The sequence below is a fragment of the Sorghum bicolor genome, chromosome 8 (genome assembly GCF_000003195.3).
Source record: "Sorghum bicolor cultivar BTx623 chromosome 8, Sorghum_bicolor_NCBIv3, whole genome shotgun sequence".
NCBI lineage: Eukaryota > Viridiplantae > Streptophyta > Magnoliopsida > Poales > Poaceae > Sorghum > Sorghum bicolor.
This window is the reverse complement of record NC_012877.2, coordinates 10,563,951-10,636,039: the sequence shown is the minus strand read 5'-3', so window position 1 is coordinate 10,636,039 and position 72,089 is coordinate 10,563,951. Positions and strand designations below refer to the sequence as shown.

The following is a 72,089-nucleotide window of genomic DNA, read 5'->3' as shown; positions in this document are numbered from 1 at the left end:
GCAGCTTCCGGACTCCTCCTTTGCATCATCGGCAATCCCTTTGCCATAGTCATCGGCAGACCTTTTTATCCAGCCATCGGCACCATATTACTGCCTGTGGACTTAGTCACATTCAACCTCTCCCTCATCGGCAACCATCCTCATCGGCAACCTGCATCGTACTGCCACCCTATCCTGCCATCCTAGACACGTGCCCAAAAACGGTGTCAACACATGCCCCCCAGTTTCAGAGTATAAAACTATTAATGCTCCGAAATTCTCTGCAGTAATGATGCCTTCTCCGCAATTAATGCTCCTAATCTGGTAACCGACAACCTCAATCTGGACAACTCTGATCCTAATCCTCCGCAGATTCCTCGAAATCCCCAATTTCCTAAACGGGCATTTTTCTCAGTCGTACATCGGCAACAATACCGTTACAAAGATCTGCCGATGCTCTGACCAGGATATTCGCAAAAACGGTTACTTCCCCCCTATCCGCCCATCGGCAAGATGACCGTTATAGAATATCGCCGATGGACCGACCAGGAGATCTCGCACAGTAAAATATCTTCAGATAATGACCGCTTCCCATCAAATCACCTGCAGAATCCCTGGATTACCGTGCGAACAGTTACCATATCCACCTGAGTACCCTCGGGTTTCTCGGATGCGGCAAAGAGATAAGTCGGATTTGCCCTTGCCCATCTTGTCCTATAAATAGTTCCTTCTTGGGTACTCCTTCCCCACCACACCATTCTACTACCCAACTTTACTTTTCTAGCGGCGGCGCCATTTACAACTTTCAAGACCTCCGACAAGCACTTCTCTTCATCAACTCCGGTGCCCTCCAACGTTCTCTTCACGACAAGATGGCCATCGGCTTCGTCGTCCCTGAGGTCAGATCTCCATCTCATCTTCTGTATTTTTATTCCTGTTCATCCGCGATTCATCTTACTGAATATTCTCCTTTTCCTTTTTCTTTGTATTTTATTCCCCCAAAATCACTAGGAGTTGTCCAATAAAATTGTCATCCCCACCGATCAACCACACCTCCAATGTCTCGGCCCCCTAGGGGATTCAGATCCAACCAACCTTATCAACGCAGAAACCAATAGGATTCCCTTTAGAGCTGAAAACTTTTCTTTAGATCTGTGGAAAGACACTTTTCGCTCTTGGCCCAGCCCTACCGTAGGGTGGAAAGACTGGTTCTTGAGGGTCAGCAATTCTTATGAAGTCCAGTGGGGTGAAAGGAAGCTAGCCCAATGCATTAGGCTATCCATTGCCGATATGCACAGAAACGAGTCACTGCTGATAGCTGCGTCCTACTTTTGGTCAGACACCCTCAATGCTTTTGTTTTTGGCCACGGCCCTGCTTCTCCTACCCTTGCCGATGTAGCCATGCTCACTGGGCTAGATATATCTTCTGCCGATAGCACCCACTTTTTTGATACTGCCCCCAGTGCCAAAGTGGAGACTCGCGCTATCGGCGGTTGGTCAGGGTACATTCAGAAGTACCGCGGGAGAGGGCCTGTCACCATAAAGGAGCAAACCACCTTTCTGAACATGTGGCTGGACAAGTTTGTATTCTGTGGTCGATCGGCAGGACCGACTTCTGTCTATCTATCGGCAGCAGAGAGACTGGCTAACGGTGGCCAATTTCCTCTCGGCCGATACTTGCTTGGCGCTGTTTACCACCTTCTCCATCAGGTAGCCCAGAAACTCCTGCTTGGCCAATCCATCGGCAACTTGGGAGGCCCCTGGTGGTTTATTAATATGTGGCTCAATCTGCACCTGCATAAGTGCCTTGATTTCAACTTGTTCTCACAGCACTTCCCAAGAGATATAGCCAAAGATCATGTGTTGGGTGAAGAGGAATCGGCAACGCGTGCCCCCTTGAACTTTGGCGAAGCCGTCATAGTCCTACCTGGTTCAGGGAGTAATCCGGATCAAATTGGCCGATTCTTCGAGACTCTGTATGAGGGTTTGGCCAGAGATGAACGACCATGGTTGGCTTATGATAACCCAGATAGCATGCTCCCTCTGACCTTCAATCCATTTGATGAAGCTCTCGACAGGGATAATGAGGCGATGATGGCAATTGTGACCCCCAGAGCCATTCCAGTGAATTTTTTCGGTAGCACAAAAACTTCTCCCCAGACTTACGAATTTTACAATCCATCGGCATTAGCTCGCCAGTTAGCTTTCGGCCAGTTGCCGATTGCACTTCCTTATGCCAATGTGATAAAACCCAGAGAAACCATCAACAACCTTCTTGAGTGGACTCGAGTAGCCCAACTACCACCAAACGCCGATGTAGATGTAGATCTGTCAGAATGGGTTCCGGCTGCTTTTATCACTCAGGCATACAAGTTATGGTGGGCAGAATGGAAAGAGCATCTATTCTGCAGATCGACACTTTCATACCGCAGCATGATTGACCCCGAATACGAAGTTCCCGATGACACTGTAAGTAACTCAAACCAACGTTTCATTTTCTCACTATTACTTCCATCGGCAGCTTACCCTTGTATTCCTTTTGCAGGTTGACAATATTCCTCCATCGGTTAGCAGGAGTGGCAAGCCGATCGACTTGTTTCCATCAGGCCCGATTTCCTCAATCGGCCACAATGCTCCCACTCTGGCTTCCATCGTGCATCGGGGTGTGCGCCTCAGGAAAGTTACAACCAGGAGAACCCAGACATCACCAACGGTAGCTGCTCCCACTCTGGCGCGGGCTTTCAAGGCAATTTGTCAAATCTTTATCTTTTACGCTGACTATCTTTATATCGGCTTTATTTATACTTATAAACCCTTGTTCGTTATTGCAGCAAACCAGTGCATCGGCAAAGGTCACACGTTAAGGTGCCGATGCCACCCAGTCCAGCCAGCCAAAGAGGAAGGGTACCACGGGTGCTAAGACTGAAACAAAGCGCCAGAAGGTAGCAACTCCCCCTCCTCCTCCGGTATCTCCAATTCCGGTGGAGTCTTCTCCTTCTTCTCCAGAAGCCCAGCCACAGCAAGCACCATCTCCCCCACCTATGCAGGAAGCACCACAGACAGAAGAACCCCAACAGGAAGGATCTCAAACAGAAGGTACATCAGCTGACACGGGTGAACAAACAACTGGCCCGGTGGGTCCAATTATACCATCGGCAGTTCTCCCGATTCAGACAATTGTTATCCCTCCTCCAGGTAACATACTTTAACAATATCGCTACCGATGAACTTATTCTTATTTAGTCTCATAACCTTTCTTGTCTTCTTTCAGTCGATATCGTCCCATCGGCAACCTTAGCCGATCAACCTGTAGTTCCATCGGCATCTTTGGCCGGTCAGCCCGCAGCCCCGTCAGCACCTCCCAGTCCAAGGCAAGAGATCGCCTTGAAGCAAGTAAGTCACTGTTTACCGCCAGCATTATTTGCCGATTCTCTAAGTATGAGCTAATCTTGTTTTCCCTCCCAGGAACAAGATTCTCCCGATAGCCTGTTCTCCTTCGCCATCGATTTCTCTGAAGAAGAAGGTGAAGAAGCAAGCACTTCTCAGTCGGTCGGCATCACATCGGCAGAGGTCAGGGTCAGGCTGGAAGAATTGTCAGCTCTCCTTCACTAGGACACAGCGCAATTGGTTGATGATTCCGACCCTACCAAGACCCTGTTCAGAACTCTCAGAGGCCAAGTCCCAGCCGACGTTGAAGAAATCCTGTTCCAAGCCGCTCATCTGGAGAGTCGCCAGCTGCAGTACCAAAGAGCTTCTCGGCGGCTTGCCGATAGAGCCGCTCAGACTCAACTCTCCGATGAAATGAGGAAAGAAAAGCTTTTGACCGATGAGAAGCACAAGAACATCGGCATCCTGAGATCTTCTGGAGACGCGCTGAAGCAGAAGATATTCGATCTATCGGCAAGAAAAGAGTCCCTATTGGCGGAGCTTAAGGAAGTAGAGAACGCTCTGTCCCAAGCCCAACAGGAAGAGAGCCAATTGCCAGAGACCATCAGGCTTCTTGAGCGCGAGCGAAATGCTCATGGTCGCAAAGCACTCCAACTGAAGAAGAAGCTGAAGCCGATAGAAGGTTCTGCCGATGATGACATCAAGGAGATAGAAGCAGCCAACCAAATTCGGCTACGCGCTATATCGGCAATCCAGACGCTGCTTAACACATAGAGTTTCCATCGGCATTGTATCTGCGCTTTCCTGCTTCCTCAGCTTTTAGTCTAGCCGATAGGACTGTTATCGGCGCCTAAACTTTTGAAACACCAAGTCTTGTCCCCAAGCATTTGGATCCAGCCGATAGGAGTGTTATCGGCACCTAAACTTCTATGCATCGACCCATATACTGGGGTAGTACTTCTTTAAATATTTGCTGTTTAATGCTCTGGGAAATTCAATTCCTTCGAGGGTTTCTAGAATGTAGGCATTACCAGGAGCCGATCGACTTATCCGATAAGGACCCTCCCAATTAGGAGACCACTTTCCAAACTTCGATCTTTTGGTCCCAACTGGTAAAATTAATTTCCATACCAAATCCCCATCAGCAAACTCTTTAGCCTTCACCTTCTTATCATACCATCTAGCAACTCTTTTCTTATTCTCTTCTATACTCATTAAAGCTTTTAACCGATGCCCTGCTAGATCGTCCAATTCATCAGTCATCAAAGTGGCATAACCATCAGAAGTTAATTGATCTTGAAAAGATAATCGCCTAGATCCAGCCTTAATTTCCCAAGGCAACACTGCATCATGTCCATACACCAATTGATAGGGTGATACCTTGGTCGATCCATGACAAGCCATCCGATAAGACCACAATGCTTCACTTAATAATGTATGCCACCGCTTAGGATTTTCTTCAATCTTCCGTTTAATAAGCTTGATAATTCCTTTGTTAGACGCTTCGGCCTGCCCATTGGCTTGAGCATAATAAGGAGAAGAATTCAACACTTTAATTCCCATACCGATTGCGAATTCATCGAACTCCCCCGATGTGAACATGGTGCCCTGATCGGTAGTAATCGTTTGGGGAATCCCAAATCGGTAAATAATATGCTCCTTCACAAAATCAATCATATTGGCCGATGTGACTTTCTTCAAAGGAATAGCTTCAACCCATTTAGTGAAATAGTCAGTGGCAACTAGAATGAACTTATGCCCTTTGCTAGATGGTGGATAAATCTGGCCGATCAGATCGATGGACCATCCCCGGAACGGCCAAGGCTTTATTATAGGATTCATAGCCGATGCGGGTGCTCTCTGGATATTACCAAACTTTTGACAACCTTGACATCCCTTGAAATATTTAAAACAATCTTCAAGTATGGTTGGCCAAAAATATCCATTCCTTCGAATCATCCACTTCATCTTAAAAGCTGACTGATGCGCTCCACACACTCCTTCATGGATTTCCCCCATCAAACTTCTGGCTTCATCATCACCCAAGCATCGGAGAAGAATCCCGTCGATAGTTCGATAATACAATTCATTTTCAAGGAGCACATACTTGGTTGCTTGAAATCGAACCCATCTTTCAACTTTTTTGGATGGATCTTTCAGATAATCAATAATTTCTTTCCTCCAATCATCGGCACCGACTACCGATGTCGCATTAATCATTGGCTGATATCCCGAGGCATGCTGAGCTAACCGATTAGCGTCTTCATTATACAATCGGGGAACATGCTCCAATCGGAAATCCTTGAATTCCTTTAACAGTTGCATACTTCTCTCGAAATACGTTATGAGAACTTCACTTCGGCATTCATAGCTTCCGGCCAATTGATTTATAACCAACATAGAATCCCCGAATATTTCAACAGCATCAGCACGAACTTCTCTCAGCAACTCCAATCCCTTGATCAGAGCTTGATACTCAGCCTGATTATTTGTCGATGTGGCAACAATCGGCAAGGAAAATTCATACTTCCTCCCCTTAGGGGAAACTAATACAATGCCGATTCCTGCCCCCCGGTCACAAGTAGATCCATCAAAGAAGAGCGTCCAGGGTACAATTTCCAAGGTTTCCACTAGACCGCAATGCTGAGTCACAAAATCGGCCATAATCTGCCCTTTGACTGCCTTAGCCGATTCGTAACGCAAATCGAACTCCGGCAGCGCTAAAATCCATTTACCGATCCTACCACTCATAATCGGCATAGATAGCATGTATCGGACCACGTCATCTTTGCAAACGACAGTGCATTCGGCCGATAACAGGTAATGTCTCAGCTTGATACATGAAAAATATAAGCATAAGCATAGTTTCTCAATGGCCGAATACCTGGTTTCAGCATCAATCAACCTCCTACTCAAAAAATAAATTACCCTTTCTTTCCCTTCAAATTCTTGAACTAAAGCTGAACCGATAACCGATCCATCGGTAGATAAATACAATCTGAAGGGCTTCCCTTGTTGAGGTGGAACTAGAACTGGAGGATTTACTAGATACTTCTTGATTTCATCCAGAGCCAACTGCTGTTCTTCTCCCCAAATAAACTCTTGATCGGCTTTCAATTTAAGAAGAGGACTGAAAGCACGAATCCTACCAGACAAATTCGATACAAATCTTCTGATAAAATTTACCTTGCCGATCAAGGATTGGAGCTCGGTTTTGTTGGTAGGGGCCACTATTTTATTGATGGCATCAATAGATCTTCGACTAATTTCAATACCCCTCTGATGTACCATGAAACCAAGAAACTGCCCTGCCGATACACCAAATGCACACTTGTTGGGATTCATCTTCAATCCATGCTTCCTTGTGCACTCTAACACTTTTTGTAAATCGGCAAGATGCTTTGAGAAATCTCCAGACTTAACCACCACATCATCAATATAAATCTCTACGAGCTTGCCGATGAACTCATGAAATATAAAATTCATAGCCCTTTGATAAGTAGCACCAGCATTCTTCAACCCAAAAGTCATGACTATCCATTCAAATAGCCCAACATGACCAGGACACCTGAATGCGGTTTTTGGAATATCCTCCTCTGCCATGAATATTTGATTGTAACCTGCATTACCATCCATGAAGCTGATGACCCGATGGCCAGCCGCAGCATCAACCAGTAGATCGGCGACAGGCATTGGGTATCCATCCATCGGCGTAGCTTTATTGAGATTCCTGAAATTAATGCACACCCGAAGCTTCCCGTTCTTCTTGTAAACCGGAACAACATTGGAAATCCATTCGGCATACCGACACTGCCGAATAAACTTAGCTTCAATAAGTTTAGTGATTTCGGCCTTAATATCAGGTAGAATGTTAGGATTACATCGGCGGGCTGGTTGCTGATGTGGCCGAAATCCAGACTTGATGGGTAACCGATGTTCAACAATTGATCGGTCTAAACCAGGCATCTCTGTATAATCCCAAGCAAAGCAATCTTTATATTCCTTTAACAAACTAGTCAATTATCGCTTACACTCAGGATCTAATTTAGCACTAATAAAAGTAGGCCTAGGCTTATCACCACTACCTATATCTACTTCTACCAAATCGTCGGCCGATGTGAATCCCTGGCCTAATTTTCCATCGTCGGCGAATCTATCCATTAAAAACCGTCGTCAGAACCGACTGCTTGGATCGGTGGAATCTCATAATCGGCAACTTTGAGAAAATCTTTCTCCCAAACTTCTCCTGAAATGCACCTGGTCCTTTCGTAAGTATCCGCTTCTGCCGATGCGATAACATAAGAAGAATCTCCTGGGACAATCTCAATCTTGTCACCTACCCACTGAACCAAGCACTGATGCATTGTAGATGGGACACAACAATTGGCATGAATCCAATCTCTTCCCAATAATAAGTTGTAGGCACCTTTTCCGCTGATCACGAAAAAAGTTGTCGGTAAGGTCTTGCTGCCGATGGTCAACTCTGCACATATCGCCCCCTTGACTGGAGCCACGTTTCCTTCAAAGTCTTTGAGCATCATATCGGTCTTGGTCAAATCTTGATCCCCTTTCCCAAGCTTCCGATATACTGCATACGGCATAATATTAATAGCAGCTCCACCATCAACTAGGATCTTGGTCATTGGCTGCCCATCAACCCTTCCTTTGAGGAACAGAGCTTTAAGATGCTGCCTCTCGTCATCGGCAGGTTTCTCAAAGATTGCCGTCATCGGATCAAGAGCCAACTGAGCTATCTGATCAGAAAATTCCAACTCATCATCACTGGCTGGTGCAAGAAACTCCATCGGCAACATGAAGACCATGTTGACGCCTGCCGATGGACCTTCCCTCTTAGTGTCTGACGGCTGCCGACTTCCAGAGTTCTCTCCCTTGTTTAGCTCTTCTTGCCTTTCACGTTGCAATCTCCTTTTCTGTGTTTTGGTTAATCCTCCAGGGCACCATGGAGGAAGTGGCCTTTGCCTTGACGTCGGGCGTCGGTTCTCCCTTGACTCCATACGATGCGTGTTAGCATCCCTGCAAAATATGAATTCATCGGGAACCCGCGCATCAGCCATTCCCTCGAGCTCCTCTTGGTTTCTGGGAAAATACTAGACACGGTCACTAAGTCTGTTGTGCCCACTAAATCTGCCCCCCAGCCGGTCATGAACTGACACCCTTCCTCTGATCGGACCATTAAATCGCCGTTCATCATCATGATAATGCCGATCGATCCTATCGTACCGATCATAACCGTTGCACTCAGGGCAGTCTCTGACAGTAGGAAGCTTGATATTTTCCTCCCAATAATGGATGAAGAATGGACAATTCCAATGATCCCTGTGCCGATTCCACTCCTGTCGGCGTCTTTCTTCTTCCCGTCGATAATCTTCCTGCTGGCGCCGATACCGATCTTCCCGTTGTTGCCATTTTTCTCGAGGCCTTCTATGAGTTATGACGATACCAGATCGAGGAAGCCTTCCTGAGCTAGTTCCTTCCTGGACCAAGCCCTTACTTCTTGCATCGGCAGTAGTAACTTGATGCTGAGGATCTACCGATGCACTCTTCTCAGCTGTCTCCGATGTTAAGACCTTAGCCTTCCCCTTAGCATCCAACATGTTTGTCGGGAAAGGATGTTGGTCTATCTTCATCGGCTTCTGGGCTTTGGAATTGTCAAACTTGATTCTCCCTGACTCTATAGCCGATTGCAGCTGCTGTCTGAATACTTTGCACTCGTTGGTGTCATGGGACGTTGCATTATGCCACTTGCAATATCTCATCCTCTTCAACTCTTCTGCCGATGGGATCACATGGTTAGGTGACAGTTTGATCTGACCTTCCTGAAGTAGAAAGTCAAATATCCTGTCAGCCTTAGCGGTGTCAAAAGCAAACTTCTCTGGTTCCTTCTGCCCAAAAGGACAAGACATCGGCTTCTTGTTTTTTACCCACTCTGCCAAACCGATTACTGGTTCTTCATCAGAATCTGAGCTTGTTGCTTCATCAACAAATGACACTTTCTTATTCCATGCCCTTTTAGGCTCGACAGGCTTAATGTCTTGATCAGAAATTCTCTGCACCAAATGACTTAAACTTTCGAACTCCTGAGAGGCATACTTATCCCTGATATGTGGCAACAAACCCTGGAAAGCCAAATCGGCTAGCTGCCGATCATCCAGAACCAGGCTATAGCATTTATTCTTGACCTCTCGTATCCTCTGCACAAATCCTTCAACCGACTCATCATTGCGTTGCCTCAACTTGACCAAGTCGGTGATCTTCTTCTCATGAACCCCCGAGAAGAAGTATTTGTGGAATTGCTTCTCCAGATCAGCCCAAGTAATTACTGAGTTGGGAGGTAATGATATGAACCAAGTAAAGGCCGATCCAGACAATGATGACGAAAATAGACGAACCCTCAATTCGTCCCTGTTACCAGCCTCTCCACGTTGAATAATGAACCTGTTGACATGCTCCATGGTTGACGTGTCGTCCTGTCCGGAAAACTTTGTAAAATCCAGTACCTTGTACCGATGTGGAAGCGGGATCAAATCATACGCGGGAGGATACGGTGTCCGATAAGAATAAGTGTTGACTTTGTGTTTTATCCCAAATTGTTCCCTCATTACTTCAGCAATCTTATCGGCCCAATACGCATCGGCATCTTGCCGATGAGGCGGCTGCGGATCTGGCACTTGGTGGCGAACCTCCACGTGTCTGTTCGGGACGTGATCTGCACGGAACATTGTATTGATCACCTGTCCTCCAATCTGCGGACCACCAAACTGCTGTCCACCGATTGGCTGTCCTCCGAGTTGCTGTCCAAAATTCATTGGCTGGTTGGGAATCCCCTGACCTTGGAACCCGGGATAGACCTGCCCTTGCTGGAACCCTGTAGTCTGGTAACTCTGCTGGGGCGATTGTGGAAAGGCTTGCTGTCCAAGCCATCCATTATTAGCGTTCATCGGCATAGGTGCTGCCGATGATTGGTAATTGGGTACCGTCGTCGAATTGACATACCCAGACTGGGCCATAGGCCTCTGCTGCATCAACATTGACTCTGCCGATGCGTTGGGCATCTGGAACAATGAATCTTGAGGATTTCCAGTGTGAGGCCTTGCAGTAGTAGTTGTGGTATACCGAGGACTTTGGTTCACCGGCGCATTGGGAGGTGCCGATGTCATAGGAGTTTTGCCCCTCATGTCGGTTATTTGTGATGTTCCCGGCGTCAACTCTGGAGGCATACCATAACCCCACCAGTTGGGAGGAAGAGTCAACCCTGACATTGCCGATGCCAACATATCTGTTGTCAGTTTATGCTGCCCAACTGAAATTTGTGGGTTGGTTGCCATCGGCATAGATAGTGCACCAGTAGTCCCCGATGTACTTGGAGGGACAGCAGGTTGTGCACTTGCATTCGTCAAGGCAGCCGATGGAGCCGTGACCTCTGGTGCCGTTGGCTGATGATGGGAGGGGCCCACATAATCTGGCGGGATTTGTCCTTCCTTGAAAGTTCTTGCCACGACATTGAAAACCGTATTAGACAGTACACCAGCTTGGTTAATCAACGCTCGATTGATGGCATTGTCAACCATATCTTGAAGCTTGCCAGGATTGGCGTCAAAGGTGACTTGCCGTGGTGCCGGCAGTGCATCTTTCTGGACCACTTCGCCGCTCCTGTTTATGCTGAAAGACCTCAGGCATTGCTGCTTGAATTCTTCCATGGCTTGGGCAATAGCTTGCTTCTGCTCATCCTTGAGGTTGGCCTCCGTCACGGGGATGACGTTCTCTTGATCGAGGTCAGAGATCGACATGTTGATCTTGATCTTGAATCTGTCCCACTGGGCGTGCCATAAGATGTGTTGATGCAAAACTGATCTGCAAACACAAAGGGCTAATACCCGATTCAAACGTTAAGGCGTGCCAGCCGATTTGACCTTACTATCGGCAAAGGTGATAACTCGAATACTTTAGTCCTGACAACAGCGATGCGCCCGGATGTCACGGCTAAGAGGTACTCACGCGGAACTTGAGAACACGCCGAGCTTAAGTCGACGAATTCCTAAGAACTCGTAATAAAAAGAAAAAAAGTATGACGAAGTCGTCGAAAAGTAGATGCTGGAATATGAGTAAAAACGTGTATTTGATTGATTTCTTGATTTTTTTTATTACAAGGCCCTAGGGTTTATATTTATACCCTGCTCAAAGAGCTACAACCAGACACGATTAGAATTCGAATTCCAAATTACACGGAATCCGTATACAAAGCGATGCAAATAATTAAGGAAATAACAAAACTATCCTTCGTGACAAACCGAAACTCCTCCACATGACAACTGGCAGCTTCCGGACTCCTCCTTTGCATCATCGGCAATCCCTTTGCCATAGTCATCGGCAGACCTTTTTATCCAGCCATCGGCACCATATTACTGCCTGTGGACTTAGTCACATTCAACCTCTCCCTCATCGGCAACCATCCTCATCGGCAACCCGCATCGTACTGCCACCCTATCCTGCCATCCTAGACACGTGCCCAAAAACGGTGTCAACACATTGACCGATATAGTGCCTGAAAGGAGTGCGAATTGGCTTCGTGCTCGGAAGGCAAACACTGAGAGCGATGAGATGTCATGTCCCGATGAGATTAGAGAAGTTGCCGACAAGGTTTTGGAAGCATCAAACCTAGAAAAGAAAGGTGCCTTCAAGCCACAGAGGGAGAGGGACATCCTTACCCATGCTCTCGGTAACCCCGAGCATCCAGGACGTGTACGGGGATTCTCCTCCAGAATTAGTTGGAAAGAAGGATTCGGTGATGAGTGGAAAGGCATGTATAAGAAAAGAGACCGACATAAGGAGGAAATGAAAGATTTTTTTGAGCAGCAGGCTGCAAAAAAGTTTAGGGATATGATGGAAGACTTCTTTACAAATCCTGATCCTGAAGTGATGAAGCGGTTGGCAGGAGCAGTGTCTGCTCAACAAATGTCCTCACAAGCTCCTTCGCATATGCAGCTTGTACCAGCTCAACCCTTGGAGCGTCAGGAGATGGCCTCACAATCTAAGCCCTTTCCAAGCAGTATAGCGTCAACAACAAATAAGGACCATTATCCAGTTGATGATATTGATAGACCTTGGCCTTGCTCCTTGGTCATATCCTATGGCCTTAAGAATCAACATATTAAGCAAGTGGCCACCGGTAATGCTATCCCAGGACGTACATTCCATACTGTTGACATGCAAGATGCATACTGTAGGGTGGAAGTGTTGACGGTCGAGGCCGGATATGAAGACGACTTCATAGACATCCCGACCTCTGAGGGTATAGAGAAGCTTGGACAAGCAATCAATAACTTCATACAATGGCCGAGACGGTACGTAAGGTTGATTGATCCACCAGTGCCACCCTCTCCAAGCATAGTGCCTCAACCATCCCAAGAGGCCGAAACATATCAACAACCACCATCACCAATGCATGCTCCAGCATCCCCGTACAATTATGAGCCACCACCATCCTCCCCAATACATGAGATGGCATTCTTGCAGAATGAGCCCGAGGTGCCAGCCAAGAACATGCCTGAGCAGCAGACTCCGCCATCCAAGGAGAATAAGCAAACTCCCCCACCACCTCCAAAGGAGAAGGAGGATGAGCAAACTCCCCCACCACCTCCAAAGCAGAAGGAAGATGACCAAACTCCCCCAGCAGCACCGGCGTCTAAGAAGGTGAAGAAATTTCCAATTCCAAAATTGATTTCTCCCTTTGAGCCAAAAAAGGGGAAAGCAGCAGGAACAGCTCTCTTTCTGAAAGGACTTGGAAAGCAGCGGACAACACGGCTTATTGAGCTCGAACCGTCACAGAAAAAGGAAGCCACCGCCCAGTCAATAGAAGCCATGCCCCCATCAAAGGAAGCCCCAAGTGGCGATGTACATGTCAAACAGCCATCAAGTCAACCATTGACCCTAACGGATATCAGAAAGCTAACGATTGATGATTATGTCAATGTCCCCAGTGACTATGTGCCCGGAAGGCCTATGCTCCAATGGACGATGCTTGACAAGATTCAATGGCCGATAAAAAGATTTCATGACTGGTACATGAGAGCAGTGCATGCTGGCCTCCATGCAATCAGAGTTGATATACCAGCAGACGTGTTTGCTACTGGTAACGAAAAAAGCAAGGCATTTGTTACCTTTGAGGACATGCACTTGTTATTGAACTATAGGCGGCTTGACGTCCAACTCATAACAATCTGGTGTCTGTAAGTATCACTCATGCACACACAATTATTATTAATATGTAGTGTGAAACTCTAATATGTAGATGTTGTCTGTAGTTTGCAAGATCACGAGCAGAGGTCATTATTATCTACCGGATCGATGGTCGGTTATCTGAGCCCTATCAAGTTACAAGAAAATATGCACAAATTTGTACTATCAAAGGACGATAGAGCAACGATAGAGAAAGACAAAACACCAGAAGAAATTGCAGAAGCTATAAAAGAGTTGCAAAGAAAATACCAGGATAATTATGCCCTCTATCTTGGTAGATCAATGCTGAGGTATAAGTATAGGGATTTTATATTGGCACCTTACAACTTTAGGTAAGCTTGACTTCATATACGTACTTCAAATAATTATCGTGCAAACAATATACATGTGTCGCTCACTCATTTATTCTTGCAGTGACCATTGGATTGTTTTTTATATTTATCCCTTCGAAGGGAAGGTGCTTGTCCTAGATTCTTTACATGTTCCTCCCGAGAAGTATCAACCATTCTTGGTTCAATTAGAAAGGTGAGCCAACATATGAAACCACATGGGTACTTATATAAATTAGAGTTTCAAAATAACTTTAGTGATTTATATTCGATATCTATAGGGCATGGCGGTTTTATAAGAAACAAAAGGGACCAGTCGACGCCGCACGCTCAGATCCTAGGGTGCCATTGATGATACAACACCACTATCCGGTAAGTTGTCCAAACACATTTCATCATATAAATAATACATAAAGCATGACAAATTTAGAATAATCCGTTGCTCATTATATAGTGCCACAAGCAACCACCTGGATCGGTCTATTGTGGGTACTATGTCTGTGAGTTTATAAGGCAGCGGGGACGTTACGTCAGGGACAAAAATATGGTAAATAATATATATGTATGAAGTTTTCTCATTAAAGTTGCAAAATTATATATTGAACATGTGTCAATCATGCTTTTAAACTTTGTTTCCAACCAAAAAAGCAAGGAAAGGGCGTGCCCTTTACACCAAAGACGCTGGAAGATATAGTAGCAGACTTGTGTGGTTTTATAATGAGAGAAATAATTCCAAGTGACGGTGCTTATTTTGATCATGAGGGCGATTTAGCAAGTGATAAATTTAGAGTGCTGACAGACATAGCAGGTCTAAATCTGAAGCGAAATGACATGTAAACACTGTATGGTTGTGCGGATAACATGCATTAATTGACGTGTATATATGTAATTTTATGGTTGATGTTTGATTTCATGTTTACAATTCTATAATATATATATGTGGTGTATGTATGATGTGTGTGTGTGTGTATATATATATATATATATATATATATATATATATATATATATATATATATATATATATATATATATATATATATATATGGTGTTTAGCACTGTGTTTGGTGGGAAAAATTAAAATTTGAAATATATATAAAAAATTATTTACACAGGCGGTGTAGTGTGAGCCGCCTGTGTAAATTACATTTATACAGGCGGCTCACATTGCCAGCCGCTTGTGTAAAAATTCATTTACACAGGCGGCTGGCTAGGTGCACCGCCTGTGAAAACCTAATTTTCACAGGCGGCTCACACAGCCCCGCCTGTACTGTGGTCCATTTTGTACTGACCCCTGGTACAGGCGGTGGGCTTGGCCGCCTCTGAAGATGCCTTTAGCACCGCCTGTAAAAATATTTTCTGGTAGTGTATCTCACTTCGTCCATCATCTTGATATTTTTCGGCGGCGTCGGCGGTTGGCTTCCGCTAGCATCTTAAGGCTTCATGAATCCAACTGTACGTGCTGAATCTTCGTAGTTTGGCGGCGCATATTAGTCGGCGTTCGTCTCTACAGGTGCTTATTAGATTGGATCGTCCGGGCTCCGGCAACGAAGCACCCTGATCACGCAGTATCACTTCATACTTTGTTCAGACCGTAGTACCTCCTAATTCTTCTTTTTTTGGGGAGTAAGAATATCTTCTAATACTTCAAAGGACTATAGTATGTACACATACTACTTGTTGAATACCCCCTATATACATCCAGGTCTGAAAAATTAACATATAGTCGTCTCTTCAAGATCTCCAGGCTCTTGCATCAAAATAGTACTATGCAGACATATACTCCTTTCTAAAAACAAAGTATATACACGTACTCCATTTGAAATAATATGCACACATACTCTCTACACAAAATAGCACGATATATTTTATTCTTCTCAATGGATAGACTATTCCAAACATGCGTGAGTATGTCCTCATACTTATTTATTTATTTTTTAATTCAAACTTGCCTAGTGACATTTCAATCCGAATGGTACATGATTACACGAACTGCTACCTAATTAATATATTATTAATTTTAAAGTATGTGCACACATACGATTTTCCAATCTGCTCTAAAGATTTTTTAGCGTTGGCGTGGCGTTCAAATGTTCGCTTCCGTGCATGCAGGCATGCAGCCGAGAATTGAGCTCCTCTAACTGCAACAGTCCAGCGCCTTCCCTATTGGATCGTTGTACATACCCGTTAGGAGGAAGGGAGTAATTACTTTTGGGAGTATAAAACATGCACGATATATATATATATATATATATATATGAAAATTCTTTTTTACTCCCGGCAGTAACTACTCCTGCCTGAGAATATAACGCAAGCGAGCAAACGGTATATATTACGCCCAGTAGTAGTTACTCCCATGTGTATATCTCTAGATTTAGGGCGTATATGCCCCGATGAAGTATATGTAGACAAAGTATATGATCATACTAAACCACCTAAGGTAGTATATATGTTAAGTATGCATATATACATAGAGTATGTGGTTATACTTATTATATATACTATAGTAGTGATATTTTAGTAATATATTAAAAAATATGAATTTCTTTGAAATTTTTTCACATGGTAAGATCTAGAGTATCTTAATATAAGTATATGAACATACTCAAACCGATAAACAAGTATGAATACATACGTAATGTGGTTTATTGAAGATGGGAGTAATTACTCCTGGGAGTACGGAAAATAAGTCATATATATATATATATATATATATATATATATATATATATATATATATATATATATATATATATATATATATATATATATATATATATATATATATATATACTCTCTTCGTATAGGATTTATAAATCGTTTAGGACAACGGCACGGTCTCCAAAACACAACTTGGACCTCTTATTTTTATAAAAATATTTAGATAAAATGATATATGTATACTTTTATAAAAATATTTTTCTAAACAACAGGTGTGCTATTTGGTTTGTTAAAATAACAAGTTTGCTATTTCTAAACTTTCGCTTGTCATATATAGCATGCCGTCCTTACTAGCTATCTTATACAAAGGCTGTTGTAGAACTCTATGCTTTGAGTAAGTTTTTTATTTTACACAATGGGTAAATCTTGTAATTTAGAATATAATTTTTATCTAGTCTCTTGGAGATGCTCTAAATACTTTATTTGAATTCATCACTTCCAAATCTATCTTTAGATGCTTTCCTTAAATTTTAGAATTCCAGAAATATTTTTAGGTATTTAAAATGATTTAGCTTTTTTCTGGAATTGTTTTTGAACTCAAAATGTGATTTTCTAAAATTCTCAAAATTACTAAAATACCTCATTTTTTCCCAAACCTCGAACCCTATACCTATGTGCCTGTATTCTCCTCAACACGCTTGTTCCAAATCTGAAAACGCCATCACGGGCCACCACTCCTAGCTTCGTACATCTATTGCCAAAGTTCTGCATATTCAATCTTATGTTCATCTGGTTTTTAAATAAATATTCAGGACTCTAAACGAATTCAAATAAAAAGGTTATGAATTACAAACTTTTTAACTCTTTGATATTTACAACTTTTGTTTTTGTCATTTCTCCATCAGAGATAGTTTGAAGATTTTAAATTTCAAATGTTAGAAAATTCAAACGTAACTTTTCTTATATAGATGACTTGAAATGAAAAAGTTCTCAACTAAAAGTTGTATAACTTTTTGAGATCTATAACTTTTGTTTGATTGTTTCTCCATCCAAGGTCATTTAAAAACTTGAATTTCAAATATGAAAAATTCAAACGTAATTTCGTTGGATGGATGATTTCAAATGAAAAAGTTCTCAACTGCAAAGTTGCATAACTCTTTGAGATATATAACTTTTATTTTGGTCATTTCTCCATCCGAAATCATTCCCTACCACTACACTATAAAGTTGCATAACTTACTTGTGACTATAGAGCATATATGGTTTCCTTTTGTATTAATTCTATAAAATCTTGTGTAGACATTTGGATATTCAAAAATGAAAAGTTTGAATACAAAGTTGTAGATCTCCTTGGGTACTACAACTTTGATGTAAAGTTCGTCTTCATCAGACATCATATAAGAAAGTTATGGAATTTTTTATGTAGTCTTCTGCTGGTTCAAGCCACAAACTAGTAGTGATGGGCCGATAGACACTATTGCTGCCAGTTCATAAGCAACCGATAGTGAAGGTTAGTTTTGTAGTGTTGTGGAGCTCAAAGACGATGGTTGCAGGTTTTCATGTCGGGCTTTCCCCACTGCTACTCGATCTCGACCCACCTCAAACCTGCCTCCATCAACTACTACAAAAAATCTTTTGCAAGACGTTTTAGAATGAGCTTCAGAGGTGGGTACAAATTTCAACTGCCTCGTTAATACCTCAAATTAACTGAGGCGGTTATTTTTTTATTAACTAAGGCGATAAAAAAGTATCGCAAAATTGATTTACAGAGGCAGTTAACCTCCTAAAATCTATTAATCGATGCGGGCCTTATAAGTGGTCCGCCTCAAAAAATACTCCATTTTTAGAGCACGAGCAACATATAATGCCCGCCCCAATTAATATTCCCGAGGCCCAGCAAAAAGCCCATATCCAATCCAATATCAGGTTTCACTCACTTAGCCCCAGCCCTAACTCGCCTCTCCGGAGCCCGATGTGATGACACTGCAGCCCTGTCCCATCTCGTCGCCCCATCCCTCCACTATCTCGCTCACTCTCTCCTTCTCTCCACTCTCTCTCCACCTGGCGGTGGTGCCCTCCCTCACCACGGCGGCAGAGCCTGTCCTTTCCTCTTCCCATGGCATGATGGTGCCCTCTTCCCCATATAGAGGGCCAACACGCCCCCACTCCCTCCCTAGCTCGGTAGTGGCGGCCGCACTACCTGGCCACGACAGCATGGATCCAACACGAAAGAGGTATGTTCTCATCCTCTCTCTCCTCTCTTAGATCTAGGGAGGATCTATCCCTCACCCTCTCTCCCTCGCAGATCCTGTGTTATGGGTGTGGAGGCCGGATCTATTATCACGACAGCGAGGTAAGCTAGATCCAGTGGCGCTCCTCCCTCTCTCTCCTTTGCTCATAGATCCGATGGCTGGAGGCTTGATCCAATGGTGAGCGATCAGAACTAGCATCATGCGCCCGAATCCTGGCGGTCTTGCGAGGATGCTGTTACCGACGGCTGTGGCAACTTGTGGATGCATGGGCTCGGTGAGCTTATATATGGGTTTTCCTTTCACTACTATAAAAAACATTAACCATGACCTTTTGAAAACCTCCTCAGAGGCGGACATATATTTCAACTACCTCGGTTAATGCCCTGGATTAACCGAGAAGATTAGTTTTTATTAACCAAGGCGGTTACAAAAAACTGCCTCGTAAAATTGATATATTAAACGAGGCGGGCTTTATAAATGGCCTGCCTCCAAAAATACCCCTATTTTTGGAGGCAGACTAATTATAAGCCCCGTCTCCGTTAATACTCCCGAGGCCCATCACAGTATATAAACATGGAAACCCTAGCCCATCCACAGATCTTCTCTCTCTCACCGCCCCAATCCTTAGTGCCACTGGGAGCCCCCTCTCCTCTGCACTTCTCTCTCTGACTCACTCTCCTCACACACAAGCCTCTCTCTCACTCTTCTCTCCTACTCACCGGCATGGATATAGGACAGGGGCCTACACACTAGCGCGAGCAGGAGGCCGCGCCCCGGCAGCCAAAAGGCCACGACCTTGATGGCTAGGAGGATGCACCTCAATGGCCAGGAGGACCCTGTGACCTCAATAGCAGACCGACAATGCCCCTTCTCCCCCATGCCATCCTCCTTTGCCACAGCCGTCATCGGGGTGTGATGGAGTGGGTACAGCGGGCTCGGTGGACGAGCGGTGCGGGCATGGCAGACCAATGGCACACGTCCCCCATGTTGTCCTCCACTATGTCGGACCGGATAGAGCTCCTGTGCGGGACAAGGAGCTAGGGTTGGGGTGGAGCGGTGGATCTACCCCGCTGGTCTATGTGTAGGCTGGCAGTGCTCCTGCCTCCCTGTTGGCGACGCTTGTTATATAAAAATAAATATCTTTTTATAAATAAAAATAAATAGAAAATAGGGCTTTGATCTAATCTTTCCACGAGTTTTGGTATATATGCTATTTTCAGGTATGACATGTGGAAAAGTGCAAAAGATACAAGAAATGCGCAATGCAAGAATTCGTATTTAGAAAAGACGCAAACCAACTCCAATAGAGAAAAGCCCACAAAAGATGAACTGGACCCATCCGTAACCACGAGGAGGATCAGGGCCTAGAGCACTACCGACCACGCAAAGGTGGTGGCCAGGGGGGGCCACCCAAGTTGCGGGCGCAACCCTGGTGGTGGTTCCCCGGCCCCACCTTCTTCTGGCGGTTGCATGGCGGCATGCATAGGACGGTTTCACCTACTACTATATTTAGATCCCGCAAACCATCCTAGTTGAGCTATAAATAGATGGCTCCCCTCTCATTTGTAACACACACCATCATTTGGAGCAACACACCTCACATTCTACACTTGTTCTCTTTAGTTTAGTACTAGTAGTAGAGCAAGGCAAAGCTAGCAAGGAGAGCTTATCTCCTTGGAGGATCAAGAGTGTCTTGGTATAAATACAATTATGCTTTTGATCTAGAGTATAGTTTTGTTCATATCATGATCATAGTTTATGAGCTAGTTCATAGTTCTAGCTCTATGTTCTTGATATGTTCATCACAGTTCTTCATCGTTCATCAAGTTAATATGAATAGAGGAAGAACTAGGGATGAGATAATGGTTCTTTGGGCTGTAATGGTCACCCTTAGCCGAGCCTGTCAATCCGAAGGGTTGGGGTCCAGGGAGGCTAGGGGGTGTTTCCAAGTACACGGGCATGGTGCTCGGGTATGCGGAGACCCGAGAATATGCGGGTATCCCACGGGCAGAGGGGTAGGTGGCAGGGTGGTGACAGCCCTGTCATCCTTCGTATTCCCCCACGTTCGGATATTCGGTAGGAGTCATGTAAAGTCTCTATTTGCTGGCAGACCAGCTATGGAGATCTCCCCAGTATCTCAGACTTAGCTCTAACTTGTTCTTATTAGCTAGATGACCTGCTAACAGATCTGTTGTATAACTTGTATACGACCATGCCTGCTCGCGTAGTTGTTCTTTTATTCTTTGTTTTCCCTTGATTCCTTGAGGTTGCTCCGATGTGTGTCCGCTATCAAATCAACTACATACTTACCCCTATTTATACTATGTCTACCATGCATTTCAATAAGTAATCATGTTTATAACCAAAGCTAGATGCGTTCACAATGCCTTCCTACGGGAAATTATAAATACGACACCCCTGAATACTCACGGGTTGAAATGCTACAATGATAGTTCTGTGCGCTTGCAGAGTAATTTATTCCTATAACTGAGCTATCTATTGGTGTACCTAAGTACCTTTACTTAAGATTGCAATCCTTATGCACCCACACGGCGCTGGGTCACAACTTTGCATATCGTAAGTAAGGATGGTTAGGAAGGCCAATCTGGCAATTCTAATCATCAGTACCAGACTGCACCGCCTAGGCCAGCGCCGTAAAAGGCCTTGGTTTATCTTTTCTGAAGTGATGGTGGTTAGGATATGCCAAGAACATTTCTAGTGTTATTATTAAGGATGGACTAAAACTCTATCTTTAATAGTTTCGCTAAGAAACGCCAACAAGCATTTCTGGCGCCATTGCCGAGGAAGGCAATTGAAAATGCAAAAGCATCTAGCATTGGCATAAACATTGATTATATAAGAAGCATTGGTAGCCATAGTTTAAACATGTTAATTTTAATGTTTTCTTCCTCCTTTTTATATGGAACGAAAACATGATAGTGTATGAGCGGTTTCAACCTGTCGGAAAATTTCACCGACAATCCAGAAGGACGCCTAAGGAAGAAGAACAAGAAGAAATTTGTTTCTTCCTCCGCTACTTCTCCGACAGAAGAAGCAGTCACTTCTGCACCATCCACTTCAATCGTCATGTCCAAGTCACTCCACGAGTACTCCACCCCTGCTGTTGCCAACGTGCCCGTTGGGCCCGCTGTCAATATCGGGACTGGAAACTTTGAACTCTGCACTGGCCTGCTGACAATGGTGCAGGCGAACCAATTCTGTGGCTCGCCAAGTGAGGACACGAACGCACACCTGCAGAACTTTCTTGAGCTATGTGAAACCATCATCATTAAGGATGTCGCACCTAACAGCGTCAAGCTCCGTTTGTTTCCTTTCTCCCTCTCGGGGAAAGCGAAGCCATGGTTCTATCAAAGTAAGGAAGCAGTCGACACATGGAACAAATGCACCGCAACGTTCCTCGCCAAGTTCTTCCCCATGAGCAAAACAAATGCTCTTAGGGGAAAGATATCAAACTTCCAGCAATCTTCACTTGAGTCCATTCCTGAGGCTTGGGAAAGGCTCCGAGAATATATCTGGGCTTGCCCTCACCATAGAATGGAAGGATGGCTCGTGCTACAGAACTTCTATGAAGGCCTCACGGCCGTGTGCAAGGGGCACGTCAATGCCGCAGCTGGAGGTGCATTCCTCTCCCTTGCCATCACTGAGGCCACAGCCCTCATTGAGAAGATAGTGGCTAACCAGAGTTGGGGAGAGGGACACAAGACACAAAAGGGCATGCATACCGTTAAGGAGACAGATTTGCTTGCCACAAAAATAGACATACTCATGAAGAGGTTGGAAGGACGTGCCACCGATCCAACTACCGACACTGTCCAGGCCATAGACTCCCACATGACATGTGAGGACTGTGGAAATGTTGGCCACATGGGGAACAATTGTCCTGAAACCCAGGAAGATGCTGCATTCATCAACAACGGGTTTCGCCAACAACAACAGCAAGGTAATGGGTGTAACAACCAAAATCGCCCCAAGGTAATTCCTCGTTTTAACTCAGGCTTTAGTTCTTCCCAGCCTTCGCTTAAAGATCTTGTTGTTGGTCAGGCCAAGATAAATGAAAACCTTGTTAAAAAGCTTTCCTTTAATGATAAAATGTTTGAAAACATAAACACCAAGCTTGATGGCCTGACCACCTCATTTAAAGAACAAGCGTCTTTCAATAAAAGAGTAATGTCTCAGATAGATCAGCTTGCTTCTACTGCTAAGTCTGCTGCTGGTGTTGAAAATGTTAGTTCGGTGACCACGAGAGGGGGTAAGACCACTCGTGATCCACCAAACCCTAATCATGGTACAGCTAAGACTCCGCGTCAACAAGAACAAACATCTGCTGAGCCGGTTGATCCTCAAGACGAATCATCAGATGAGGAACCGACTCCAGAAGTTTATGGGGACACCACTATGCTTCCTTTCCCCACCAAGTGGAGGAAGAAGAAGAAGGACGGAGAAGAGCAATTTCTCCGCTTCGTGGAAATGGTCGAGAAGACAAACGTCAACGTCCCGCTGAAGGATGTCTTGCACATACCATCCTATGCTAAATTTATCAAGGATATCATCAACAACAAGCGACCATTACCCTCCGCAGAAGTCGTCAAGCTGATAGAAGAGTGTAGCGCAGCTATACTCAACCATCTACCTGAGAAGAAGCAAGATCCTGGGTGCCCCACAATTACATGCTCAATAGGCACCCAACATTTTGATCATGCCTTATGTGATCTTGGGGCGAGTGTGAGCGTCATGCCGAAATTAGTCTTTGATAGGCTAAACTTCACCAACTTGGAACCAACCAACATGACACTCCAGTTAGTAGACTCATCTGTTCGGTACCCAGCAGGGATTGCCCAAGACATCTCTATCAATATCAGAGGATATTACGTCCCCGTGGATTTTGTGGTGTTAAATATGGAACTCACCAAGGAGACACCACTAATCCTGGGAAGTCCATTCTTGAGCATGGCAAAAGCACAAATTGATGTGGGAGCTAGAGAAATCCGCTTCAACATTAATGGCCAAGAAGAGAAGTTCAAATTCAGGCCACGCCGTCAAGAATCCTACAACATGATACGCATCCGCTATGTGCCAAATCCCCAAGGCATCAGGGAAGTTGAGATCCAGCCCCAACTTCTGAAAAACTTATCAAAAATACCAAAACAAAAGCCAGAGCCAAAGCAAAAGGCGGCTCCTAAAAAAATAAAAAGGAGCAGAAAAAGAAAGAAGCTCCCGAAAAGAAAATCCGTGAAAAGAGGGACGAAGTCCCCAAACCCTCACAAAAGAAGACAGTGTGGAAGGTAAAAGAAAAAGTTGAACAAACCGCCACACTGCCCAAGGTGATCCACCTAGAATGGAAGCCCAAGAAGGTCCAACCATCTCCTCCTCCCAGGACAGATGAGCCATCATCAAGCAAACACAAATCCCCAAGGCATCAGGGAAGTTGAGATCTAGCCCCAACTTCTGAAAAACTTATCAAAAATATCAAAACAAAAGCCGGAGCCAAAGCAAAAGGCGGCTCCTAAAAAGAATAAAAAGGAGCAGAAAAAGAAAGAAGCTCCCGAAAAGAAAATCCATGAAAAGAGGGACGAAGTCCCCAAACCCTCACAAAAGAAGAGAGTGTGGAAGGTAAAAGAAAAAGTTGAACAAACCGCCACACTGCCCAAGGTGATCCACCTAGAATGGAAGCCCAAGAAGGTCCAACCATCTCCTCCTCCCAGGACAGATGAGCCATCATCAAGCAAACAGTGCTCCACGGACTATAAAGATGAGCCCTTGCCGAAGGTAAATCGGTATTTATCCCTTTTATTTTCTAATAAATGTTTTTAATAAATCTTATCCATCACATGTCTCTCATATATATATATATATATATATATATATATATATATATATATATATATATATATATATAATAAAGATGGAGGCACACTGATGGAAGTAAGGTAAAGAAAAGGTAAAAGTTTATCTTTGTTTTCTTTTGAATAAATAAAATAAAATGCCTTGCTGCATTTATGATATGACCATAGTGCCCCCATGTTTCATGCTGTTTGAATTCAAAATCCTTCATGATGGAAAATATTTTATCATAAATGCAAGATAGTGTGAATTTTGAATTCTTTCCTCTTTTCACACACACTATCACTCTGATACGCTGCGAATCAAAATTGATCGTAAGTGGGATTGAAATTCACTCTGTCCAGAAAGAACTTGCCAAAAAGACAGGGGCTGACTGGTGGGACCCAGGGTGCGTGCGCAACCAGTTGCGGGCGCAACCCTGGCCCGACCAATTAGGCCCAATCTTTTTTGAAAAGTTTCCTTTTTGTTCAAATATCGATTCCCCGCCTACGATCAAGTTTGTTTCTGTTTTTATGACCTCGGTAGAACCTATTTAAACAGCCCATGGCTCTCTCTTTTCTTCACACCAAGACTCTCTCTTCTCCTTGTGCAAAAGTTTGCTAAGCTCTCCCATTCCCATGTGCTAATCATGGCTAGCTACACACTCTCGCTGATCAACGCACCCAAGACCGTAGCAAACCTAGATATAGCACCCTACCAAGAGAATTCTTCTCGGGAGAAAGTCCGTCAGGAAAAGAGAAATCCTTTGGCCGCCCTACCAGCAAACCACAAAGCACCCATCAACAGTGCCGCAAACATAACCACTGTTGCCCGTTCCACCACAAATAACATAGAGCGCAAGAAGAAAAATCCTAGTGGTGAAGGATCTAATAGTCGTGCTGGTAGCCAGAAGGCTGGCAAATCTAAGGAGGCCAAATCCTCCAGTGCTCTCCCTAGGATTAGGAGGCTTTGCCCCGGCCATCCATCAAGTGTCGTGCAGGACAGTACGAGAGCAGCGATGAGGAGGATGATCCTAGTATCCTCGCTGATCTTAAATCCGAGCAAGCTAGCCTTCGCTCTGTCCTAAGGGTTTTAGAAGACGACCAAGAAGAGAAGCATACTGAGATTAGGAACCTTAGCGACGATATCAATAGGTTTCGTTTCAGGTTCAACAATAAGCTGAGGAAGGTCGCTGAAAACCTAGGTGTTGGTCGCCTCGTGGAAAATCTTTAGACCACATCTGCTGCACGCTTCTCTTTGTTTAGGCACAAGCATGATCTTCTTTGTTGCTTAATTTATTTCCCTTCAATAATGTAATGTGCCTTTTCAAAGTTATCAATAATATTTCTGAGTTATCATGAGAACTTTCTTTATATATTATGACTAACCATGACAGAGAAGAAAACAAGTGTGGGGGAGGGAATCTTCGACAACCTTCTCCCCCTTATAAAAAGTTTTTCAAAAATAAAATATTTAAAATATTGTTACCTTCAAACTCCATTTAACATGTCTCCTAGTTTCAAATTTGCTTTGCATATGGTTTAATCCTTGCTAATATCCTTGAGGTTATGAACACTTGTAGTAGGGACCCCACTTTATCTAAGTAATTGACATATGTGATATAGTAGGATGACATGATTCTTGCTAAGTTCTTACAAAGTACTTGGAATTTATTTTATCAAAAACAAAAGTTACACATGGCAAGTTTCCCTTAAATGGTTTTAAGCTTTCACCTACGAATGCCAAATATACTTTGATCATGATGAAACCTTCAGTCATATGTTGCTTGTAGTATGTTGAGCTTTGTCAAATTGTTGTGATCCAAGCGAGATTATGGTCTTACGCCCATGATTAGAGATTCACTTACACCCACCAAATAAAGCCGACTCTTACACTAAGAAGTCGCGCACAACATGCACCCTTCCATCCACCAAAAATTTTGCCAACTCTTATCCTGAGAGTTGTGCCTTAGCTTTTCCACCAAATAAAAATGCCAAACTCTCATCCTGAGATTTGCGCATCCCCAAATTAACTCCTTACTTTTTGTCCTCATGACATCTCTTTAAATTTCTCTGATTCCATTCATCAAGACATATGGGCTATAATTGAAAAAAAAATTCAAAGGAAAAAAAACCAAAGAGGCATAGATGGGAAAGAAAAAAAATCAAACGTCCCCGTCATGAAAAAAAAGAAAAGAGGGAAAATATACACAATATAGAGCCCATATGTTTTCCTTTCTCTCTGTCTTTTATCCTTCAAAATAAAAGAGAGTCATGATGCAAAAAGGAGTGACCAAAAATATTTAGAATTAGGATTTCCATCAATTCCACAAACAATTTCCACACACTTGCACAATCTCAATCAAGGCGTAAGGCTTGTATCTCCTGGTGGTCCGGTTTTTGACTTCACAACATATATGCTGCAAGTATGCCCACCTTTTATACCTACCCAAAAATCCAGGTAAAGCTTTTAGAGGTAGGAAGATTATAAGAAGGCATCAATCTTCTATGCCTTGGTAAGGAACCACTTACACATATGAGCGATTTGAGAGAATCATTCAAGGAATCACAAGCCATGTTTTTATTTCAAAAACTTACAAAAACCCAAGTGTCTTAAGTCAGAGCAAAGTCAAGAGGACTTGAATCCAGGCTGTTCCATATTTCAATCACCAAAGATTTATGTGGTAGACACTTTGAAGTTCACAAACCTAGGTGAAGCTTGGAATAACCTGTATGCAGGCTCTTTGACAAGGATGATGAACCCATTTGGTCCTAAGTGCCTTCACTCGAGGACGAGCAAAGGAGCAAGTGTGGGGGAGTTGTTGGCGACGCTTATTATATAAAAATAAATATCTTTTTATAACTACAAATAAATAGAAAATAGGGCTTTGATCTAATCTTTCCATGAGTTTTGGTATATATGCTATTTTCAGGTATGACACCTGGAAAAGTGCAAAAGATACAAGAAATGCGCAATGCAAGAATTCGTATTTAGAAAAGACGCAAACCAACTCCAATAGAGAAAAGCCCACAAAAGATGAACTAGACCCATCCGTAACCACGAGGAGGATCAGGGCCCAGAGCACAACCGACCACGTGAAGGTGGTGGCCAGGGGGGCCCACCTAGGTTCCAGGCGCAACCCTGGTGGCGGTTCCCCAGCCCCACCTTCTTCTGGCGGTTGCATGGCGGCATGCATAGGACGGTTTCACCTACTACTATATTTAGATCCCGCAAACCGTCCTAGTTGAGCTATAAATAGATGGCTCCCCTCTCATTTGCAACACACACCATCATTTGGAGCAACACACCTCACATTCTACACTTGTTCTCTTTAGTTTAGTACTAGTAGTAGAGCAAGGCAAAGCTAGCAAAGAGAGCTTGTCTCCTTGGAGGATCAAGAGTGTCTTGGCATGAATACAATTATGCTATCCTCCATGAGCAAGTTCTTATATACAGTTATGCTTTTGATCTAGAGTATAGTCTTGTTCATATCATGATCATAGTTTATGAGCTAGTTCATAGTTCTAGCTCTATGTTCCTAATATGTTCATCTTAGTTCTTCATCGATCATCAAGTTAATAGGAATAAAGGGAGAACTAGGGATGAGATAATGGTTCTCTGGGCTGTAATGGTCACCCTTAGCCGAGCCTGTCAATCCGAAGGGTTGGGGTCCCGGGAGGCTAGGGGGTGTTTCCAAGTACACGGGCATGGTGCTCGGATATGCGGAGACCCGAGGATATGCGGGTATCCCACGGACACAGGGGTAGGTGGTAGGGTGGTGACAGCCCTGTCATCCTTCGTATTCCCCCACATTCAGATATTCGGTAGGAGTCATGTAAAGTCTCTATTTGCTGGCAGACCAGCTACGGAGATCTCCCCAGTATCTCAGACTTAGCTCTAACTTATTCTTATTAGCTAGATGACCTGGTAACAGATCTGTTGTATAACTTGTATACGACCATGCCTGCTCGTGTAGTTGTTCCTTTATTCTTTGTTTTCCCTTTATTCCTTGAGGTTGCTCCGATGTGTGTCCGCTATCAAATCAACTACATACTTACCTATGTTTATACTATGTCTACCATGCATTTCAATAAGTAATCATGTTTATAACCAAAGCTAGATGCGTTCACAATGCCTTCCTACGGGAAATTATAAATACGACACCCCTCCATACTCATGGGTTGAAATGCTACAATGACAGTTCTGTGCGCTTGCAGAGTAATTTATTCCTATAACTGAGCTATCGATTGGCGTACCTAAGTACCTTTACTTAAGATTGTAATCCTCGTGCACCCACACGGCGCCAGGCCACAGCTTTGCATATCGTAAGTAAGGATGGTTAGGAAGGCCAATCTGGCAATTCTAATCATCAGTACCAGACTGCACTGCCTAGGCCAGCGCCGTAAAAGGCCTTGGTTTATCTTTCTGAAGTGATGGTGGTTAGGTTATGCCAAGAATGTTTCTAGTGTTATTATTAAAGATGGACTAAAACTCTATCTTTAATAGTTTCCCTAAGAAACGCCAACACTCCCCTACCTGCGGATCTGCGACAGGGTGCCGACGATGGCGAGTCCAGCTAGCGGCAGTGCGAATGGGCTTGGCAGGCCCATCGATGGGCTTATCTGCTTTTTTGTTTTTTTATTTTATTAACCGAGGCGGGCATCAAATCACCTTAGAAAATGTCACATTAACCATGACCTTTGATCCGAGGCAGTTGGCCAAAACGCCTCAGTTAAGCTATTTTTGCCCGCCTCTGATAATTTTTTAGGCAGTAGTGTTTTCTATTTTTTTACTCGATTTACCAAGGCGAGTGGGGCAACTGCCTCAGTTAAGACCACGATTAACTGTGATCTTTTGTTTGATGTGGTTGTAAAAATTTCCTCGGTTAAATTTTTTTGCCCACCGCGGTTTAAGTAGTAATCATATACGCCTTTCCCCTACTGAAAGCACCTTGCCCCCGTCGAGTCAGGGTACGGTGATCCCCTTAGTCGCCATAGGAGAGGAAAGGTGGGGGTGCTAGCATAATGAGATGAAGGGGTAGTGGCCACAATCGTTTGGGTGGTGACACCTTGGTCGTCGGTGTGTGACACTAGTACAGAAAAACTCTATGCTGGCGGTGGAGCATAATTTTTATAGGCAGTTTCAATTTAAAAGTGCCAATGAAAAAAAATTGGTGGGGCTGACTCAAGAACCGTCAGTGGAAATATATTTTTACTCACAATTTTTTTAAGAAAATCGTTAGTACAAATGGTGCATTTTCACTGGCAGTTCTCTTAAGTGAACCGCGAGTGAAAATGGATTTGCACACGCGGTTTTTCTACCAAAACCGCCACTAAAAATCATATATTTCTACAAGCAGTTTTCTTAAGAAACTGCCACTAAAAATCAGATTTCTATTAGTGGTTTCTTAAGAGAACCGTTTGTAGAAATAATTTGAAATTGATTTCTTTGAGTTTTTCAAATGACCTCGTATGAAAAAACCGCCAAAATGAAAGTTGTAGATCTCAAAAAGTTATGAAACTTTGTAGTTGATAATTTTTTCATTTAAAATCATATGTCATCAAAAGCTACATTCGAATTTGTCAAATTTAAAATTCAAATTTTGTAAATAAACTTGGATGGAGAAACTACCATTATAAAAGTTTTAGATCTTGAAAAATTATGAAACTTTGTAGTTGATAACTTTTTTATTTGAATTCGTTTAGGGTCTCAAGTAATTAATGTATGCTTGGTTGAGGATAATATGTGGGAAACCAAACTCTAATATAGACAGAAGCGAATGATGGGTAGAGTGGTAGAGGAGATTTTGCGCGAGGGGGAGGTCGTGGGTTCAAATTTCGCTGGCCGTGTAGCACACGATTTTACGCGAAAAAATGCGCGACTTGCGACTTTAGGCCTTCTCTACAATTAAAATCTTGTTTCTTATTTTTAAAACCCAATTTATATTTTCTAGACAAGCATTTGCACAAGCGGTTGGCATAACTGAACTGCATGTGGAAACCGATTTTCATAGGCGGTTGTCTTAACTGAACCACCTATGAAAATCGTTTTAACCGCTAGTGGAAAAATTCATTTTCACTGGCCTCTAGCACTGACGATTCCGAAAAATGACTGTGCAAATAAGTTAGGAACCACTCTGTATAGAGCTTCTATGTACTAGTGTGAGGAACCATAGTAGGGGAAGAAGGCCACAAGGGCATCAATGGCTGAGGAGAGAGAGTCATGAAGGGGGTATGATATAAGAGACTGGAGGTTGGCCTAGGGTTTGTGGATATGGGTCGATGGTGGGTTTTTTTAATCTGGCCTTAGCAATTTTCAAATGCAGGCCACTTAACAACCGTTCTTCTTTTGGCTGTATTAATAAGGACCATTAATATGCATGTAAGCAACAATGTTGAACAAAAAGAGTTGATAACAGGTCTCCTTGACAAAGCCCTTCCTTTATTTAGTAAAATTGGTCAATCTCACCATTTACGTTAATTGCTACACTTGCACCCGTGATAAAGATTTCAACCCATTTGATCCGATCCACATGAGCGAAAAAACTTTGAATGTCCATCCATCCATCCATATATAGATATTATTAGACACCACGAGTGCCCCTTTTCCTGCCCTGCTCACACACACACACTCACCGGCCATATGTGTTGGATATTATGGGCCTAGCCCATTAATTTAACAATATCTATTAAACTCTATGGTCCTTACGTGTGCATTAATTTATTTTGTACCATATGAGAATTTAACCGAGAGACGGCGTGGCGTGGCGTGGCGAGGCAGGCAGGCAGCGAACGAGCGAACGGGTGGGCAGGCGAGGCCTTCAACTTTGCATCTCATGCCTTCATGGTTTTAATTGAGAGGAGTTTCTGGTAACTCCTGCCTTCATGGTTTTGATTGAGAGGAGTTTCTGGTAACTCCCATAACTCCAAACTTCATGGTCTTGATTGAGAGGAGTTTCTGTTTCTAGTAACTCCTGTCCGTTTCTGTCTCCTCCACCGCAAAGAGTCGCGACCTTTCTGTTCCGCGCCTGGCCTTCCTCCTTCTGCTTGCCTATAAAAGGACCCGCACTCTCTCGGTTCTCTATAAGAAGGAAAAACCACATCCAGTTGCGCAAAACCTTTCCGTTCCATCTCCGCCGAGCACCAGAGATGGACGAGTAGGCCTCCGGAATGCGTCTCCGTCGTGCGCTTCATCTGCTCGGGTGAGGACGGGCGATTACGTTTTTGGGGAGTGTCGTTGGCGACACGACTACTCGCTAGTGATTCTGCGGCGACTACACGGCAACCTTTTCTGCACTGCATCGAGCGAGACGACTACAACGACAAAGCACCACCATGACTTTTCCCGGTGCGAGCGGTTCTACCGCAGGGTATAATCTTCTTCATCCTATTATTAATTTCACTGTTAATATCATGATGTTCCTGGGTAGCATTTTGCTATTCTCCTACATGTTTTGCTTAGATGATCATGTGAATAATCTTTTACTGGTACCATATATTTCTGTACTCATCTTTGTTTCGGTTATTGAGGATACCTTGCGCACATCTATGATGATTCACATAAATAAAATGATATTAGTTGTATGTTTTGTCTTCTTAATTTGCTTCTGCAAATTGATAGTCATCCTTTTAATATTTGTCATGAATTGTTTTTCTCAAATAATTCATGTCGTAATTATCCCTTTTATTGCGTCATTTTTATGGATTAAAATAAATATGAAAATGCCTTATATTTCAACAATCCAAAAACGTAATTTCAGGCCATTTTCATCTGTTGGCTTTGCGGGCATGCTAAAGCCTACGCCGTTTGAGGGCACTCACTACAAGAGGTGGTGTGAGAAAGCCCTTCTGTGGTTGTCAGCCATGCGCTGTGGTCATGTGCTCCAGGAGCAGCCTGCCGGTGTGTGAGATCCGAGCAGGATGAGGAGGCATGGGGACATGCTGAGACTATGTGCAAGGCTGCATTGTTGAGCATCATCCATGATTCGCTGGTTGATGCCTACATACCACTCCCGTCGGGCAGAGCTTTGTGGGAGGCTCTTGATGCCCGGTACGGTCTTTCTGACGCTGGTTCTGAGCTATATATCATGGAGCAGTTCCATGACTACAAGATGGTTGATAACCGTTCTGTAGTCGAACAGGCTCATGAGGTACAGGGACTGGTGAAAGAATTAGAGCTGTACGGATGTCCTCTCCCTGAAAGGTTTGTGGCAGGCTGCATTATTGCTAAGCTGCCACATTCCTGGACTGATTTTGCTACTACCTTGAAGCACAAGAGGCAGCAGTTTAGTATTGTTGAACTTGTTGGCAGTCTTGATGTCGAGGACAAGGCTAGAGCAAAGGATGTCAAGGGGAACGGAAAGGGCGGGAACGGTGAGGCGACTACTAGTGCACATGTGGTGCAAAAGTTTCGTCCTAAACCACAGAGGAAGAAGCCCCAGCAGGAGCTTAAGCAGAAATCCACTACTTCCTTCAAGAAAGGTAATAACAAGAAGATGGGATTTGACAAGGCGAAGATGACTTGCTTCACCTGTGGGAACAATGGGCACTTCTCCAGAGAGTGTCCTGAGGCTAAATGGAAGCCCCCACCAAAGGCGAAGACAGCTAACACCATTGAGACTAATGAGGTGCTTCTGGGTACGACAATTTATCTGCATTTTCAGTTTGTTCCTCACCTGATTGGTGGGTTGATACAGGTGCAAATATACATGTGTGTGCTGATAAGTCCTTGTTTTCCTATTACCAGGTCGGGAGGAGTGGAGCCTTGCTGATGGGGAATGGTGCGCGTGCTGGTGTTCATGGTGTTGGTATGGTGGATCTGAAGCTTACTTCGGGGAAGACCGTGCAACTCAAGAACGTGCATCATGTCCCCTCCATAAGGAAAAATCTGATTAGTGGCTCTTTGCTATGACGTGATGGCTTTAAACTTGTGTTTGAGTCTAATAAATGTGTAATGTCAAAGTACGGAACATTTGTTGGAAAAGGCTATGAAAGCAGAGGCTTATTCCGCTTGTCGCTAGTTGACACTTTACCTCTTGCCGTGAACAATGTGGTTAATAACGTTAATGTTGAGATGAATGTTTGGCATTCTCGATTATGTCATATTAATTTTGGCTGCATGTCTCGCTTAGCTAATTTAAATTTAATTCCTAAATTTGATGTTGCCAAAAATTCAAAGTGCCATACATGCGTTGAGGTAAAACAACCTCGCAAGCCTCACAAGGCTGCTGTGGCGAGAGAGTTGGCACCACTTGAACTCATCCATTCTGATATTTGTGAAATGAACGGAATTTTAACAAAAGGTGGTAAGAGATACTTCATAACGTTCATAGATGATTGCACTCGACGCTGTTATCTGTACCTAATTAAAACAAAAGATGAGGCGTTGCAATATTTTAAAACCTTTAAAGCTGAGGTTGAGAATCAACTTGAGAAAAAAATCAAATGGATGAGGTCCGATCGCGGGGGAGAATATTTCTCTACTGAATTTTCTGAGTTCTGCGTGGTGCACGGTATAATCCATGAGAGGACACCTCCATATTCACCTCAATCTAATGGGATTGCTGAGAGAAAGAACCGTACTCTAACTGATTTGGTGAATGCCATGTTGGAGACTGCTAGTTTATCTAAGGAATGGTGGGGTGAGGCAATTCTAACTGCGAATCATGTCCTAAATAGAGTGCCCACGAAGAACAAAGAAATTACTCCATTTGAGGAATGGGAGAAAAAGAGATTAAATATTTCTTATCTTCGCGTTTAGGGTTGTTTGGCCAAAGTGAACGTGCCAATAAACAAAAAGCGAAAGCTTGGACCAAAAACTGTAGATTGTGTTTTCCTCGGCTATGCCATTCATAGTGTGGGCTATCGGTTTTTAATAATAAACTCTAATGATCCTGTTATGGCTGTTGGAACGGTCATGGAGTCTAGAGATGCCACGTTCTTTGAGAATGAATTTCCTATGAAAATAGGTGCACCTAGCGTGTCTAGTCATGACTCTGTTCCTGAATCTCATGATTCAAATATACACGCTGATGACAACACCCATGAGCTTGAGCAAAATTCTGAGGAGGCTGATAATACTGTCACTCGAAGAAGTAAGAGGCAAAGAGTTGCTAAATCCTTTGGAGAAGACTTTATTATATACCTCATGGATGACACTCCCACAACCATTTCTGAGGCATATTCCTCTCCTGACTCTGATATGTGGAAAGAGGCAGTGCAAAGTGAGATGGATTCTATTATGTCCAATGGGACGTGGGAAGTGGTTGACCGTCCATTTGGTTGCAAGCCTGTGGGCTGCAAATGGGTGTTTAAAAAGAAGCTGAGGCCTGATGGTACAATTGAGAAGTACAAGGCAAGGCTTGTTGCTAAGGGTAATACCCAGAAGGAAGGTGAAGATTATTTTGACACTTACTCACCTGTTGCCCGACTTACGACCATTCGTGTGTTGCTATCCCTGGCTGCCTCACATGGTTTTCTCATTCATCAGATGGATGTTAAGACAGCTTTCCTAAATGGAGAGCTTGAGGAAGAGATCTACATGGATCAGCCCGATGGGTTCATTGCAAATGGTCAGGAGGGTAAGGTTTGTAAGTTATTGAAGTCCTTGTACGGCCTAAAGCAAGCCCCAAAGGAGTGGCATGAGAAGTTTGACAAAACTTTAACATCAGCCGGCTTTGCTGTGAATGAAGCTGATAAATGTGTATACTATCGGTTTGGTGGTGGTGATGGTGTGATACTGTGCTTATATGTGGATGATATATTAATATTTGGCAACAATTTAAATGTGATCAAAGAAGTAAAAGAATTTTTGTCAAACAATTTTGAGATGAAAGACTTGGGTGAGGCTGATGTCATTCTTAACATTAAGCTTTCACAGGAGGAAGGAAATGGTGGGGTAACTCTTATGCAGTCCCACTATGTGGAAAAGGTCTTGAACCGATTTGGGTACAGTGAGTGTACGCCTGCTCCTACCCCGTATGATCCAAGCGTTCATTTGAGAAAGAATCGCAGAATTACAAGAGACCAATTGAGATATTCATAGATTTGGCTCTCTCATGTATCTAGCTAGCGCAACCAGGCCTGATATCTCATTTGCTATGAGCAAATTGAGCCGGTTTGTGTCAAATCCGGGAGATACTCACTGGAACGCTCTTGAAAGAGTGTTGCGCTACTTGAAAGGGACAATGAGTTGTGGCATTTACTTTTTTGGGTACCCAAGGGTACTAGAGGGTTACTGTGATGCTAATTGGATTTCTGATGCGGATCAGCTTTATGCCACGAGTGGATATGTGTTCTTATTTGGAGGTGGTGTTGTTTCTTGGAAATCTTGCAAGCAGACTATCTTAACGAAGTCTACAATGGAAGCAGAACTGACCGCATTGGATACTGCTAGTGCTGAGGCTGAGTGGCTTCAAGATCTCCTGATGGACTTGCCGATTGCTGAGAAACCAATCTCGGCAATTTCTATGAACTGTGATAACCAAACTGTGATTACAAAGGTAAACAGTTCTAAGGATAACATGAAGTCCACAAAGCATGTGAAACGATGTTTGAAGACTGTCAGAAAATTGAGAAACTCCGGAGTAATTGGTTTGGACTATGTCCATACATGAAACAATCTGGCAGATCAATTTACTAAGGGTCTGTCACGAAATGTGATAGAAGGCGCGTCGAGGGAGCTGGGTTTGAGACCCACGTAGAGCCAGCAACAGTAGTAACCTGTCCTATGTGATTCGAGATCCCATGAATTAGGATGGTGAAACAAGCTGTTGACTGACTGAGGGAGAGACCCCTTAGACTATAACTCAGCTCGTTGGAGATGCATCGTCTCTCCAGTACTGTAAGGCAGGTTGATTAAGTTCTTAATATGATCCGAGCGGCTTGGTATAGCGGGGATGTTGTCCTACAGACATCCTATAAGGAACACACCTATATGAGCTCGATTGCTAGTCACAATCTATGTGATGTGGGTAATCTCTAGATGCTCAGGAAAAGGCCCCGAAGTGTGACTTATATGCTTCAAACAGAGGGAAGGTACTTGGCAGCCTAGTATCAGTTAAGAGGCTTTGCTAAACTCATCTCACACAAAACTGTCAATTCAAGGTTCTATCCATTGTTCAGTTGTGGCTGAGTGTAGCTAGTCTTCTAGATGGATGTTCAACATAACAATCTCCATCGAAACACTGGTATATAAAAGGAATGTGGTATTTGAGAACTTCAAATTGTGTACCCTAGAGTTTGGTGGGGATTGTTGCATATTATGGGCCTAGCCCATTAATTTAATAATATCTATTAAACTCTATGGTCCTTACGTGTGCATTAATTTATTTTGTACTGTATGGGAATTTAACCGAGAGACGGCGTGGCGTGGCGAGGCAGGCAGGCAGCGAACGAGCGAATGGGCGGGCAGGCGAGGCCTTTAACTTTGCATCTCATGCCTTCATGGTTTTAATTGAGAGAAGTTTCTGGTAACTCCCGTAACTCCTGCCTTCATGGTTTTCATTGAGAGGAGTTTCTGGTAACTCCCGTAACTCCTGCCTTCATGGTTTTGATTGAGAGGAGTTTCTGTTAACTCGTGTAACTCCTGCCTTCATGGTCTTGATTGAGAGGAGTTTCTGTTTCTGGTAACTCCTGTCCGTTTCTGTCTCCTCCACCGCAAAGAGTCGCGACCTTTCTGTTCCGCACCTGGCCTTCCTCCTTCTGCTTGCCTATAAAAGGACCCGCACTCTCTCGGTTCTCTATAAGAAGGAAAAACCACATCCAGTTGCGCAAGCCCTTTCCGTTCCATCTCCGGCGAGCACCAGAGATGGAAGAGTAGGCCTCCGGAACGCGTCTCCGTCGTGCGCTTCATCTGCTCGGGTGAGGACGGGCGATTACGTTTTTGGGGAGTGTCGTTGGCGACACGACTACTCGCTAGTGATTCTGCGGCGACTACATGGCAACCTTTTCTGCACTGCATCGAGCGGGACGACTACAACGACAAAGCACCACCATGACTTTTCCCGGTGCGAGCGGTTCTGCCGCAGGGTATAATCTTCTTCATCCTATTATTAACTTCACTGTTAATATCATGATGTTCCTAGGTAGCATTTTGCTATTCTCCTACATGTTTTGCTTGGATGATCATGTGAATAATCTTTTACTGGTACCATATATTTCTGTACTCATCTTTGTTTCGGTTATTGAGGATACCTTGCGCACATCTACGATGATTCACATAAATAAAATGATATTAGTTGTATGTTCTGTCTTCTTAATTTGCTTCTGCAAATTGATAGTCATCCTTTTAATATTTGTCATGAATTATTTTTCTCAAATAATTCATGTCGTAATTATCCCTTTTATTGCGTCATTTTTATGGATTAAAATAAATATGAAAATGCCTTATATTTCAACAATATGGTGTGTTGCTGGTGCACCGTGGCCACTACACCACACCTCCTCCCACATCCGACCCGTCCATATGATATCTTAGCTTGCTGCTTGTTGCACGGTGCATAACCAATATCTTTAACACACTACATACACGTCGCAGCCGGCCGGCAGCTCATCTTCTGTATTTAAACGCGCTCCATCCATTCCGGTCAGGGCACAGAATCGTCACTCCTAGCTCCGCGCGCACCGAGCTCCCACACACTCTCGCAGCAATGGCACGCGGCGGCTCTACCGCTGCTCCTCTACCACTCCCGCCGCCGCTGCTGCTGCTGGTGGTAGTAGTAGTGGTGTCCTCGGCCTTTTTCCCTCGCTGCTGCCACGCCGCGCCGCCGGGTGCGCTGGTGACGAGCGTCCCGGGGTACGCGTCGGGCGGCGGCGCGCAGCTGCCGTCGAAGCACTACGCCGGGTACGTGACGGTGGACGAGGCGCACGGTAGGAGGCTCTTCTACTACCTGGTGGAGTCGGAGCGTGACCCTGCCAAGGACCCCGTCGTTCTGTGGCTCAACGGCGGGCCTGGCTGCTCCAGCTTCGACGGCTTCGTCTACGAGCACGGTGCGTAGTACTAGTTGCGTCTGATCGATCCGTCGTCGACGACATGCACACGACGACGACCGGTGGCCTGGTTGTCGTGTGCGTGTCGTCGTCACGAGTTTTTCTTTGCCCAATCGTCGTGGTTGCTTGTGGCATGTCGTCGTTCGTTCGTGCTGTGGACGGAATCGAGCTAGAAAAGGCGAGGAAGAAGGTAGCGGTGGTGGGGTGCCGATGACAGCAGCTGGACGACGCACAAAGCGGTGGTGCGCTATTGCTTTCTAGGAGTAGAAGAAAAGTAGGCATCGGCATCGCACAAAGCAGCCGGACGACGTACTGGATCGGATAGATGCATAAAAGACTCATATGTGCCCCAGAAACAGTCGCACACATAAGTAGACAAATCTCAAATGTACCGTTGCAGTGTTTATTACATAGCGGAATATAAGATATCACATAGTCTCATACAAAAATAATAGCATAAAGTAAACAACGCTCTCGACGGAAGCTCCACATAGGGACACTGTTGACTGATTGACTCCAAACCTAGTACTCATAGCGATAATCCTCGTTCCAATCATCATCATTAGCATAAACTGGGGTGTTGGAAAATTGCAAGAGTGAGCACATATCGTACTCAACAAGTATAACCAGTGGTTCATGAGGCTCAAATAGCTGACACTGGTTTGACTGCATTTAGCTTTTAATAGTGGATAGCATATTCATAATTAAATAGCAAATGTCAAGGTAGTAGAAATAATTCATTAATCACATGATCAAGTGTAAGCATAATTAATTCTTAGCATAAACGATAATCAAATGAACATAACAACTTAAGAAGCTCATCGTCATCGCAGCAAGAACCCCAAGGCCGCTCATAACCGTGAGCACGGCTAGAGGTCGTACATCTTTACCTATGAGTCATGATTTACCCTTTTGCCCGAGGTAGCTAATCTCTTAACTCCCTTCCTAGGAAGGTCGGCAGGGATCACTATGAAACCTTTCAAAAGTTCGTCTAACCGCAAGGTTTCCTTGATGCGCAGATATAGAGCCCCCCTTTCGATGGCACAATGACGCGCAGCCTATACACATACAGACAGAGGCCACACTATACCAAAAACGGTTCAGCCCCTCCGCCCTTTTGGGTAACCTCTAACAAGCTAGAAAAGGTCTTCATACTGAGCTAAAGCCAGAGCCATTATAGCCCTCATGGTTGCACTGTTGTCTCGGTGATCACTTACAGACAAGATCTCATATAGTTATTTGTCATCTTTTAACGTTCATTGCATAGTTATTAACAATCTTACAAGATCATGGATTATATCAAGCACTAGCACATCTACACCAAATGCATATCAAGTAGGTAACAAGGAATCCAGGTAACAATCATCTATGATTTTGCTAAGGTCGACAAGGGGATAGCATGCATATGACATATATGTATAGTTATAAGTGAATAGGTAACAAGGATGATCCCAAATTATACTTGCCTTGCTCAAAGCTCTCCTGAGCCTGCTGGTCTTCAAAAGCTTGGTCTTGATCACCAACGTACGGCTCACCGTCTATTCCCAAACATCAATCAACAACACGCAATCCAAAATCCAATGTAGACAATCATACACGAAGCAAACAAGTTATAATTAGAACATTACACTAAACAGTGGTAAAACAAATATAAAAGTTTATGAAAATATTCTACGCAGCGCTACGAACACACAAACGTAAAGTTCACGAAAATCGGAATTAAAACGGAGAAGATATGAATTTTCCAAGATTTCCTATAGAGAAATAATTAATTAAATGCTACTGCAGAATTTAAATGTTTCAAAACAGTAAACTAATACTTCTAACATGTAGAGCTCGTAATCGCGAACCTAACGCAATTTGAATGGACAAAAACGGAGTTAAAATGAGTATTTTATAAGCAATTTAAGTTCAGTGACAAAACTGTAAATAGCTGAAAACGCCTTTGATCTCAACCGGGGAGTACGCTTTCGCAGTTGGAAAGCGTAATCTTGTGCAGTGCGCCAAGGACCGCGGAGTAAAAACAGAAAAGTTCAGGGACTCTTAAAGAATTTTGTCAGCCGAAAGGGTATCTTCGTTTCCTGGCCGTCGATCTTCAAACGGACGGCATCGGGCGCGTCCAGGGTGTCGGGCGGCGGTCCGGCCGGAGTGGAGCTCCCGCGGCGGCGCCATGGAATGGCTCGCGGCGTGCGGCAGCTCACTTCCAACCTTGGCAAGATTCGAACCGTGCGTTGCGGCCGACTAGGGCTTGGCTTACGTGGCGCGGGTGGGAAAGACGATGCGTGGAGCAAAGCTAGGGGTCTTATAGGGTCTCGGTTGGCACAAAAAAGGCAAGAGCAATCCTGCCGATCTCGGGATGGAAATCGGAGACAGACTCTCGGTCGAGTCCTACTCGCCCACGGCGAGAGGAGGGAGACGAGCGCTGCCAGAAGGGGCCCGCCTGTCAGCCGGCCAGGGAGAGAAGGTGCGCGGGCCGAGCTCAAAGGGGAAAGGGGAGGGCACTGGGCCGCGCTAACGGGCCGGGGAGGGGAAGGAGGTCAAGGGGGAAAAACTGAGCTACGGGGTGGGAGAGGGAAATGGGCCTCAGCCAGCAGGCCACCAGGCCGAGGGGAGGGCTGGCCAGGGTTTTTTTTTAATATTTTCTAAACAGAATTTTGTGCACATATTATTTCTACCCAAGAACAATCAAGCAACACATAAAATATGCTCGAGCATGAATGCACCATCAAGGTTACTAAACCTATGATAAATTTTATTTTCCTCAAAAATATTTATTCACTAAATTAAATGTTCACAAAAATACTTAAATAAATTAATTTAATTCCTATTAATTGAAATTAAAATTTTGGGTGTTACATATAGTATCATGATATTCTCTACAAGCTACTAGTATTGTCTGTATTTGACATCTCTCCATCGCATTTTTCTTTCCCGCTTTCCTCACCATGCAACTTTTTTTTCCAACCAACTTGTTAGAGTATGGAATCTAATAAAGATGTAGAATAAATTGAGCGTTTTGGGGATCAAACTTTCTTTCATGGATGGAGTGGGCTGTGAAGTGGAAGAGACCAAATTTGCCTGACGTGCAGAGTTATGTAGAATATGGACGTGGGATAAGTCCGCGGATTTGGAACATGCGGTTTTATATAGGGATCTTGAAATAAATATTATTGGTTCAACTAAGGCATCAACCATCTTGAGAGTAGTTAGCCTGGCAGATGACAAATCCGGCAGGAGCCACAAGACAGGAGAAATGCGGGGTTATGGCGATATAGATATTTCTAGAGGCTATAACAAGTGACGAAAAAAGGTAGAGAAGGGAAAAGGGTATACCAGATGGAATACGAAGAAAACCAATGCAAAAATGTCCCGAATTTAGACATAATTTGGGCAAAAAATTCCTTTTCCAAAGCATAGAGAAAAGCTTGGGTGCTTATAATTTGATACACTTCATATCTTTTTAGTGTTCCTTTGATATATATGTTCAATATTTGTATTCTTATCTTATCTTTGTAAAGAATTTAGCGCTCTTATGAGTAGTGTCTTAGCGCACGGGACCCAAGAGAGGACTAGTAAATTGGATCACTAATAAAAAAAGTTAACCCAGTGCTCCAACACGATTTATGCTAGATAATAACCACTTCATCCATACCCATAAAGAAAGTCATCTTGAAAAAGGTTTGGATCAAACATTGAGAATATAAATCATAAATAACTTTTAAGTTGTTGAGTTTGGAAATGTAAAAATATAGGAATACATTTGTCTTGAAAAATACTTACATATAAATATACATATACCACTTTTTGATAAATATTTTATATAACAAGGAGTCAAAGTTAGATTTTGAAGACCGTGTCGTTGTTCTACACGAGTTTCTTTACGTATATGAAGGGAGTACTAACTAGCAAGAAGTGCACCTAGAAATTATCTAGTGTCTCTACCTACCCATTCACAAAGAGTTCTGCAACCTATATATAGCTAATCATATCATCTATCCCAATTAATATAGAAAGGTAGAAGACACATAAACACATGAAACATAAGCGACGTAAGTAAATATCAAGTGAGCAAAGAGCAAACTTCCAAGAAGTGGCGTTACCAATATTAGAGATCTCGAATATGCTCTCATCCATGAGACCCTCACCTTTGGGATGCCCTAGTCTCCCAATCACATTGACGCAGTACACTGTGGCGCTTCGTCATCAAAGGGTTTCCTTGTCGTTGACATGGCCGGTGAGTCACTATAAGGCTCCAGCATGCAAAGAGCACACAACTCTACCTCTCATACTAAGTCCTATATAGGCCCTTGGATCATGCAATAAGTGAGAGCCTAAGCTTAAATATATAACATTTTCGCAACATTCATAGTGGGAATGTCACATACAAGCCTAAGGTTGTAACTCGAAGAGTTATCACCCCTTGCAGTCATAATGGTCCATGCATCGTAGATGTTGGATGCAGTGAAGCTAAAATGTTACTCAAGCAGGGCAATATCATGATAGGACTTTATGCGTATGTTGATGTTCTCGAGGATGCATGTCATGTGTATGATAGTTGTGGTCAACAGAGATGTCAAAGTTTTCAAAGATGAGTTGGCCACACAAGAAGCCTTGGATACCCAAGGTGTTTCCATGGGCATGGTGGTTCATATGAGATGTCACCATTAATAAATGTGATGCATTGAGGCAGCCATTGAGGGAGAGTTGATGCCAAGGGTGTAGCCAATGTCACCATGGATGAGGTATGCACTAGGTTTGCCATGCCTACAATTGTGTTATGGATAATGGCACCTGTTGGTACTGTGTTGCCAATACTAGATGTACTAGAGGAAGATTCTCAACCATGCATCAACATCTAAAGTACTAGCGGAGAAAGCCTCCAGGATGAGTGTAGTGTAAAAATGGAAGGGTAGAAGATACCAATGCAGTCCATGGTTGTTGGAGTAGATGAAATGGGCAAGGAATAGCAAGGAGGTTGTACTGGACAAAGTGAGGAGGTAGGTCTAGGTGATTTGTTGCAAGGCCTGGTATTTTGGATGCCATGATAGTGATGCTCAATGTGAAGAACATGAACATCCTACCAAACACATTGCATGTGATGTGCACAATGTCATAGCCCATATATGTAGTTTGTGTCAATTAAGATGAAATTGCATGGAATAAGTCAATTAAGATGCAATTGCAAAGAATATGTACCATTAATGGCGACGATGATGCGGCATGGCAATAAGATGCAGTAGCATTTGGAGAGAGGAGGTGTGTAGTACTTGATGACAAAGGAGACAAGGATGAGCTAGCATTGAGTGATGTGCTAGAGGCAATGTTTTTCCTAAACGCTAAACAGTTAACAATCAGTCACCTGCCATTTAGCCATTATTCGGGCTAAACAACCCATTAAACGGGCTAAATGGTCAGTTAAACGGACTAAATAGCTGATTAAACGGAAACGATGTACCACTGTGTAGCGTTTACACAACGTTTAAATGGTCTAAACGGCCGTTTATGTGAACAGTGGCTAGAGGTGGCCAATAATGTAGTTGAAGCAGATGTCAATGTAGAGGCATGCAAAGATGAGGGCTTCAGAACTAAAATGATGTTAGACCGGGAAAACAATAAGAAACCCTATTCAATGATTAGTGGGAGAGAAAACCCTAGTTATCTGATCAGGAAAAGACTCTCTAGGGTGATCATTCGACACGTCTGGTGGCGAGAGGCCTAGGTATGGTGGACCTGTTGTCCATGGCCAAGATTATCCTGGGTGATCTTGGGTGGGTGGGTGTTGGGGGGTAGTGGCGGAGGGGTGGCCAGCAGGGCCACGCCAAAATATTTGGAACCCCGCCATTGCAAGTCCTCTTCATATCATGGTTCTATCGGTCTCTAGGTTGTCTCCACTCTCCCACATTCAAAGTCTAGGCACCACATTCAGGTCTTGACGAGTCAACAACAAACTACTATCCATTCTTGATACTGAAGGGAATTAGTGTATGCAAAGCTTCGGCCAACACGACAACTAGAGGTAAATTAATAAAACACTATGGAGCAGTTGGTAGGTGCTCACTGCTCAGGCATGGTACAATTCTGACCCAAGCTGCATGCACCCTCAAGCAACATGCTGACCCATGAAGTCACTGTGTTTGCACGCCTCCCTCTCTACTTAAGATCATGGTTCCGCCATTGGGGGGAGGCATGCTACAAGGCCGTTGGGGGGGGCACTGTTGTGCAATAGAGGATGTATAATTAGTGGCATGAGCATATCAAGGGCATTGTGTAGCAAAATAATAGAGTTTATGGCCATGGAACCTGAATCTCAACTTATGACAACAAGCAAAGGAACTAACTCAAACTGGAGATGCCTGATACACTCTAACATCTTTCATCCCAATTAATGAGTGTTTTTTTGGGGTCCAGGACCATTCAACTTTGAGGCAGGAGGGTCAGCTGGAAGCTTGCCAAAGCTTCATCTCAACCCTTATAGCTGGTCTAAGGTTGGACATTTCTGTTAGTCCTAAGGATAAATTATCTGGTGTTCAAGCTCTAAACTGAGACAGAATAGTGATGTTTCCCTTGCATTGTAGGTGTCTAGTGTGATATACTTGGACTCCCCGGCTGGTGTTGGGCTGTCTTACTCCAAGAATGTTTCAGATTATGAAACTGGTGATCTTAAGACTGCTGCTGATTCGCATACTTTTCTTCTCAAGGTAAATATATATGTTCTTTTGTGTTGGGCACATTAGTAAATTTATCATTATCAATTATAATCTTTTTACAGAACAAAAAGCTGATCAGTTCCCTTTCCGTTACATTTAACCAGTGGTTCCAACTCTACCCTGAGTTCTTGAAAAATCCATTTTATATAGCTGGAGAGTCATATGCTGGAGTTTATGTCCCTACCCTTTCACATGAAGTTGTCAAAGGTTTTGTCTTTGGGATAGTAATGATCCTTAAACTGCTAGTTATTTTGATATTCTTGTTACTGACAAATTATTTTACAGGAATCCACAAAGGAGATAAGCCAACTATAAATTTTAAGGTTAGTAATTTTTATTATATTATCGCAGCCTTCATGGGAACGGCGAACATGGTTACCAAGGAAATATATATAATAATGTTTAAAGTTTTGTTGTATTCTTGTGTTAGGGCTACATGGTTGGCAATGGTGTATGCGACACCGTCTTTGATGGTAACGCTCTTGTGCCATTTGCACACGGAATGGCTCTAATTTCAGAGAGTATATACAAGGTACATCAGTATGACTATACCCCAACGGATATCCTCATCCTAGAATAATTTTTACATTACACCATGATGTTGTATTGATTGTATTGGAACACTTCATTCAAATCCTTTGAATACACAAAATACTTCTAAATCTTTGTGTATCCATTGAAACATACATATGTTCTTTCGATTTACCATAATTTCTATACAAAATGTGAAGGCCGGAATGTTTCATTCCTTTATCTTCAAAAAATAATTTCTATACAAATTGTAGGAAGCCAACACTGCATGTCAAGGAAGTTACTGGAATTCTAGTAGTGCAAAATGCGACGAAGCGCTGTCAAAAGTCGATACGGTAAACCTGACACTATCTAGTAAAATAAAGAAATACTATATTCTTTGTATTATATGTTGATGTTTTTGTGTAGGCACTTGATGGATTAAATATTTATGACATTCTTGAGCCATGCTACCACGGTACAAACACCAAAGAAGGTATCCCACAAAGTAACAAACTGCCTCCAAGTTTCAAAGATCTTGGTGTAACTAGCAAGCCCCTTCCAGTAAGAAATAGAATGCATGGACGGGCCTGGCCTTTGAGAGCTCCTGTAAGAGATGGGCGTGTTCCATCATGGCAGGAGCTAGCTGCATCAGTTCCCCGTGGAATTCCATGTATGGTGAGGACAAGCACACTAACCACCCCCACTATAACTCTATTATCTGTCATAACATTAATGTTTTGCTCCAGAGATTGCTCCTTACCTCTTTTTGTACTCTCTCATTTTCTTTACCGATGTCATTGGTTGCTTCCATCCTCTTTACTTACAAATTTGACCATAGTTTCAATCACAATATTGAAAGATAGAAATAAAAAATATATTCATGAAGCAAATCTAGATATGCTTAGTCAATGTGTAAAACATCCCACTATAGATCACCATATATGTATGTGAGCTAGCGTCGTAAACTCGTAATACAGTAATACTAATATGTGCAATTCAACACACTTATTTAGTTCATTTATCTTTATCTTCTCCGATTATACTATGTAAATAAGGCAGGCACATCTTCCAGCTTTATCTTCGCTGAAATATAGAGGTGTAATTTTTTTTGTCACAAACGAAGCATGATTCATTTTATCCCATTTTCTTATGTACCCTCACTGTCTTGTTTTCTTAATTTTCAGAGTGATGAAGTTGCAACGGCATGGCTAAACAATGATAACGTCAGATCTGCGATTCATGCTGAACCAGTATGATAGTCATACACTAAATAACCACCTTGTACTTATTGGACCTATTCTAAAGCTTTCCACCTTCTAACCATAGTTTATCATGCACATATATTAGGTCAGTTCAATTGGACCCTGGCAGTTATTCACAGAATTAGATTTTGATCATGATGCTGGGAGTATGATAATTTATCACAAGAACCTTACAAGCCAGGGTTATCGTGCTTTGATTTACAGGTACTTTAAGAACCTATAAAATTATATGATTTAGGCTCTTACATTTTTAGACCCAGAAAAGTTGTGGTTATCATTGTGATATTTCTTTTGCAATTGTTTCAGCGGTGACCATGATATGTGCGTACCTCACACTGGGACTGAAGCATGGACTGCATCTTTAGGCTACGGCATCATTGATTCGTGGCGACAATGGATTGTTAATGAACAAGTTGCTGGGTATTTGAACACACATTGACTCTTTTCTCCTAAGATCTTCAAATCACAATATCCTAGTGGTTGAATTATTCTTCAAAATAACCAACAAAAGTTAAAAGTTCTTTCATAAGAGAAATCTTCAGTTAAATGGTTTATTTATTTTCCATTGTTTCAGTCAAATGATTGTATGTTCTCAAGGAAAGAAATTAAGGACATGTTGCTCTACTCACATATTTTTGCATGTTATACTACTCAGGTACACCCAAGGATATGAAAATGGCCTTACTTTCGCCACGATTAAGGTGTGGTTCAATTTCAAATTGAACTTTGTCAATTAATCCATAGATTCACAAACATGATACTACCCTGCCAAATAAAAAACAAATTACATCTAATGACGCATTTTTGAAACACAAGAAAACTAAGTTGCCTTTTTTATCTATCCTGTTTGTTCCTCTCGCAGGGTTCTGGGCACACAGTTCCTGAGTATAAACCACAGGAATCATTGGCTTTCTATAGCCGTTGGCTTAATGGTACTAAGCTGTGATACTCATGAAGGAGCTCCTGACGATGGGAGGCCTATTTTTGTGCAAGTTCATGTAGTACTGAACCAAAAAAAGTACAATGTGAAGAAATTGGATAAAGCATACAGCAATATAAGGCAGCTAAAGGATCAAAGTACCTAGCGGCAACTACAATGTTGCAATGATTCGTGCAAATATTATATCAAAGTACCTTACATGCATTATTCATTAGTTCACTGGGACCAAACATTTCTGAAAAATTTCCTTGATATTTTTTTGAAACATAGTATAAACATAGAGGCTCATATACATGCTCATGCGCACTCTACTTTTATGACCACCTTCAAGCCTAATTGGTAACCTAGACATATGCCTCTAGCCAGACTTATATGCTGCAACTATCTCTGTTTGGTAGGTTGTATGGAGTTTTAATTTGGCCTGCGATATTCTAGTGCAAGAAAAGGCGTGCCCTGAGGTTGCACCAAAAGGAACAAAATTTCCTTGCCGCATAGGTATGAGCAAGCTGATTTTTGAGGCAAGGTATAAGATGGCAGAGTTGGTGCACGCGACTGGTGCCACCCAAAATTGGTGCAATTAGGATTACTTACCCTACTGATATATGTGGAAGGTGCTGCTGGTTTACTCCCTCCACACTCATTTTTTATTGTCTCCGGCTAGATAGTCGATTTTTCTAGCTAATTTTTGGTAATGGCCATTTTCCTGTTGGGCCTTCCAAAATGTTGCCCAAATCAAAGGGGGTCTTCCATTGGGCTAATGGCACTCTTGCGAAGGTTTTGCATGCCATGCTATCCCCTAGCCCATGTTCCAAATGTTTCTCCTCGGCCCATACTAGGCCTTTCTACCCAAACCCCATCCATTGCCAGAACTGTCATCACTCAAGACACACCGATTGAATTGTCAATTCCCACTTCATTCTCCATCCCCTTCCATGGGATGACTCAATCATGGCTTTCCAACTTCTCATCCTGTCGCTCAGGCTGTTTCACGAACTACGGGGGGCAAAAGATCACTAGGGACACGTTACTCCGCCTCCCTCTTCTCTCATTTGTTGGTCTCAGGCCTAGCGTATCATGGCGTTGGAGTTCAATGACGAAACATTGGAGAGTTCACTGACATCCTTGCAGGTGATCATGTCTATTGTCTCCCCTCCGCTAGTCTACTCATCATTTAGTGTGTTCGCTTCCCTTGCTCAGGGTTCTCCTACCTTTCCTCCCTTACTACACATTTCTTGAACAGAGAAAATCCTAGCTACATTAACATCTCCCCTTTTTTCACAACGATCAATGGCTTTTCATATGGTTGATCCCACTCTGTTTATGGCACACTAGGGCAATGGGTCATGGTGCAAGGAAGACCAAGGGAGTTGTAGATCATCATGGGTTAGATGCCAAAAAAGAATAGTGATCTAGCCATTATCACTCTGCATTCGCTCTCGCTAGGGCAGGTTTTGATTTTTTAGTCATACATAACATCATTAATGATTTCCTCCATAATTAGATGCGGGTTGGCTACTATTCATTGCAGCTATGCCCTGACGGTGTGATTTAACTATATGCATGTTGGAGACTTTCTCATTCACTAGAGCCCCCACCTATATGGCAATTTCACTATTTCCTTTGTTACACATAACTGGACTTGGAATAGACATACTGCTATTATGAATCATAAGGTCTAGCTAATCCTCCTAGGCTTGATATTGATTATTGGATCCAACCTTTGCTAAAAAAGGCCATTTCACCATTTGGAAAGCTTTTGATTTGGGAAGAAGACCATATGCACTTGTCTAGGGCTATCTATCACGGGGTTAAAACCACGACAAGCATATTGTTCGGATGGTGTCGTCGCACGACGAATACAGTGACTCAGGTGAACTCAAGAACTCAAGAAACACATGGGAGACGTAGAGATTTATCGTGGTTTAGGCCAAGTCAGTCCCTACATCTAGCAGCTGATGATCCTTGTACTCAAGAACACCAAGGATCTAGGGGGTTACAATCGGTGTGAAAGGATGAGTTTTGGTAGGGGCTAGCTCGATGCTAGTCCTAAGGTGGTGGTGTACCACACTACTAGAAATGTCTCCCCTTGCTGGAGAGGAAGGTGACGGTGGAGGAACTGCCAGAGCTTCCCCATGGGTTGCTCTACTCTGGGTGACTAGAATAGAGAAGGCAGTTTGGTGTTGGAAAGATTCAAGATCCCCATGAAGGGCTGATCCTGTCCCTTATATATAATAGGAGGGGTTGGGTACAAGGTGGTTGTGGTTTCTAGCTTATGGTAAACATGCACCAGAGTCCATGGAGGCCTTGCAGTGGAGCGTCGTGGACCGAGGAGATGTCTTGGCACTGATGAAGCCTGGGTGTTGTCTAGCTGTTCTATCTTGACCACCGAGTGTTAGGTCTTGTCAGCTTGGACTGGCCTCCCTAGGTGAGACCTTCTAGAGTCTTCCTAGTAGTGGGGGAGGTTAGCTCTAGAGGCTGACATGTAGGCTTAGAGGCCAACTAGCCCCTGGAGGATGATGGGGATTTGTCTTTTGGTGTCATGCCCTAGACGTGACCCTGTTAGAGGAGCAACTGGTAGGGACACACCTTGAGAGCATCATCGGCGAGACCCCGAGCATCGGTAGCCTAGGTGCTCGTCATCTTGAGCCTAGGCCTTGGCTAGCTTCAGTAGGTGGGGTAGGATCCAAGGGCCAGGCATGGTGGCAATGTAGATCAAGTGGCCATGGCTTGGTGCAGCCCCTAAGCCTCAACCCAAAGGTGTTGTGGGGCCAGGCATGGCTAGATCCATTGTCCCAAGGGCATGCCTAGGTCTGCCTAATGGGCATAACCCCTAGCCCCGAGGCTATCCTAGAGGGATAGGCTAGGGGTCTCTAGATGATCAGGAACCATCTAAAATTAAGATTTAGACATACCTGGATGTTTATGATCTTGACAAGAGCCCTTGAGCCCTTTGTGGCCTCAGTTACCATGATGGCGATGAAAGGCTGACTTTGGTCTCATGGTGATTGAACCCTCCTTTGCAGGGATGATTCTGCTGACCAAGAGAGGTCTCCCCTTGCTTGAGGACTTCACCTACAAAACATGAAGGAGCTTTGGCTTGGTGGCTGAGGGCAAGTGTTAGTGTTGGCTCCCTCACTAGTCCAAGGTGCTTGGGTCTTCAGCTCGAGTGAGGGCTTGGCTGGCTCATCTAGGAGCCGCCAACTAAAGGCCCTCCTTTCGATCAGATCTTGCCAGGCTAGGTGATCATGAGCTCAAGGCTGTAGCTCGGGGCCAGTTGATCAACCATAAAACCTTGTCCTTCTAGGGCCTGTGATGTATAATGGGATTAAATCCTCTTGAGCCGGCCTTCTAGGGCCAACCCTTTGCTGCCATGGATCAGGGAGTGTTGACGGTTCTTAAGTATCAATTTTAATTATCAAATAAACAAGAGAAAGGACCAATATGCAACCAACACCTAGAATTAGGGTTTGATCTGACAGAATTCCACGAGTTTTGTTGTTTATCTGTTTCTGCAGGGGGTTATCAGGAAATAAGGAAGAAAAGCCCACATGTCGGGATTACATAGAGATATCAACGCACCGCGCGATTTTCTACCATCTAGAAGACTCCAGAAGCCACGAGAATGAAGCAGAGGCCGAAAGGGGCCAGGCCCAGGGCGCCCGCCCTGGTGACCTGGGCGCCCGCCCCCTGCTGGATCCCGTTCGGGACTCTCTTCGCACACGATGTTCCACCGACCTATTGGATCAAGGATAATGTAGTACCACCTCGCCTACCGGCCCAAAAACGCATAGAGGAGGAGGACTATATAAGGAGACCCCCCTGGCCCCTGGAGGAGACAGGAAATTATCATAGAGATTGAGGGGTGCCCTCGAAGGAAAACCTCTTCTCTAATTAATATTTCTTTTTAGGCTTAGCAACCAATGTAAAGTAGAAATAGATCTTCTAGTTTCTACTAGATTGAGAGAGATAGAGTGGAGGTGTAGATTGGAGGAAGCCCGGCCTGCCGGTGTCTACTCCAAGCTTGTAACTACGGGATCAAGTTCTCCTAACCCGAAGCTTGCTCCTAGGATTCTTCAGTATTTCAACTTCTAAATTCTAGTAAGTTCTTGTTTTATTGTTCTTCTGGTTTATGAGTTTACTTTAATCTCTTCGCGTAGAGTTTAGAGTAACCATTGCTGGCGTAAACGTGGTGTTTAGGCTCGGGTACTCATAGATATTCCCTGACTAGCTAGATCGTGGTAGTAGTGAGGAACGTGACAATTCCAAGTTACCTTTGCAGACCATATCTCGTTAACAGGAAGGATAGGGTTTATAGGTGCGGGTTGAACATCCTTTGTGGTGTCTAGATTCCGTTAGCCTCCCCAATAGAAGAGTAGATCATCCTTACCAAGGTTAGAAGGAGACTATGGTTGCAGTCTTCTCTATTTGGCACTCACATCGAGAGATATTCTTTGTTGCCTAAAGGGTTAGTAGTAGTAGACCGGTTAGTCAGATGCACTCTTTCTCCTAGTGGTAAAAAAATAAATACGATACTCTAGATAACCTCCCGGGTGAAGTGCTCACCGATATCCGTGCGCTTGCGGATCAATTCTTATTGCGTTCCCAAATATCAACAAGCATTTCTCGCGCCGTTGCCGGGGAGAAAGACGGTTTGCTGAGATAACCTTGAGTCTTACTACTAACTTGTATCTATACTTTTATCTTTTCTTATCTTTTATATTCTGTATTTATTTTCTTTACTCTTACCTTATGGAAAACCAAAATTCTAAATCGATCCATGAATCTGCAATCCCTTCAGTAACTGACCTTTTACCATGGGAGTCATCACAGCCTATCCAAACATCCCAGTATAAGTTAAGTTCTAGGTTGATTGCCATGATTCAAAACCTATCTTTTTCGGGAAAGGAAGACGAAAACCCTTACCTTCATATTAGAGATTTTGAGCAAACACGTGATTGTCTTCGCATTGAAGGCATTTCTGATAAAACTTTACGTTGGAAGCTTTTTCCTTTTTCCTTAAGGGGAGAAGCTAGACAATGGTACAGTCAGAAGGTAAGTCAACAACGAGGTGAATGGGGAGTTTTACGAGCCAACTTTTGTCTAGATTTCTATTCCCTCGACCGTATAGCCGACCTTAGACTCGAAGTCCTATCTTTTAAGCAAAAAGATAATGAAACTTTGGGAAAATCCTGGAAAAATTTTTCTGATCTTTTAGAATCTAGACCAAACCTTAATCTTGAAGACCCTGTTCTTTTATTTCACTTTTTTCGAGGTCTTCAGAAAAATCACAAACAAATGCTACACACAATGTCTAGAGGTTCTTTCTTTCGCATCCCTACTGATGAAGCTAGAGTGATCCTAGATAGAATCCTAGAAGCTGAGATGGATAATAGCCTTCATGATGAAACCTACGAAGCTAAAGTAGACACTCTGCCAAATTCTTCATCTACTTTAGCTATCCCAAGTTCTAAGCCACAAGAGGAAGAAATTCCACCACCGGACTTCATGCTGGATATAGAATCCGATCTTTTTGCCGATTTTGGAAACATTTCAAACTACCATTCTATTGACAAACCCCAAAACGGCCAGTTTAGCATTTATTTGCCAAGTGAATACCAATTGAGAGAGCTTATCTCAGTCATGAGTAGCGAATGGTTGGAGGAGTCAGAGCTTTCCTCTGATGTGATCCGTTTGGACACACCCTCTATAACTATACGCTGTGCTTATAATTTTGATCGATTTAATGCTCTTTATAATCCTGTTATGGGGATCAACATCATGTCTAAATCTTTTGCACTTAAACTATTTAAAAATCTTGTCTTAACCCCCACAACAAAGGTCATAAAGGAATCTTCTTGACGATTAGTCCCCAGTCTTGGAATTATTAATGTCCTACCTCTTATGGTAGAAGGCTCCATGGTTCATTTGAACTTCTATATCTTTGATACATGGGACTTCGACCTGTTGATAGGACAACCTTTTAGAAGACTCCTTTATGAAGGTCATACTGGAAAGCTAAACATTTCTTTTGGAAAAGCCTTTAAATTCCCAATAACAATTTCACACTCCTTAAACAATAAGGCCGAATCATATCTTTTGCCTGATCCTATGGAGGAGGTAAAGGCTGCATCTCTAGAGCTTTTAGAAGAATCAGACTTAGAAGACGAAACTCTGTTCTTCACAGAAGAAGAAGCCGAACCTTCTGAACCAGAACCCTTAGATGAGTTTGCAGAAACACCTAGACCCCCCATAGAGCTTAAAACTTTACCACCCGGTCTTAACTATGCTTTCCTAAACAATAATCCAGAGTTTCCTGTGATCATTAGCAATAAACTCACTCTGGACCAAACTCTGTGATTAATGACTATTCTTGAGAAACATCACTCAGTTTTCGGCTACTCACTCCAAGATCTTACAGGAATCAGTCCTATGATTTGTACCCATCGTATTCCAACAGATCCTTCTGTTTCACCCTCTCGAGAACCCCAACATAGACTTAATAACACTATGAGAGACGTAGTTAAAAAGGAAGTTATAAAGTTGCTGCATGCAGGGATTATATATCCTGTGCCGCACAGTGAGTGGGTAAGCCCAGTGCAAGTTGTGCCTAAAAAGGGAGGCATGACTGTTATTATGAATGAAAAGAACGAGCTAATTCCGCAACGCACCGTCACAGGAGGGCGGATGTGCATAGACTATAGAAAACTAAACAAAGCCACGAGAAAGGATCACTTTCCTTTACCTTTCATAGATGAGATGCTAGAGCGGTTAGCAAACCATTCGTTCTTCTGTTTCTTAGATGGATATTCAGGGTATCACCAAATCCCGATCCATCCTGATGATCAAAGCAAAACCACTTTTACATGCCCATATGGAACTTATGCTTACCGTAGAATGTCTTTTGGGTTATGTAATGCACCAGCTTCTTTTCAAAGATGCATGATGTCTATATTTTCTGATATGATTGAAGAGATTATGGAAGTTTTCATGGATGATTTCTCTGTTTATGGAAAAACTTTTGATAGTTGTCTAGAAAACTTAGACAAGGTTTTGCAAAGATGTGAAGAAAAGCACTTAGTCCTTAATTGGGAAAAATGTCATTTTATGGTTAGAGAAGGAATAGTGCTGGGACACTTAGTGTCTGAAAGAGGTATTGAGGTAGACAAAGCTAAAATTGAAGTAATTGAACAACTACCTCCACCTGTGAATATAAAAGGAATTTGAAGCTTTTTTGGCCATGCTGGTTTTTATTGTAGATTTATAAAAGATTTCTCATTCATTGCTAGACCACTTACTCTTTTGCTAGCCAAGGATGCTCCTTTCGAATTTGATGATGCATGTCTAACATCTTTTAATTTATTAAAGAAAGCACTCATCTCTACACCAATTATTCAACCCTCTGATTGGTCGTTGCCTTTTGAAATTATGTGTGATGCTAGTGATTATGCTGTGGGGGCAGTTTTGGGACAAACTAAAAATAAGAAGCATCATGCAATTGCTTATGCCAGTAAAACTTTGACAGGAGCTCAACTTAATTATGCAACCACTGAAAAAGAGCTTCTGGCTGTTGTCTTTGCCATTGATAAATTTAGATCTTATTTAGTTGGAGCTAAAATAATTGTTTACACTGATCATGCTGCACTAAAATATTTGCTCACTAAAAAAGATGCTAAACCTCCCCTGATTAGATGGATCTTATTACTCCAAGATTTTGACTTAGAAATAAAAGATAAAAAGGGAGTATAAAATTCTATTGCTGATCACTTGTCTAGAATGTATTTTAAGAGTCCACAGGAAACCCCCATCAATGATTCACTCCGGGACGACATGCTCTACGGGATTAACAGGTCTGACCCCTGGTATGCAGATATTGTTAATTTTATGGTTTCAGGGTATGTACCACCAGGAGCAAACAAGAAGAAGCTTATTCAAGAAAGTCGTTCACATATATGGGATGAGCCATACCTCTTCCGAGTATGCTCTGATGGCTTACTCAGGAGATGTGTGACCACTGAGGAAGGTTGGAAGATCATCGATAGATGTCATTCATCACCATATGGAGGTCACTATGGAGCATTCCGTACACATTCAAAGATCTGGCAGTGTGGATTCTACTAGCCTACAATATATGAAGACACGAAGCAATATATCAGAAGATGTGGGCCATGTTAAAGGCACGGAAACATAAATACAAGGGATGCAATGCCACTCACCAACAACCTTCAGATTGAGCTCTTTGATGTATGGGGAATAGACTACATGGGTCCATTTCCTCCATCAAAGAAGTGCGAGTACATCTTGGTGGCAGTTGACTATGTCTCCAAGTGGGTAGAGGCATTACCTTGCAAGCATGCCGACAACATCAGTTCAAAGAGGATGTTTGAAGAAATTATATTTCCAAGATTTGGAGTCCCCAGAGTAGTGATAAGTGATGGAGGAGCACACTTCATCGACAAACGCTTCAAGCAATATCTATCAAAACATGGAATCCGTCACAACGTCGCTACCCCCTATCATCCACAGATAAGTGGCCAAGCAGAAACTTCCAACAAACAAATCAAGAATATTCTTCAGAAGACAGTAAATGAAATGGGAACGGCGTGGAAAGACAAGTTACCCGATGCACTCTGGGCATACCGAACAGCATACAAGACCCCAATTGGAATGTCTCCATACCAATTGGTGTATGGGAAGACTTGCCATCTACCCGTTGAACTAGAGTTCAAAGCACACTGGGCCATAAAGAGATGGAATATGGACCTAGATGTTGCTGGAGATTATAGAAGAATGCAACTATCAGAATTGGAAGAATGGCGAGAGAAAGCATATCACAATTCGAAGATCTACAAAGAAAGAGTCAAAAGGTGGCATGACAAGAGAATCAAGAAGAAGGAGTTCACACCCGGAGATAAGGTATTACTTTTTAATTCCAGGGTGAAGCTTTTCGGGCATGGAAAACTCCAGAGCAAATGGGAAGGACCATTCAAGGTAATTAATTCATCATCCCACGGAGCTATCACACTTCAAAATGATGAAGGTACGTTATTCAAGGTAAATGGTCAACGTCTTAAATTATTTTTAGAGCCCAATAAAGAATTAGAAGAAATAGACGTAGTCTATTTTTACCTTCCCATGGAGAATTAGAGCCCGACCTTTTTAGTCTCACGTTTTCGGGTCATATATATATTTTTCTAAATAGTTTTGCATCTAATAACACGCTCAAGGAAGTGGACCCACAGAGGGGCCAGAGAGAGGGCGGGCGCCCAGCTCCTGTTCCCCCTTGGTCCCGACTTTCTCTGTTATGGAAAATGCACTTAAGGAAATCCAAATAATCTCTCAGATGGAAAGTTTCGCACGCACATCGACGGGAGCAACCCGAACAACCCATAGAGGTACTTTTTGACCCCTATATAAACAGACCCCTGACCTGAGTTTTCAAACACCAAGCCACCAAGCCTTCTCTTCTTCTTCAATTAGAGCTTGATTAGTTCCTTGCTGCTCCAATGGCCGAGAAGTACCACGATGATTGGGAAGTCGTCCCCTTCAACCTCAACATGGAGCCTGTGGAAGACCCCAATGACCGTGCTCTCGTCCCGGCCAACACAGAGCGACAGCTAGAAGCCATGCCATTACGCCAACGCAGCTCCGCCCAATCCTACAATGCTCAACCAGTTCTCACCGCACCGCCACAACCCCTACTCCTCAAGGAATCATCATCCAAGACGAAGACCACCATCAAGGTGCCAACCGACACAAGGATCCTTCCACCTAGACCCAATGAGAGAGTCGTTGGAGTCAAGACCAACTGGAGTGGTGAGATCAGCAGCGTACGCTACACTACAGAGGAAGAAAGGCCTTACTTCGAAGGGATTAGAGCAGCCAAAGTGCGTTTCATCCCTCCAAAGGCAGCCCCGAAGCACGCTCTCAATGCTTTTGAGACACCTCCCAAGCGTCGCAAAACTATAATGGATATTGATGAGGACGTTCGCAGACTAGACAGAGTTATCATAGACCTCCAGACCTCGATTAATTCCCTCACTAGGCAGCTCTCTAACCACAACACCATCATACTAGGCCTTAGGCAGGATCTTGCTAGTGCCAACAAGAAGATTAAGGAATTAGAGCGCCGCTAAGTTATCTAGATTAGACCTTGAGGCAATGCATCTTAGTTATTTATCTTTAAATTCAGTTTAGGTTTACTATTATCATCAGTTTACTACTATGATCAGTTTGCTACTAGTTATTTGTAATAAATGCCTCAAGATTAATAAAGAATATTATTATTATTATTATTATTATTATTATTATTATTATTATTATTATTATTATTATTATTATTATTATTATTATTATTATTATTATTATTATTATTATTATTATTATTTTATGCCTCGTGTGTCTCTACTTTATTTTTTGTGCAAGAAAGCAGAAAACAAGTATGGGGGAGATCCCTCGACACGCCAAACACACTTCGACTACACCACTCCACGATTCAGGTACACACTCTGCACACTTTACTTTACACTTCACATATCTTGATTATGCAGATTACTGTTTCCGACATGATACATTAAAAAGATTAAAATATTTCTAATCATGATTAATCTCACTCTGTTATATTTCCTGAAACTTGCAATTATTATAAAATCATTTTAAAACCTTGTGTTACTTAAGACAGTGTGAAATGTGAGATGGTAGTGTTTCTTATTCTTGATATCATTGTTGCTTGGAGAATTTATTTCAAAATCTTTAAAATTTTAGCTACCATCCTCAGTGTTTTATATGCCTGATAAAAACTGAAAATATTAATTATGATTATAAAAGCTATCTACTCTGTATTGAGTTTGTTCAAAATGAGTTAGACCCTTGTTGAGAGATTTATCATGCTCCTAAGATCAAGACCTTTATTCAGAAAGGTTCACTCTTCCGAAGTATTATTGCATTAGAGGCATGAGCTATGCAAAAATAAAGATATTTCGAGGAAATAAAAAGGAGCAAGTGCTCGACAACCTCGCAGGAAAAATGGACAAGTGTCCGGCAGTAGAATTAGGGATACCTTGGTATCCACTTAAAAAAAAAGAAGAAGAGAGAGAAAAAAATGATAGCCCATGGTCCCTCTAATAAGCAATATGCCAGCAAGAGTTGACAAAGATTTTAATTTCCAAAGTCTTTGATCTAAGAGTATGACATTCCCCTCCTTGGATCCCGTTTTGATCAGGCAATAAATGCAAAGTAAGTATGCTTAAGAATTTTTGCAAATTAAAACAACATCAGTGAGATATATAAAAGATAATGAGTGATCTGAGAGAACCTATGAGGATAAAAAGGTATGCTAGCTTTCTTTCAAAATTATACAAAAACTCCAAGTAACAGGATTGAGAAGAAAGGATCTTTACTCTTAATCATATACTTTCCTGACTACAGTACACAATGGATTTTAATACCCTGCAAGTATAAAGAATGTTTTAGAATGTTTTACCCCAAGTATTGTTCTTAACCATCCTTTTCTCGAGGACGAGTAAAAGCCTAAGTATGGGGGTATTTGTTGACGGTTCTTAAGTATCAATTTTAATTATCAAATAAACAAGAGAAAGGACCAATATGCAATCAACACCTAGAATTAGGGTTTGATCTGACAGAATTCCACGAGTTTTGTTGTTTATCTGTTTCTGCAGGGGTTATCAGGAAATAAGGAAGAAAGGCCCACATGTCAGGATTACATAGAGATATCAACTCACCGCGCGATTTTCTACCATCTAGAAGACTCCAGAAGCCACGAGAACGAAGCAGAGGCCGAAAGGGGCCAGGCCCAGGGCGCTCGCCCTGGTGACCTGGGCGCCCGCCCCCTGCTGGATCCCGTTCGGGACTCTCTTCGCACACGATGTTCCACCAACCTATTGGATCAAGGATAATGTAGTACCACCTCGCCTACCGACCCAAAAACGCATAGAGGAGGAGGACTATATAAGGAGACCCCCTGGCCCCTGGAGGAGACAAGAAATTATCATAGAGATTGAGGGGTGCCCTCGAAGGAAAACCTCTTCTCTAATTAATATTTCTTTTTAGGCTTAGCAACCAATGTAAAGTAGAAATAGATCTTCTAGTTTCTACTAGATTGAGAGAGATAGAGTGGAGGTGTAGATTGGAGGAAGCCCGACCTGTCGGTGTCTACTCCAAGCTTGTACCTGTGGGATCAAGTTCTCCTAACCCGAAGCTTCCTCCTAGGATTCTTCAGTATTTCAACTTCTAAATTCTAGTAAGTTCTTCTTTTATTGTTCTTCTGGTTTATGAGTTTACTTTAATCTCTTCGCGTAGAGTTTAGAGTAATCATTGCTCGCATAAACGTGGTGTTTAGGCTGGGGTACTCATAGATATTCTCTGACTAGCTATACCGTTGTAGTAGTGAGGAACGTGACAATTCCAAGTTACCTTTGCAGACCATATCTCGTTAGCAGGAAGGATAGGGTTTATAGGTGCGGGTTGAACATCCTTTGTGGTGTCTAGATTCCGTTAGCCTCCCCAATAGAACAGTAGATCATCCTTACCAAGGTTAGAAGGAGACTACGGTTGCAGTCTTCTCTATTTATCACTCACATCGAGAGACATTATTTGTTGCCTAAAGGGTTAGTAGTAATAGACCGGTTAGTCAGATGCACTCTTTCTCCTAGTGGTAAAAAAATAAATACGATACTCTGGATAACCTCCCGGGTGAAGTGCTCACCGATATCCGTGCGCTTGCGGATCAATTCCTTATTGTGTTCCCAAATATCAACAGGGAGCATGAAGCGTGTCGAGCCTTGGACTAGGGGCCGTCATTTGGGCCATTGCTCAGTGGGTATAGGCCCAACTCTTAGGGAGTTGGTTGTTTCTAGGGGATGCACCACCCGGACCTTCATTGATCAAAGGGTTAGGCTACTTCATCCGGCGAGTAGGTGTAGCCCTCGAGGCCATTGTTGGCATCTCTTACACCGCACACACTAGGTTGTCAACCCTAACATGACATAAGAAATGTGGTTATACTTATATCATGACACTTTTAAATTATGAAATAGCAATTATCTGCAAGCGCATAGATAAATACTCCTATTGTTGCATTTTAACCTAGAAAAGTTCTAGGTATTGTTATTTATAATTCTATCTATAGGAATCTCTAGACAGGGTCTAGAAAAGGAAATTGATATGGCTATAAGAATTACAAATGCATACTCTAGATATGAATCAATTAACCACTTCTGTCTAAATAGGGGTAAGGCAAATAATAATAATAATAATAATAATAATAATAATAATAATAATAATAATAATAATAATAATAATAATAATAATAATAATAATAATAATAATAATAATAATAATAATAATAATAATAATAATAATAATAATAATGAGATAAAGATAGGGAATCCATAATTAGAGAGAACTCATTTGATCAAGTAGGATATAGAAAGCAATACAGTTAGAGATTTAATTCCTAAAATTATGTCCTATCTACTAAGTTTTAGGGCTTCTATTCTACTCTTTATCATCTATATCTTAATCAATCTTTCTATCTAAACATTAGGAACATTACTTCAGAAAATGTAGGAATAAAGCAATCCTTCCCCAAGTAACCGGGTTTTACTTGTCCTAGATTCGGGGAGTGGACTACATACAACTCAACAAGCTATAATAGTCACCTTCACGTTCTATCACATGGCCTAGAAAATAGGGTGCATTTGTAGGTAAATATATTCTAGACACCACGTCTACATTAATTCTACCACCTAATCCAATCCAGAGTTGAACTAGGCACTCTATGAACTTATGTCTAAACTTATTATCAATTAAGAATATATCAAAGATAGAACTAGAATAAGCTAAGAACGAAATAAACAAGAGCATAATGATATTGAAGTAGCACAAAGTCATAATTATGAGATACAATAATAGAATTACCAAATATCCTGATGTCGACCTAGAATCCTGAGCCACGCTCAGCTCTACTTGTTTCTAGCTAGAACTAAACCTAAACTTGAAATAGAGCTCTAATCTTCTGTTTCAAAATCCTAACTTTTCTCTCTGCCCTTCTGAATGATCAACTGATGATTGATGGGATTGATGGGTGTCTTAGGGGGGTCTGCCCCTCCTTATATAGTCCGGTGGGATGAACCGTAGCCTTTGGATCAAACCAACTTGAAACAAGGGTCAAGATGCATCGTAGAGGTCGGTTGGAAACCATCATGCGAAGCGGAGGCCACTTCGATGTGGGCCTAGGCCGGCTGGCTTAGCAGGTGGGGCAGTTTGTTGACGGTCCTTAAGTATCAAATTTAATTATCAAATAAATAAAGAAAAGGATCTAAATAAAATTAACTTCTAGACTTAGGGTTTTATCTGACAGAATTCCACGAGTTTTGGTGTTTGTCTATTTCTGCAGGGGGTTATCAGGAAATACGGAAGAAAGGCCCACACGTCGGGATTACATAGAGATATTAACGTGCTGCGCAATTATCTTACATCTAGAAGACTCCAGAAGCCACGAGACCGAAGCGGAGGCGAAACGGGGCCAGAGGCAGGGCGCCCGCCCTGTTCCCCTGGGCGCCCGCCCTCTCCAGGAGTCCAATCAGGACTCTGCTTCGCGGGAGATCTCCACCGACCTAAAGAATGAATCTAAACCATGCAATCTATGTCGGTTTGATCCAACGGCCCATATTCACTTGAAGGGACTATAAAACCAGACCCCCTGGCCCCTGGAGGAGAGAGCCTCTCAACCCTAATTCATTGTTCCATCAAGGGAGAAGAAGCCTCTGATCAAGATTAGAGCCACCACATCAATTAGATATCTAGATTAGCATAGCTACATAGGATTAGAACTAGAAGGAGTCAATCTTCGATTGGTTTCCAGATCTGTCAGGAGGATTCTTGGTAATTCTCTAATTGTGCTTCTAATTGCTTTCTAATTATCTTTGTTCTTCAATATTATGAATATGACTTTGTTCTACTTCAATATATTGCTTATGACTTTGCTCTACTTGCTTATATTCAAGATTATATTGTTCTTAGTTTATCATAGTTGTGTACTTGGCTTAGTTAGATTGGATCTATATACATGCTTAGGATCGTATAGCGTTTATCCATTGGATCCATGGGTAAATGATAGATATTGTGTAGGCGTGGTGCTTATACCGTATTTATCTACGATTGTACCCAATATGCCAGATCGTGGGGTGGTTCGTGATAGTGACAGCTTCATTGATTCTTATATAGTCCCCCTCTCGTGTATTGGGCTGGCAGAGCAACATTATTACAGGGGAGTGATTGCTATGTTTCTCATATTCCTTGCTAATATCACTATGCATGGGCGTAGTCTTGTCTCACAATGATTGCTAAGTATGCTTGCACTAACTATGATAATGCTAGACTATATAGTTGAGAATAACTTAGGGAATATTCTTGTAGTTCGTTCTAATACCATGCTAATGACTTTCTAGAATATCTAATTGAGGTGCTTATCATTTTTATATGTGGCTGATCAGATTAATTATCCTTGTCACTATTTATTACTTCATATATCTTTTATGTGACACTTATCCCTGTATGAAGAGTTAGATAACTGTTCTCAATTATACTTGCAATGATATATGCTCAATCTCATATTCTATTCTGTAATCAATAGTGATGATTGTTAATCCCGTCCCAGTGGTAAAAATATAAATAACGATACCTGAAATACTTCCCGGTTAAAATGCTACATCGGTATTAATCTGTGCGCTTGCAGATCTCATTCATTATTTATTTAGAAGAGCAATTGCATATTTCAATACCGCATCTCTTATATCATGCTGGGGATGACAACTTGGCTTAAGTGATACGAGGGATAGGTTTGGCATTTTTGGCACCGTTACTAGATTTAGAGAACTTAGTCTACTTTTGGTAATATTGTTAAGAATACCCAACAAGCATTTTTGACGCCGTTGCCGGAGAAGGTTGATTACTAATCAGGAATGGAATAAAAGATTTTGAGTTATCATTCCATCACTAATATGATTGAGCTTATCTATTCTCTCATACAGTTTTACCCCGATATTTTTCTATTTTATCTTATGCAGGGGAATGTATGAATAGAAGACATCTTCCAGGAAATTTTGTTGACAATCCTGAAGCATTATTCAAGAAGACGAGAGCCAAGCTAAAGAAATCATCAACACTTCAGCAAGAAGCTTCATCTAATCAAGAAGATCACCGGAACTTGTCTTCAGAGTTCGAAGCCATGGCGAACAAATCAATCCGCGAGTTCTCAGCTCCCACTACGGACAACATCCGCACTGGACCTGCTGGAGAGATCGACGGCAACTTTGAGCTCAAGCCTGGACTTATCAACATGGTGCAATCCAACCAGTTCTGTGGGAAGGCACACGAAGACGCTAGTGCTCATTTACAACACTTCCTGGAGATTTGCAACACATTCACCATATCAGGAGTTTCCAAAGATGCTATACTACTTCGCCTCTTCCCATTCTCACTGTTAGGAAGAGCGAAGCAGTGGTTCTACGCTACAAAGGAGAAGAATACTACGTGGGCACTCTGCTCAACAAACTTCCTGGCAAAGTTCTTTCCCATGGGCAAGACCAATGCTCTCCTTGGGAAGATTACAAGTTTTCAGCAACAAAATGATGAATCTGTTCCAGAAGCATGGGAGCGCTTTCAAGACTACATCCTAGAATGTCCCCATCATGGAATGGAGAGTTGGCTATTGATGCAAACATTTTATCATGGGCTGGGCAACAGTGCCCGAGAAACCATGGATGCTGCAGCTGGAGGAGCATTTTTATCACTGACTATACCACAAGCCACAGCTCTTGTGGAGAAGATGGCGTCCAATCAAAGCTGGAATGAAGAGAGGACCCAGACACGCAAGAGAGGTGGAGGTATGCATCAGCTGAAAGAGGTAGACATGCTGTCTGCAAAGCTAGACCTGCTCATGAAGAAGCTCGACGATAGAGCTGGAGATAAGAAGGAAGTTATGCACATCTACGACTCTCACCTAACTTGTGAGGAGTGTGGAGACACTGGACACTCAGGCAACCACTGCCCTGAGATACTTGAGGATGTAAACTACATCAACAACTACTACAACCGTCCTCAACAAAATCAAGGTTGGAATCAACAGAGGCCCAACTACTCAGGTAATTATCAAGGTAACAATTCTTACAACAATAATAATAATTTTCCACCTTTGAGAGAGTTAGTGTCTAATCAAGGAAAGCTAATGGATAACCTATCTAAGAAATTGGCATCTAATGATAAAATGCTAGAAAATATAAATAATAGAATGGATAATTTCTCTACTGCCATCAAGAATCAAATTAGCTTTAATAAAATGATTGAATCTCAGTTAAATCAAATAGCTACTGCTGTTCCTACTACTAACCCCGGTATACCATCACAACCGGAAGGATTAGAATCTGCAAATCTTGTAGACATGTTTGATGCAGGTAATTGGAGTAACCCCGTCAATGAATTCTCTACTGACCTTCTGCCGGTCAAGAGAGGCGATCCAGGACGCCCCGTCATCCCGATCTCCATCGGCATGGTGGACGTTCCCGAAGCACTCTGCGACTTTGGCTCCAGTGTCAACATTATACCCAGGGTACTCTATGAAAAATTCTTTACATACCCTTTATTAGAGACAACCATGTGTTTGCAGTTTGCAGATCAGACGATAACTTTTCCAAAAGGAATATTGAAGAACCTTTGTGTCCGAGTTGGTACCTTATATGCTCTAGCAGACTTCGTTGTGGTAGAGACCGGAAATGATGAGAGAGCACCTATCATCTTAGGGAGGCCATTCTTGAACACCACGGGAGCTATCATCTACGCCAGTGCTGCCAAGATCAGTTTCTATGTCAAAGGGAAGAAGGAGACATTTTTCTTCAAGAACAAGACTACACAAATTCCAGATCAATCCAGACGTGAATCAAGGAAGAGGACCAACAGGAGGAACAGGAATAAGCAAGTGTGGACCGAATCAGCTAAGATGGTCACTGTAGTTCATGGAGGCCAAGATCACCAACTTAAGTCACCGCTTTTGACTAAGATGGACGACCTAGGAATGCCAAGCATTTACTGCTCCATAAATGGATACAACTTCTACAAGGCAACTTGTGACACCGGATCGGGCGTCAACATAATGGCCGCAGTCACCTATCGGCTCTTGTTCGGAACCATGCCACTAAGACCAACATACATTCAGCTCCAGATGGCAGATCAGACATTTCGAGAAGTTAAAGGAATAGTAACTGATGTCCCAGTCAAAATAGACGATCACTTTGTCTACACAGACTTTCAAGTTATTGACATGGGAGAAGATGAATACGATCCACCCATCATCCTTGGAAGACCGTTCCTCAGCACCGTCAAAGCAATTATCTACATTGGAACCGGAGAAGTGCATACGCACTTCCCCTCAAAGAAGGTACGCCGTTACTTTACTGACCCTAACTATATCATTGAAGAATCTAAGCAGGTAAGGAAAAGACACAACCGCAACCAGAGGAGGCACATCATCAGGGATGGATGGGCAGACTATGAAGGAGAAGTTGTAAGGTCAGAAGACATAGAGTTTAAACAGAATTATCCAGAGGAGATTGAAGCACCGAGTCAGGTATGGAAAATGAAGATAACTATACATGAAGAGGAGGCGCTGCCGGAAGTACCGACTACGCCACCCAACGAACCTCAGGACAATTAAAAAAATGGAGAGTCCCGTTCGAAGGACTTAAAAAACACCGAACGCCTTGCCAAGAGGTAAACTTGGTAGTTATCCTTTCTCTTTTAATTATTTCAACTAGTTTACTTAGTTAATCATGTTCGTGCTATTCTAAAAAGAAAATAAAAAAAATATATGAGAAACAGTAAGCCCCATGTGAGTATACGAGTGGCATGAAACCCATAAGTACATTCACTGTGGTGGCATAAAAATAAAATAAATATTTCTTTTCTGCTTTATAAAATGAAAATATAAAAACAGGGAGTAATAATTATTAAGGAGTCTCAACATGATAAAGGCTAGATAATTATGCTAACACTTAATCAGTTCCACAAGCTTTGTTGTCTATTTGAGCTCCACAGAATTTAGGAAGACTAGCAGACGGAGGACATTCTAATCGCTATCAGAATGCTGCTGACTTTCAAATACACCTCTGCCACCTGCTAGCTACATCAAGAGAAATTACGTCAAAATTCAGCTTGGGGGAGAGCACCCCCATTTATCCCGATAAGTATTTCTATCTATCTATCTTTATACTTATATTATATTAGAATATTAAAATACATAAACTATGAAAAAAACCAAATAAAGATTTTATATATATATATGTCTTTTGCTTAGTGTGTTTAATAAATAAATAAAGTGGCTATGCTAATCTGTATCTTAATAATAAAACTTAAGCATGGATATGATAAAAAGTTGCTCTGCCTAATTTGCACATTTTAAGTTCTCTCTCAAGTTTAGACATAACTGTTATAATTTAAGGCTTGCTCTAGACCTAAACTTGTGGGATGAAAACTTGATCTGAAGTCTAAGTTGTTAACGGATACGTTATGGGAAGGTTGAGCTGCTGTTTATCTGTTCCTAGAGATGCTAGAATTCTGGAGAATTTTATCTTTGAAAAACTTTAAAATGTTGCATGATGAGTTCTTGTATGATGAGAGTTTAAATTCCTACCACAGCCATATATACATGCTTGCTAGACTTTGAGCCACACATTTACTATTTACTGCTTATGAGCATTGAGTGTGGTCAAGCTGTGTAGACCCTTAGGAGCTTGTCATGTGGTTAAATCAAGATTTCGCTTGCACGTTCACTCATATATGCTACTTCTACTCCGGAAGTACCATCCACATATATCCACCCATTCCATCTCCAGAATCACCCAAAAATATTCTACTCCTAATCCGGGAGAGAATAACCAAAAATATTTCTGTTTTCCCTTATGAAATAAATGCTCAAGTTATCTTGTTACTACCACTTGCTATATTATCTCAAGAGATGAGTGCTCTAAAAAAAAGAAAAAAATATAATACGAGGAAATAAAAAGGAGCAAGTGCTCGGAACCTCGAAAGAAAAGAAAAAGTGAGACGAGAGGTAAAAATGGACAAGTGTCCGACAGTAGAATTAGGGGTGCAAGATACCCACCTGAGAGAAAAGAAAAAAAAAGAGCATCTTATTCTCCTCACTATTCAAAAATCAAGGAAGGTATGTATCCCCTCAAAGAGCAAAAGTAGAAGTAGACTTCCACCACCATTGTTTTCACCATTGTTATCACCATCATCACCATACACCATTCATTCGCCACACATGCACATCTTGATTTGGCTTATTGATTTGTTTCTTTGGATCCATGGTTTGACTATACAATACATGTCTTGTAAGTATGTATACTTTATCTCCCACCTATGAGCTCCAGATATTAAAGCCTTATTAGAGTAGGGTGAGACAGAAGGCAATGTCACTATGCTTTGTACCACAAATACTACATATCTTGAGAGAAGACATATACCATCACTGCCTTGGTAAGGATCCAGAAATACCACAAAAGAGAGATCTGAGAGAGTCATACAAGGAATCTCTGAGTTTTATTTGAAAATCTGCAAAAACCCCAGAGCTATAGCTGATCAAGAATAAGAGACATGGCACTTGGCGGGACTGTTCTATCTTTTAACTACTCAAGACAGAAGTAACGGTTACAAGTCCCATGGTGAAGGTAAAGTAAGTAAGTTTTAAGTCTTGACAGTTTACTCTAACTCAGAGATGAGATAATATTTAAAAGCATGTGTACCGCCAATTTTTAAAAAATATTGCAACAACTTATGATCCATAGGTGAGTCTATCCTTGCTTAGGGACGAGCAAGAGGTAAGCTTGGGGGAGTTTGTTGACGGTCCTTAAGTATCAAATTTAATTATCAAATAAATAAAGAAAAGGATCCAAATAAAATTAACATCTAGACTTAGGGTTTTATCTGACAGAATTCCACGAGTTTTGGTGTTTGTCTATTTCTGCAGGGGGTTATCAGGAAATACGGAAGAAAGGCTCACACGTCGGGATTACATAGAGATATTAACGTGCTGCGCAATTATCTTACATCTAGAAGACTCCAGAAGCCACGAGACCGAAGCGGAGGCGAAACGGGGCCAGAGGCAGGGCGCCCGCCCTGTTCCCCTGGGCGCCCGCCCTCTCTAGGAGTCCAATCAGGACTCTGCTTCGCGGGAGATCTCCACCGACCTAAAGGATGAATCTAAACCATGCAATCTATGTCGGTTTGATCCAACGGCCCATATTCACTTGAAGGGACTATAAAACTAGACCCCCTGGCCCCTGGAGGAGAGAGCCTCTCAACCCTAATTCATTGTTCCATCATGGGAGAAGAAGCCTCTGATCAAGATTAGAGCCACCACATCAATTAGATATCTAGATTAGCATAGCTACATAGGATTAGAACTAGAAGGAGTCAATCTTCGATTGGTTTCCAGATCTGTCAGGAGGATTCTTGGTAATTCTCTAATTGTGCTTCTAATTGCTTTCTAATTATCTTTGTTCTTCAATATTATGAATATGACTTTGTTCTACTTCAATATATTGCTTATGACTTTGCTCTACTTGCTTATATTCAAGATTATATTGTTCTTAGTTTATCATAGTTATGTACTTGGCTTAGTTAGATTGGATCTATATACATGCTTAGGATCGTATAGCGTTTATCCATTGGATCCATGGGTAAATCATAGATATTGTGTAGGCGTGGTGCTTATACCGTATTTATCTACGATTGTACCCAATATGCCAGATCGTGGGGTGGTTCGTGATAGTGACAGCTTCATTGATTCTTATATAGTCCCCCTCTCGTGTATTGGGCTGGCAGAGCAACATTATTACAGGGGAGTGATTGCTATGTTTCTCATATTCCTTGCTAATATCACTATGCATGGGCGTAGTCTTGTCTCACAATGATTGCTAAGTATGCTTGCACTAACTATGATAATGCTAGACTATATAGTTGAGAATAACTTAGGGAATATTCTTGTAGTTCGTTCTAATACCATGCTAATGACTTTCTAGAATATCTAATTGAGGTGCTTATCATATTTATATGTGGCTCATCAGATTAATTATCCTTGTCACTATTTATTACTTCATATATCTTTTATGTGACACTTATCCCTGTATGAAGAGTTAGATAACTGTTCTCAATTATACTTGTAATGATATATGCTCAATCTCATATTCTATTCTGTAATCAATAGTGATGATTGTTAATCCCTTCCCAGTGGTAAAAATATAAATAACGATACCTGGAATACTTCCCGGTTAAAATGCTACATCGGTATTAATCTATGCGCTTGCAGATCCCATTCATTATTTATTTAGAAGAGCAATTGCATATTTCAATACCGCGTCTCTTATATCATGCTGGGGATGACAACTTGGCTTAAGTGATATGAGGGATAGGTTTGGCATTTTTGGCACCGTTACTAGATTTAGAGAACTTAGTCTACTTTTGGTAATGTTGTTAAGAATACCCAACACCGGCTAGCCCCAGTTGCCCAGCGTCGTGCTCCTATTTTGTTGTTGTGTCTTCTGGTGTCCTCTAGAACCTTCCCATCGGTCTTTGTAGAATTCTTACTTGATTTGGTTCGATTCCTTGGCTCCTACTCTTCATCGGTGTATTCTATTTTTATCCCTAAAAATTCATCATTCACCAAAGTTGTGGAAATTGTCATGTTAGTCCATAAAACTTTGGCTTGGTGATGCTTTTGGAGTATTCTAGAGAATTCTTGGGCATATAAATCGGGGACTCTCTCGTCGGGATTCCAAATATAGCAAATGAAATGTCTCTTTGAATCGTCTCAACAAGCTCTTTGCAATGGTGTACTTTATTTCATCGTTTGTGATACTTTTATGTGGTAAAATATCAATAGTCCTGCAAAAGAGGTGAGATCAACACAACTCGTGAAACTTGTTAGAATAAACCATACAACTACGCACTAATAACTCTTTTGCCATTATATTGTGAATTAATTGAAGGTATAATGTTGACGTTATGGATCATCAACAAGCTCCCCCATGTTTGACTTTTGCTAGTCCCTTAGCAAACTACCATAATAGATCTGGAGTTGCTGCAATGCTTTCACACCTTAGAAATACACATGTATTCAAACAAAAATTCTTCTACCAGAAAATTGACAAACTGCTCAGTCTTCAAACTTATCCATATTACCTTCAACTATAGAGCTTATTGCTTTCACTTGGGTCTTGAGTAATTGAAAGATATAACAGTTTAATCAAGCTCCATTTTGAACTCTTTGATCAACCTTCTTTCTGGAGTTTTGCAAGGTTTTTGAAATAAAACTCAGAGATTTCTTTGTATGATCCCTTCAAGTCTCTCATTTGTGGTATTTGTGGATTCCTTTCCAAGGCAACAATGGTGTTTTGCCTTCTCTCCTCTCGAGATATGTAGTATTCTTGGCATAAGGCAATGAAACATTGTGCCTTACCTATTCTCTCTTATAACTAATGGCATATGTGGAGCTGAGGGTATTTCAAGGATATGACATACTTACCTTGCATATATTGCCTAGTCAAACTAGGATCCTCGGAGGGGAGACCATACCCTTAGATCAAGATGTACATGTGTGGTTTCAAATGAACAAATATTTGTGGAAGGGAGAAAGGGTGAAAGAATAATTCTATAGTGCTCCTTTACAAAGTGTAACTTCCCTCATTTTTGGAACTTTTGAAAACTGGGGTTCTTTCTCTTTTCTTCTTCTTTTGATTTTTCTTTCTTCTCTTTTTTAAGCAGGAAATAGCCCAATCTCTAATGAAAACTTTAAGAGAATAAATGATAACAACTTGGAGCACTATATTGGGGATTGGCTAGTGAAAGGTCCAAACGGCTAGAGGGGGGATGGATAGCCTATTTAAAATTCTACAAATTTCT

General features: G+C 42.4%; 1 protein-coding gene across 1 annotated transcript; it reads left to right on the top strand.

Annotated features, from left to right (window-relative positions):
* Nucleotides 38,223–48,408, top strand: LOC8058128 (serine carboxypeptidase 1). Its single transcript, XM_002442986.2, has 13 exons — nt 38,223–38,694; nt 45,103–45,179; nt 45,270–45,392; nt 45,506–45,608; nt 45,687–45,724; nt 45,832–45,933; nt 46,187–46,267; nt 46,341–46,589; nt 47,099–47,164; nt 47,262–47,380; nt 47,483–47,596; nt 47,832–47,877; nt 48,039–48,408. The coding sequence occupies exons 1-13, from the start codon at nt 38,355–38,357 to the stop codon at nt 48,120–48,122; spliced, it is 1,542 nt and encodes a 513-aa protein (XP_002443031.2). The 5' UTR covers nt 38,223–38,354; the 3' UTR covers nt 48,123–48,408.

Bases quoted from the DNA above. Each gene is read 5' to 3' on its own strand.
- LOC8058128 (XM_002442986.2), top strand. From the start codon at position 38,355: ATGGCACGCGGCGGCTCTACCGCTGCTCCTCTACCACTCCCGCCGCCG. The intron at 47,597-47,831 runs GTATTTGAACAC...TATACTACTCAG, and splicing joins GTTAATGAACAAGTTGCTGG to GTACACCCAAGGATATGAAA. The intron at 47,878-48,038 runs GTGTGGTTCAAT...TTCCTCTCGCAG, and splicing joins TTACTTTCGCCACGATTAAG to GGTTCTGGGCACACAGTTCC.